Source organism: Juglans regia, chromosome 1 (assembly GCF_001411555.2).
Source record: "Juglans regia cultivar Chandler chromosome 1, Walnut 2.0, whole genome shotgun sequence".
Lineage (NCBI taxonomy): Eukaryota > Viridiplantae > Streptophyta > Magnoliopsida > Fagales > Juglandaceae > Juglans > Juglans regia.
This window is the reverse complement of record NC_049901.1, coordinates 45131383-45203471: the sequence shown is the minus strand read 5'-3', so window position 1 is coordinate 45203471 and position 72089 is coordinate 45131383. Positions and strand designations below refer to the sequence as shown.

At 37.7% G+C, this 72089-nt stretch overlaps 3 protein-coding genes and 1 non-coding gene across 9 annotated transcripts in view; 2 read left to right on the top strand and 2 right to left on the bottom strand.

The window, feature by feature from the left end:
- Positions 1-10626, top strand: part of LOC109000768 — a 10793-nt gene extending 167 nt beyond the window's left edge. Inside the window, exons 1-22 of one of the 3 annotated variants that reach the window (XM_018977771.2) lie at positions 1-18; positions 362-916; positions 1008-1264; positions 1370-1459; positions 1762-1896; positions 2006-2127; positions 3600-3764; positions 4131-4236; positions 4504-4609; positions 4701-4811; positions 5631-5794; positions 5894-6011; positions 6512-6736; positions 7185-7375; positions 7865-8032; positions 8139-8244; positions 8412-8549; positions 8699-8857; positions 9059-9265; positions 9720-9914; positions 10005-10076; positions 10239-10625. The exon at positions 1-18 is cut by the window's left edge and continues 167 nt beyond it. In XM_018977771.2, coding sequence (XP_018833316.1) covers positions 1-18; positions 362-916; positions 1008-1264; positions 1370-1459; positions 1762-1896; positions 2006-2127; positions 3600-3764; positions 4131-4236; positions 4504-4609; positions 4701-4811; positions 5631-5794; positions 5894-6011; positions 6512-6736; positions 7185-7375; positions 7865-8032; positions 8139-8244; positions 8412-8549; positions 8699-8857; positions 9059-9265; positions 9720-9914; positions 10005-10076; positions 10239-10397 — 3567 coding nt within the window. In that variant the 3' untranslated portion in view covers positions 10398-10625. Of the gene's footprint in view, positions 19-361; positions 917-1007; positions 1265-1369; positions 1460-1761; positions 1897-2005; positions 2128-3599; positions 3765-4130; positions 4237-4503; positions 4610-4700; positions 4812-5630; positions 5795-5893; positions 6012-6511; positions 6737-7184; positions 7376-7864; positions 8033-8138; positions 8245-8411; positions 8550-8698; positions 8858-9058; positions 9266-9719; positions 9915-10004; positions 10077-10238 lie in introns of all 3 variants that reach the window. The other 2 variants (XM_018977772.2, XM_035687254.1) reach the window with 2 other exon arrangements.
- Positions 10627-15411: 4785 nt separating this feature from the next.
- LOC118344439 lies at positions 15412-15518 on the bottom strand. Its single transcript, XR_004798224.1, has one exon. It is a non-coding gene; the product is annotated as a small nucleolar RNA R71 (small nucleolar RNA).
- A 15809-nt stretch (positions 15519-31327) lies between these two features.
- LOC109000767 lies at positions 31328-37787 on the top strand. Of its 3 annotated transcripts, none has more exons than XR_004802172.1 (6): positions 31328-31506; positions 31681-32780; positions 32923-32995; positions 36468-36659; positions 36748-36856; positions 37361-37670. XR_004802172.1 is itself a non-coding variant. In XM_035692855.1 (6 exons), the coding sequence occupies exons 1-4, from the start codon at positions 31414-31416 to the stop codon at positions 36636-36638; spliced, it is 1437 nt and encodes a 478-aa protein (XP_035548748.1). In that variant the 5' UTR covers positions 31328-31413; the 3' UTR covers positions 36639-36659; positions 36748-36768; positions 37361-37670. The 3 variants fall into 3 exon arrangements, 2 of the variants coding, with proteins under 2 accessions (XP_035548748.1, XP_035548744.1); XM_035692855.1 differs by having other exon boundaries at positions 36748-36768; XM_035692851.1 differs by lacking the exon at positions 36748-36856 and having other exon boundaries at positions 31329-31506; positions 37361-37787.
- Positions 37788-40284: 2497 nt separating this feature from the next.
- On the bottom strand, positions 40285-47719 carry LOC109000766 (subtilisin-like protease SBT5.3). Of its 2 annotated transcripts, XM_018977764.2 has the most exons (11): positions 47464-47717; positions 47221-47330; positions 47045-47142; positions 46790-46954; positions 45698-45806; positions 44267-44801; positions 43325-43422; positions 42532-42777; positions 42095-42209; positions 41785-41998; positions 40285-40975 (listed from the first exon to the last, which is right to left on the bottom strand). In XM_018977764.2, the coding sequence occupies exons 1-11, from the start codon at positions 47545-47547 to the stop codon at positions 40440-40442; spliced, it is 2310 nt and encodes a 769-aa protein (XP_018833309.1). In that variant the 5' UTR covers positions 47548-47717; the 3' UTR covers positions 40285-40439. The 2 variants fall into 2 exon arrangements, with proteins under 2 accessions (XP_018833309.1, XP_035540674.1); XM_035684781.1 differs by lacking the exon at positions 42532-42777 and having other exon boundaries at positions 47464-47719.
- Positions 47720-72089: the final 24370 nt, after the last annotated feature.

Here is a 72089-nt window from a genome sequence, read left to right as displayed (position 1 = left end):
ATCAAGTGGATCAAACAGGTAAATGTATTGTAACATCTTCATATTTCTTCCATCTTTGAAAATAAATCTAGCTTTTAGTGATATTTCCCTCGTTCTTTCTGTTTGAAAAGCGGGCCTAATAGTCATAACTTTTGAGGACCTGTATTTACAGTTTGCTGTGCGATCTTTGAGTTTCGGGGTCATTTTGTCAAGAACCACAAGCCCAAGAACCGACAAAGGCTCTGAACTCAATTTCTCGCTTTTTAATTAGGAAGGATCTTGGCGATATCGTTTCCATTTGCAATTATTATTTTTTCTAATTTGTGTATTCGTCATTCATTAGAAAGTGGGTTTCCTGAAGGTTTGTTTTATTAACCTGCAGGGATCAGATTTACAAGAGGAAGAGCCTCCACCCTTTCGATCTCCTCTAACCGAGAAAATTGCTCTCGACACATTTCCAAAATCTCCACTAGCGTACAGCTACGATGGCGATTCTTTCGTGCCTGTCAGTATTTTGCCTCCTCTCAAGTTCCAATCTTGCTTGCTGACCACGCATAGCTTGGTTGCTCCTTGCCTGGACGAGGAAGACGATGAGAGCGTAGCTTCAGTTGCGGATGATGATTATAACAATTATTCGGAGGAAGAAGCTTTGGGATCTAATGACCATGACATTGATTTCTTGGATAAGCCAATTCTACACTGCTATGGTGATGAACAAGAAATAACTGGTCACAAACCCAGCACAAGTTTGAGTCGAGGTCGCGTGTCTTCTGTGAATAAAGTGTTGTCCAAAGAAAATCTCAGGATTGAAGTATCTGAAAATGTCAGAAGATATACTGATGGCCAATCGGGTACCAGAAGAAGTGCTCAGAAAGATGCAACCCTCAAGGATGGTGGAAGCGAGCCTCGTAAACGTATTCAACTATGCAATCTACATGTAGGGTTTGATGTCCTATAACTATGTAGGCAGAGGTAGAGAGGATTAAATTGCTTGTTTCTCATTGTGATTTATGTTTACGGTGATTTAGGGTACTCCAAGTCATCAATGGATCCAAGATTTAGCGGACTTGGGAACTCCAAGTGCACCTCCCATAGTTGATATGGGAAGAGAAGAAAAAGGCTTCGAGGACGATGTCGGTCAAAAGCTGAGAGCTTCTGATAGTCTGATAGAAACCGATCTACCTGGTAAAGGGATATGTCCAAATGTAGGAGACGTTTTTAATGGAAGTGAAGGTTTAACAGAATGTAGAGTACAATCCTCAGAAACCAATGAACTTGGTGGAAGGTATTGCAGATGTCAGCCTCATTTGACCATTCTTACGTTATGAGGATATGTTTTGTTTTTTTTTTTTTTCTTCCCTTTGAAGTCTTTCGGTAATTTTTGTTTCAGAGAACAAAAAATCATTCCCGATGAAAAAGAAACGCAGATCCCGTCTTTGCAAACCAACCTATTGGATCCTTCACCTCATTATAATACCAGGTACAATCTAGGCCCCGTTCCATCTGATACTAGTAACTAGGAGATTGTTGTCTTCTTCTAATTTCTACAAACGACAAATCTGTACAAATCCTTTTGTACAGCAGAAGATTTTCCTTTTTCCGTCCTAATATCTGTAGCGATGAATGTAGTAATACATATAAATACAGAACACTACAGAACAACAAAAATACACACAAAAAAGCCCATTTGGTACATTCTTTTCATTTAATCAACTTTAAATTATTTTATTTCTTTGGTATAGAGCATCCTAACATTATGGCTAGTTAATTCTTTCATTGTAGTGGTCAATATGCCTGGCAAACACTGATTGCTTACGATGCTTGTATACGCTTATGCCTACATGCATGGGGAAGAGGCTGCACCGAGGCACCTGAGTTTCTAAAAGATGAGTGCGTCATTCTCCGAAGTGCCTTTGGGTAGGTTATGCCTTTCTTGATGCTAGTACATTGACACTAGATATTTTTGAAGTTTTATGGCCTTTTCCGTATCTTATTGGGTATGTCTCCTTCTTCTCTCATTTTATAGGTTGCACAAATTTTTGCTACACCCCCAAGGTGTACAACCAAAGGAAGTTAGAACTACAAAGAGTGTTGAACAACTATGCTCTATGAACACTGAGAAAGTGGTAGGAAAAATAAGAGTGGAAGGTAAAGTTTGAAAGTTATTTCTATGCTATGTTTTTATCTAAATTCACTATTTGGAAGGACGGGGTTTTGAGTTACTTGTCATCCCAATAGATATTGTAGAAGTTAGGGTTTGGAGAGAGAGAAAAAGAAATGGAAAAGAAAGAAATGATGGGAAGTTCAAAACTCTTTGAAAAATGTTTTACACACAAATAGATCCTACAAAAGTAAATTCACAAACTAACGTAGATTGATTTGGTACGTTAGATTGTAAATCTACTTTTATTGTAAAGTAGATCTAGCTAATGTATCATAGAAAGCCATATTAGTTTGTGGATTTACTTTAGCTTACATTTGACAGTTACATATTCATGAGGTACGGTTAATACAATTATGCCCTCTAGCCTCGTTTGTTTTCATAACTCATTTCAATTCATCTCATCTCATCTTATCTAATCATTACAATTTTTTCAAATCTTCACACAAAATAAAATAAACAATTCAATTTTTTTGAATTCCAAAACAAAAATAATATTAAAAATATATATTCTAACAATACTTTATTTAATTTTTAACTTTAATATCAACTCATCTCATCTCATCTGTAAAAATAAACCCACACTTCCCTTCAGGGACACTTTGGGTTGTGCCTTCTGTGCTTTTTAATAACGAACCCAGGTTAGAGCATATATGTCATATAAATCTAATTTGGAATAGCCAAGATCCAACCATCATATAAGGACTTGGTAAACATATTTGCATACATACTTCACAAAAGGTATAGAGATATAATCACTCAGTATCTTATCTTAAATGAAGTGACGATCTATCTCTATATGTCCCTTGTGAAGATGGAAAACAAGGGGTTGGGTTTGGATTTTCAGTTAGAGTTTTAGTTTTAGGGGAAACAAGGGGTTGGGGTTGGATTTTGTGTATTTTGGGTTGTTTTGTCACGGGCATTTTGGGTCATTAGGGGCTTCTAATATGGATAAAGTGTTTTCTTGTATTCATTCAGTATACTTAGTTATTCTTTTTGATATATATAATTTTTTACATATCAAAAAAATGTCTATTGATTTTAGAATCAATATGTAAGCTAAATTATCACAATAAAATTGGAGTAGAGTAGGGGAGTTAAGAAGATGATTTCTTAAAAGAAGTGTTGCAACCATTTCGACTCAGTCATGCCTCGTATCAGTTTCTGCACTAGAGGTACAAAGGCACAGTTCCCTAGAGAAGATACATTTTCAAGATGCCTAATATGAAATTCTCTGAGGCATACAGAATTTAGGTTGTAGTTTAGGTTGTACATTGCAACCTTTCGTAGATTAGGATGCATATTATAAAACGCGCGGTGGTTGGAATGTATTTCCCCTTTTTATATTCTCTTTTTTTCTTTTCCAAACACTTGGCAGAAAGTAAATTTCCTTTCAGATTAAGGTCCTGGACAAGGTTTTCTTAATTTAAACTAAGATGTAGTTGTTGGATAATGGCAGTGAAGAAACTTCGAGTAATACCAAGGAGGAAACTCAAGAGCACATATTCACAGCGAGGCGCAATCTACATGCAAGCAGGGGCAGAATACGTCCGGCATGTTTCATCACTGTTGAAAACTGGCATAAATTCTATAAAGACTGCCTCATTCTCAGGGACGAGTGAAGGTTTGTCACCAAAAATATTTTGGAATCTGTTTATTGACTATAAACCCACTGGTTGAGCCTAAAGATGAAGCTTCTGGTGAAACTGCCATCTATGACAGATCATGCAAGTGTTTCAGCTCCAATTTTGGTACTTCAGAAGTTTATGAAAATTTACAGAGGCTTATTGTACCTTCCTAATCAAAATCCTTAGATTTTCAGAAGATCAAATGGTGAAAGAATTATATATCTCCTATGCGGGGAGGTTTTAGTGGTTGTCTTTCACATATGTCATGCATATTTGATATCACATAGATATTAAAAGGAGGACTGTTTATACCTCAGAAACTTCCCTGTGGATAACTCATAATTTCCTTTTCATGGTTGTAGAGCCATTTTCATGCTTATTCCAACTGAAGAGTGCTAAAGAGGATACTGAAGGGGAGCAGGGTTCTGCTATTTGCTTGTTCCCCGGAAGTGGCGATTATCATGTCTTGTGAGTAGCTATTTCCCCTTATGTCTTGGTGCAGTGTTGGAAAGAAAGTATTGGACAGAGCAGGTTAATGTTGGCTTTTTACTTAAAGATGCCCTTTTGTGCCTGTTTGATGGTCTTTTTTAAAAATTGTACATACTTATGGTTGGTAAATAATATTCTGAAGCATAGCCTATAAAAACCAAACCATTGGCTTGCCTCTTCATGTTACTTGCAGTTTTGGAGATAACAAGCAGTGAGGAAGTGTCTTATTCATGTATCTAATTTCAGTTTTCCGGAGACCCAAGGTGATGCTCTTTTGGTGGAAGTCCAAGACACAAAAAATTCAGTCCAAGGTCGAACTACAATTCCAGTTTCATCCCTTGCTGATAACCCTGTATGTATCCTTCATCTTCAATCTCTTATAGATATGAGGTTGTGTCTATTCTATTCATATGTTAACTTGATGTGATTGTCTGGCCATGCAGAGTGACAGAATTCGGTGGTGGCCCATATACCATGATGATCAAGAATGTGTTGGGAAGATCCAGCTCTTTGTTGGCTGTACAGTCAGTAATAATGACACTAATCATATAAAGGCATGATGTCCTTGAACTCAACTTAGCTGAATACCACAATTCTTTACTTTCCTATTTCGTAAGATAACACTGTCTGGGACAGTGAAATTGACTTACATACTCATCCGGTAATGACCACTACAAAAAACATGCTACTAGTTGGACCTCATGTAAGACTCTTCTTCAAAAGCTCAATATATAGATTGGAGTGATATATTAAAAGATTACGTATAAGGCATTTATACTATTTTAAGGCATGAAACTCAAACAGTCTGTCTTATGAATATGTCTAGAACTGGGTAGGATATGGATTATATTCAGATGATTTATATGTCAGATATCAGATTCTTATTACATATTAGAGTTCTAAGAGATTATGGATTCAGATAATTTCTTCAATACCTGGAGTTGGAGTTTCCATATGTGTGTGATCATTGCAGTTCTATATGCGAAAGAGTTTCTGGGTTATGTCCTTACCTAGGTGCTTTCTCTTTTATACGTCTTGTGATAGGCCTATTGATCATTTATCAATAAAATTTTTGTTTACCAATTTAAAAAAACAGTTTCTGGGTTATTGCAGTTCTACACGTATATATTGGTTGGTGCTGTCTTTAATCCACGTATAGAATGGTTAAATGCTGTGTATCTGAAGAAATGTGAATGTTAGGTTGTATCCGCATATTAGCTGGTGCTCATTTACCAATCCATTTGTATAATGAGAAAATGTGGTGTATGTGATGATATGTGAATGTGAGTTAGGTCAATGAAGTGTGTGTGTGCACGCACGTGCATGCATGTATAAATCTATGTTTTGAACTGTTTTTCCCTCTCATGTTGCAGAGTGGACCTGTTGTGGAAACTCTAGCATATGATTTATTGCTGGAGGCAGCAATGCGTGCACAGGAATTTCATTCCCGGAATCTATGGTTACATGAACCTTGGAAGTGGTTGTTGACTGAATTTGCAGACTACTATGGCGTTTCCAATTCATATACTAAGCTGAGGTGCTAAAGAAATGTAAATTTTTAAGTCAGTTTAAAATTAAAATGGCTATGAATATTTTAAGTTCTCAACATTTTCCCTTACCATGGCTTTTTTTGTAGATATCTTTCACATGTCATGAAGGTGGCCACTCCAACAAAAGACTGCTTAGAGCTTGTGAGTGAGTTACTCGTACCAATAATAAAGGCTCGAAGTGAGAAAACTTTGACCAGGCAAGAGGTAATCCTCTACAGAAGATCCACATTGCATACATTAGCATTTATTTATTCATAAGTCAAAATTTATGCTTCTCATTTACTTTGAAACTATAGTAGCCAAGCAGATGTTGTTAGACTGTGGAAGAATCATATAGAGCTAAGCTATATGTATACATTTAAGAAGGTTATTGTTGAATGCAATCCTGCCTTAACATCTTCAAATTTGATCTCTAACAGGAACGACCCAAGTAAATCTTATAAACAGTGATCGTACATGCAATGTTATCCCCATCTGCACTCATATTGCTTCATTGTAGAAATTTGTCCAATTTGAGATTGAAGTTTGTTTTTTTGGTCATATGTGTGTGTGTGTGTGTGTGTGTGTGTGTGTGTGTGTTTATGATTGTCGAGCATATATAAATTGGTCCACTTAGTGCCTGTAAGAATTAGCATGTCATTTCTGTATATGCCCTCTGGCAAAAGATTTTTATTCCATTATTCTTTGTCCCGTCTGTCTTGTAGAAAAACCTACTATTGGATTGTGAAACCAAAATAGAGAGTCTTTTGGCAAATGTTTTTGAAAACTACAAATCGTTAGATGAAGACTCTGCTACTGGGTTAGCAGACTTGTTTGGTTCAATTCAAGAGTCTGCAGCACCAGCTCTAGCACCTGCTGTCCAAGTTTACACTCTCCTTCACGATATCCTTTCTCTAGACGCACAGACTATGCTGAGAACCTATTTTCAGGTAAGTTAACCTTGTTACCAACAACACACTATTTCCTTGAATAGAATTGCAAGTATATATATGTTCAAGTACCGGATGGAATTTCTGGTAACTGATATAGCATGCTATAATCTGCCTGTTGATATTTGTAGATTATAAATTAGGCTAGACTAGATATGAAGATTGTTATTAGTTCCCCAGGAGAGAGAGAAACAGATTTTGCACGACCTGATGCAAATGACCTGTGAACTCACTTTGTGAAATCTTCTAAGCATCAGATGACAATTTTCCAACAGATCTAATGTGGGATAACTGGATGATGCAGACTGGGACTGAAGACATGGTCTACATGTGAACGAAAGCCCATGAAATATCTTTATATATTAATTAGTTCAGAACTGCCTGTCTTCTTCATGTTTCAACATATCAGGCAGAATGTAACTCTAAACCAAATGGGATTCATTTGCAGACAGCAGCAAAATGGAGATGTCGGAAGCACATGGCAGAGACTGATGAGTTTATGTCAAGCAACTCTGAAAGCTTCTCTATGGATTCCATTACCATCTCCACAGCATACTTAAAAATGAAGAATCTATTTATAAAGATAAGCAACGAAATTCAGGCAGACATCAAGATCCATGACCAGCATATACTCCCAAGGTACTGGGAATTTGATTCTGGAAACACTGATTTATAAATAATGAAAGCTCATTACCTAACATAAGAGAAGGGAAAGGATCTTTAGTTTCTATTAGCCCTTCTAATAGCCCTTCTATTAGGATGTGAATTAACTTTAGCTATGATATTTCTGTCAAAAGTATCATTTTTTTTTTTTTTTTTTTTGTCTATTAGCTTCTAAATTTTTTTCTTATTGTCAAATGTGATACTACAGTTGTATTTTATAGTTTTGTATTTGTACTAAAAACCATCTGCGAGTAGGGACTTCAATTCAAAGGGTGCTCACTTGCTTACTCAGGAATGAGCAATAAGACTTTCCAGCGATACCAATCAAGATAGTATGCTCAAAGGGACTAACTGCCAATACTTCCTAAAAATATAAAACTTCCAATTGGATCTGGAACCTCCTAAAATTTTATCCTGCATGCCTTACCATATCATGTATCTTCTGACACCTGAGGCTTTTTCCAGCTCAATTGACCTGTCCAAAGTCACAGCTGCTGTTTATAGTACGGAGTTGTGCAACAGGCTTAGAGGCTTCCTTGCTGCATGGCCTCCCTCTAGTCCTATGCTGCATGTAAATGAACTAGTAATAGCAACTACTGATTTCGAAAGGGATCTTGAATCATGGAATATCAGGTCTGTGAAAGACACATAATACAGGTTCCTCAATAACTTTTCCTGCGTTTGTTTCGACTGAGAATATTTGGGAAGATAATGGTAACAACATTTCTGTTTGCTTCAGTCCAGTGCAGGGTGGTGTAAACTCAAGGAATTTGTTCCATAATTACATAATGGTGTGGGTGCAAGATATGCAACTTAGTTTACTTGAGCTTTGCAAAGCAGAAAAGGTATTTATGTTCTGAAACTAATGTCTGTATGCATTTTGTTTGTGCGCGCACTTGGGCATGTGCATCTCTCACCCCTCCCCATGCCAGCCCAAATCTCAAGCAATAACTAAAGACACCGTTTGAATGAGGAACCAAATTAACCTCTTGTGTCCAAAATGATGATACAGGTGCCATGGTCTGGAGTAATGACAAATCATTCCACCTCACCATTTGCAGTGGAAATGTATGAGAAGATCAGAGACAACCTCATTCAGTATGAAGTGGTAATCAATCGATGGCCTCAGTACTCATTAATTTTGGAAAATGTAAGTTCTAATTTGTTTCTTGTAGTTACCATCTAAAGGCCATTAGTGCTCTCTCTCTCTCTCTCTCCCCAATTAAGTATACACACTTTTTTAAACAAATTATTCTTGCATCTGCTGAAACTTGGCCATTGCTTATTGATTTCTGAAAGGCTGTTGCAAATGTGGAAAGGGCAATCATAAAAGCACTGGAGAAGCAATATAATGATATACTGACGCCTTTGAAAGATAGTATTCAGAAGAAGCTTAATATGCAGGTTCAGAAGCTCACAAGAAGACAATCAATGACGATCTATTATGTTCCTAATCAAGTGAGTTCTTTGTATCTATATATGTTCCAGAGCTTGGTATCTATATTTAGTCACCAGGAATTTAAAGAGGTGTCGGAACTGAATTGAGGTCAAAGTTAGTCAGTAACAAGCAAACAGACATATTGATGTTTGCATATGTGCATCTACAAGATTTGCAGTTCTTTGCATTTATATATCTCAACTTTATTTTCTTGTCACCAGTTGGGAATTTTTCTGAACACCATGAAGAGAATCCTTGATGTCCTGCACATTAGAGTGGAGGAAACCTTAAAGTCTTGGGCATCATATCTGCCTACTAAGGGAGATAAGAAGTCACTGTTTGGAGAGCAGATGAATGCGATCACAGTTCTCTTGAGAACAAAATACAAGAATTACTTGCAGGCACTAGTAGAGAAGCTCGTTAGCAACGTAAGCTTTATCTACAATCCAGTAACATTTGAATGATACTCAAACTCACGTCTCTTTGTATTAAATTGCTGTAGAAAACTAGAAACATTACAATTGTTTAATTTTTTAATCCGCTAGCAGCCACTGTAAGGAGCTCAGTACATATAAAATAAAAGAACATACTCAGTAGAGCTCAAGAATTAATTTTGATATATCATTTCTCTTTCACATATCCTTGATCCTTACCCTAGACAAGTGAGAATGCGAACCATATTCCTCCTTAATGGTCAAACATGTGAAATATTTAATTAAATGAATTAGAGTGTGAATCCAAGATTCGAACAATCAGACTCTAATACTATGTAAAATCATTACTTGTCTCCAAAGTTTAGCTAATAAAAAAAATTAGATTTAATTAATTGTATTATTTATTGATACAAATCATCAAAAGTTTATGGGAAAATGATTTTTTCAGATGCAAGCTAATCGAAACACGAGGCTCAACAGGATTCTGGAGGAAACGAAGGAAGAGGATGGAGAGGCTGAGGTCCGTGAAAGAATGCAATTGCTGAGTTCACAACTCATGGGCTCTATATCCAACTTGCATGAGGTTTTTACTAGTTGGATATTCATTGCGACCTGCCGTGGATTATGGGATAGAATGGGACAGGTGAAGAAAATCGTGGCGTTATCTACCTGGTTTACTACTAAATTTCTCCGAAAGTCTAATGCATTTCAAATTTTCAATTGTTTATGCCAGATTGTTTTGAGATTTCTCGAAGAAAGAAAGGAAAATCGATTTTGGTATAACGGATCTTATTATGCTCTTGTGGTAAGTAAATTTAAGATCACTCATCATTCGTCTATCTGGTTATTTTCAAGACCATTATGCATTCTCGCTCTGCATGCTCAAGTTTGTGGTGGGTGCTGCGCTACCGTAGTCATTGCTCATGTACATCCTGTCAAACTTGCGCCTATCTGTTTTGATTTGTAGATATTGGAAGACACTTTTGCTTCTCAAATGCAGCGACTGCAAGGAAATGCCCTACAAGAGAAAGATCTTGAGCCCCCTCGTTCAGTTATTGAAGCTCGATCAATTCTTTGCAGAGACACAGCAAATGCAACAGATCCGTCTTCCCTGTTCTATGTTTAGCAGCCGACACTTGTCCAACTGCCAAACCATGTTTCAGTACTTTTTTTTTCTTTTTTTTCTTTTTTTTGAGGTAAACAGACTGAATTCCATTAGTAAGCATAAGAATATACAATATCCTGAATACAAGCTGGAACACCACACAATAAAATAGATTCATCAGTTAAACTAAGTGCAGCTTTAGCTAAATTATGTGCCAATTGATTAACATCCCTCGGCACAAAATGAAATTCCCATTTCTGTAAGTTAGAGAGCAGGATCTGAATATCATGAATAAGATGCCCATAAGTGCCAAACAATCCATCTGATCTCTGAATCAACTCCACCACATTCTTGGCATCACCTTCAAATACAATCCTGTTAAAACCCAACTCCAAACAAAATGAAATTGCCATAAAAGCTCCCAAAGTTTCAGCAATCTGTGGTTGAGGACATCCATGTTTGGGAATCTGCTTTGATGCTAGAACTTCTCCATGCTCATTTCTGATAATAATACCAACTCCCATTTTCTGGTGAAGATGATCCAAAGCAATGTCCCAATTGGCCTTAACATAACCTGCCATTGGTGGCAGCCAAGATAGATTTGTAGTTGCAGACAATTGGAAACTGAAGATTGCTTGAGAGATTGAAACTCCTATAGAGAATTTTGAGCCATACACAATAGCTGAGATGGATGTTGGAACATGTTGTTATGAAGTAACTCATTCCTCCTGATCCATAAAGCTCTAGCAGTAATCATCATTAACTCAAAATCTAAACTTTCAAGACATCCCTCCAGGAACATAACTAAAAGTCCATAAACTTGAGACCCTAATTTTACATTTCTAAAATTTTTTATTACAAAGACACCAGACATCAATAGCATAAGGGGGCACTCCAACAAAATATGCTCAATAGATTCCTCTGCTAAGAAACAAATTGGACAAAGTGCATCTCTCACAATTCTTTTCAGCTTCAAATTTTGTCTGGTTGGTAGAATATTACAGCAAGCTTTCCACATTAAATTCTTCACGACTGGAGGTACATTGGACTGCCAAATACTCAGCCAACAATTTCCTGTAATACTGCTTTCAGAAGACCCACAAGAGTTCCTAAAATCCAACTGCAGATGGTAGACGCTTCTCACAGAGAACCTACCATTCTTAGTACATCTCCATACCAACCTATCATCACTAGCAAGAGGACTCAGAAATATATTAGAGATCAAAACCACTTCATCTGCACTAAACAAAGTCTGCAATAAATCCATATTCCACTTCGTTGAACTAGGGAGTAATAAGTTGGCCACCTTAGCATTCTCATCCAGAATTAGAGATTGAATAGAGTAATCACAGGACGTGCTATCCATTTATCTTTCTAAATACGAATGCTTTTACCATTTCCCACTCTCCACCATAAGCCTTCCTTAAGCAACTCTTGAGCTGAAAGAATACTTTTCCAAGCATAAGATACATTTGTAGGTACAGTTGCCTCCAACAAAGTAGAGTTAGGAAAATAGTTTGCTTTGAAGATCAAAGCAAACAATGATGATGGCATATGTAATAATCTTTAGCCAACATAGCAATGTTAAAACATTCTAGATCTCTGAAACTCAACCCACCTTTCCTTTTTGCTATCCCCAACTTACACCAGCTCAACCAGTGAATTTTGTGGTCATTTTCCATATGGCCCCAAAAAAACCTCTACATTGTCTGAGTAATTTGAGCACAAAGAGTCTTAGATGATCAAAATAAACCCATATAATATGTTGGAATGGCTAGAATGACAGCTTTAAAGAAAATTTCTTTCCCAGCTCGAGAAAAAAACTTAGATTTCCAACTATTGATCCTCTTCCAAATCCTGTTTTTAATGTAATTAAAAGTAGTTGTCTTGTTTCTCCCTATCATAGATGGTAAACCAAGATATTTCTCAAAGCTACCAATAGATCAAAGGCCAGAGAGATGTTGAATTAAAGATATAGTTGCTCTATCAGTGTTTCTTTTAAAATAAAGAGAAGTCTTGGCCCTATTCAATTGCTGGCCAGAAGACCTCTCATAACATTGTAAATATCTTACAACCTACTCCATTCCATTGAATTTTCTTTAATGAAAAACAAACTATCATCAGCAAAAAATAAATAGGAGATTCGAATCCTACCTCTTGAGATGGGCACACCATGAATAGCACTAGTGAGTTGTGCATGTAATAGGAGTTGACCGAAGATCTCAGCACAAATAATAAATAAGGAGAAATAGGATCTCCCTGTCGGATACCTCTTCAAGGTATAAAACTCTTTAGTGGTTCACCATTAATCAAAATAGAGTAGGACACTGAGGAAACACACTCCATAATCAAATCCACCCATCTCTGCCCAAATCCCATTTTCACTAAGACAAGTTTCAAAAACTCTCATTCAACTCTATTATAGGCTTTACTCATATCAAGCTTAACAGCCATATGACCTTCTCTTCCTTTCAAGCAAGAACTCATGGTATGAAAAGTCTCATAGGCAGCCAACACATTATTAGTAATGAGACGATCATGTATAAATGCACTTTGGTTTGGTGATATAATATGAGGCATCATAGTCTTAAGTCGATTCGCTAAGACTTTGGAAATTATTTTATAGATGACATTACATAAGCTGATGGGACGATAATCAGTTACCTTAACTGGCTCTTTAACCTTTAGATAAGGGTGATATTAGTCTGATTTATATCTGTCAAGGAATCCCATCATTAAGAAATTTAATAACACTACGACATACTTTATCTCCAAGCACCTCCCAATTAGCTTGAAAAAAGGAGGCAAAATAACCATCTGGGCCTAGTGATTTACAAGGAGACATCTGAAAAAGAGTTGTTCTAACTTCCTCTACTGTGAATGTCCTTTGTAAGCTATTGTTCATATCATCTGTCAATACATGATTAATAACTGATAAACAAGCTTCAATATTCTCAAAAGATGAAGAAGTAAAAAGTTGAAAGAAGTAGTTAGTGAAAAAATCTTTGATGTCATTCTCTTCATCCAGTGTAATCCTAGCATCAATTTCAACTCTGCAAATGTGATTAATTCTTTTCCTCTGATTTGCAAAAGAATGATAAAATTTAGTATTGCGATCTCCATATCTTAGCCATTCCACTTTAGCCCTTTACTTCCACCTTATATCATCCTTCTCAAGCACAACATTTATTTTAGATTGCACCTTTCTAAGTTCAGCCGTCAATTCTGATGAGTGATCCACGTGCAGTATCTCTAGTTTTGCTTCCAAGAGACAAAGATCTTACCTCTCATTTTCATATTTGCCTCTGCTCCATCTTTTCAAAGTTGTTCTACAAGTATTCAGAGTGTAAGTAAGGGCTGCCAAATTATCAGATTGAGAATCCCCATAGCTCCATATCTCCATATCTCCATATCTTCCTCTTATAATGACATAACAAACCAGGAAATTGAACACAACTTAGAATTGGATGATGATCTAAAAATGAGTGGGGAAGAACCTTAGCAATAGCTCTACCAAAAGAGGTAAGCCACTCTTGATTAGAAAGAGTTCTATCTAATCTCTCCAAAGTGAAAGTATCATTTGATCTGTGATTACACCAAGTAAATTTTGGACCACGATAGCCCATATCACATAATCCACAATCCATCAGAACAGATTGGAAATCATCCATCTATTTAACAGATCTAATAGCACCATCTTTCTTTTATGAGGGACTCAAAATTTCATTGAAATCACCCATTAGAACCCAAGGTGAAGAAATACCCCTACTTAGAAATCGAATTAAATCCCACCCTTCCTTCCTTTTGTGTGTAATTGGATGCCCATAAAATCCTGTGAAAAACCACCAGGATGAACCCTACTGCCAATGGATTGTAACATGAATGTGTCGTAGAGAATAATTAAGGAGATTAACATCAATATCATTGTGCCAAAATAATGCTAACCACCACTAGTTCCCACACTATCAACAGTAATCAGATGATTAAAACCCAATCTCAACTTCAAAAGCTTAACTTTATTCCCCATCAACTTCGTCTTAATTAAAAATAGCAAATGTGGCTTATGTTTCTTTTCCAGCTGGTAAAGACTACAAATTGATCGATGGTTTCCAAGCCTTCGGCAATTTCAAGTTAAGAGATTCATTGTTGTTAGCAAGGCTGGTTACCACCTGGGAAATCTGAATTTTTTTAAAAAATCTGAATTTTAATGCTCATTTCTTTAGTTTAATTTAGATAATATATTTCTTAAATTTTGGTTTTCTAAATAGTAATTAATTTAGTAAATTTTAGTATTCAATAGCATAATTAATCTCTGTGGGTTCGACATCCGTTTTCTTTAAAAACACTTTACTACTTGATATGATTCTGTGCACTTATAGATATTTGTATGCGAACAAGTTTTTGGCGCCGTTGTCAGGGATTAGTTATTTGTTATTAATATTGATACTAGCTAGATTGTTACTATTTTGGATTTTATTTTAATAAATCAAACTGGTTTAAATAGATCTCAAATTGGTTTTTCATTTCAGGAATCAGAGTGCATGCCCCGATCTAAATTATTAGAACATACATTTTTCGATCTCGAGATTGAAAGAACCTTACGTCGGATTAATAAAGAGAAAAAAAAGAGGTCGCCGCATCTAAATTTAATATGGCCGACCAGAAGCACAAGGTGTTCAAAGACTATGCTATGTTCTCTGTCAATGGGGCGACATCTAGTATAAGACGACCAGTTATACAAGCCAATAACTTCAAGATCAAGCCAGCCATCATTCAAATAATTCAACAAACCGTCCAGTTTGGGGGGCTGTCACAAGAGAATCCTAATGTTCATATTGCAAATTTTCTAAAAATTTGTGATACTTGTAAGTACAACGGAGTGACAGATAATGCGATTCGATTGAGACTTATTTTTTTCTCACTTAGGGAAAAAGCAAAACCTTGGTTGAACTCTTTGCCGCCCGGCATCATAACCACCTGGGAGGAATTGGCACAAAAATTCTTAGCAAAATATTTCCCTCCGGCCAAGACAACGAAGTTAAGGAATGATATTACTACTTTCACCCAAATTGAGGGTCAATCATTATATAAGGCATGGGAGAGATACAAGGATTTATTGGGCAAGTGTCCACATCACGACCTCCCAACTTGGTTTCAAGTATAGACATTTTGCAATGGTTTGGGACCCACAAATCGATCTATGGTTGATGTAGCTGCAGGAGGAGCATTAATGAGTAAAACCCATGAAACTGCATATAAACTTCTAGAAGAATTGACATCCAACAACTATCAATGGTCTGCGGAGAGAGCAATGCCAAGAAACACAGCTGGAGTTTTTGAACTTGATTCTATTACCACATTGGCGGCGCAGATGGCAAATTTATCACAACAACTAGGTAAGATAAACGTTAATGTTATTTCAACTAATGTTGTTTGTGATCATTGCGCAGGAAGTCATTCAAGTGTAGATTGCCAAGTGGGGAATCCTTTTGCCCAACCTAGTTATGAACAAGCCCATTACGTGTCCAATTTCTAACGTCAAAAAAATCCTTATTCAATCATATTCAATCTCGGATAGAGAAATCACCCTAACTTTTCATGGAGCAATAACCAAGTGCTGGCTAGACCACCTCAACAATTTCCATAGCAAGAGAAGAAGCCAACACTTGAAGATATGATTATGCAGAACATGCAAAAGACTAATATGGTGACCCAAAACAAGTTGGCTTCAATCCACAATCTTGAGGAACAAATCTGTCAACTCTCAAACATGCTTACTGAGAGCACATCAGGGACTTTACCGAACAACATTATGACCAATCCGAAGGAACATGTCAAAGCCATAACATTGAAAAGTGGGCGGATATATGACCAACCACAAACAGTAAATACCGAGCGAGATGCAGAAGCTGCCAAAAACATGGAATCTGAGATAAAGGAAGCCGAGTCCGAGGTGAAAGAAGCAGAACGGGATGTGACCGACCAGCAAGCTGAAAAGACTAAGGAGAATAAAGGGGCTGTAAAACCCAAGAAATCCAGGGAGTTTATATCTGGAACTTATTCTCCTTCAATTTATGATTCACCAATTTCTTTTTCGCAGAGATTAAAAAAAATAATAAGATTGATATTCAGTTCTCTAAATTTTTGAGTATATTTAAGCAACTGCATATTAATATTCCTCTCATTGAAACTTTAGAGAAAATGTCTAAATGTGCAAAATTTTTGAATGATATATTATCAAACAAGCAGAAGTTGGAGGAGCATGAGATTGTAATGCTGACCGAGGAGAGCATTGCAATTTTACAAAAGAAGTTGTCGCCTAAGTTGAAAGATTCGGAGAGTTTCATTATCCCTTGCACTATAGGAAATTTTCATTTTGATAAAGTTTTATGCGACTTAGGGGCAAGATACTTTACCGCATGTAGTGTGATTTTTAAGAAAAATTCAAAAAACTTAATAAGTCTTTAATTAGTTAAATTCATATATAGATATGAAGTTATTAATTGGAGATATTTTTAGTATTGTTCGAGAGAAAATATTGAATAGTTAAGGAAATTTTATCATCAACTTGGAATAATTGGAATTTTATAATAAGGAAGAATAAATTGTGTGGGATTTGCTAAGTGAAATCAAATGCTCTAGATATATTCTTATTATTTTTAAAAAATCTAAATTTTAATGCTCTCTTCTTTAGTTTAATTTAGATAATCTATTCCTTAAATTTTTGTTTTCCAAATAATAATTAATTTAGTAAATTTTAGTACTCAATAGCATAATTAATTTATGTGGATTCGACATCTGTTTTCTTTATAAACATTTACTACTTGTTACGATTATGTGCACTTGCAGATATTTTTATGCAAACAGATGTTGCTGCATTGAAAGGGAAATTTGTCCATTTGAGGGAAGAGCAAGAAAGGTAGAAGCAGATGTTGGAAGCCATCCTTCAACAACTTAATAATATGGCGTCCAATTATGATCACCTAGTGGTCAATGCTGGACATCACAATATGAGAGAGAGTTCATCAAGTAATAATTTTAAGGTAAATGGAAATCCTTTATTTGAAGGTACTGGGGGAATCCAATAGAGAACCCTTCGATTGGACTTCCCTAGATTTGATGAATCCAAGCCTGTTGAATGGATCCTAAAAGCCCATAAGTTTTTCTCATATTGTAACACTCTTGATGATCAAAAACTCCAAATTGTTTTTTTCTCATATGGAGGGGAAGGCTTTGTCTTGGTATTGTTGGCTTATGGAGTCTAGTCCAGTGTCTACATGGAAGGAGTTTGTAGTAGGCCTTAAAACTCGTTTTGGACCCTCGGCATATGAGGATCCAGTGGGAGTTTTTACAAAACTTTGACAAACCAGTTTAGTTGAGGAATATCAAACCCAATTTGAGCTCTTATCTAATTGAGTCAATGGACTCACCAAAGAGTTTCACATCAGCACCTTTATTAGTGGCTTACATGATGATTTGAGAATTGTTGTCACCATGTTCAAGTCTATAACTCTTTTGGTAGCCTTCAGGTTAGCCCATTTGCAAGAAGAAGTCTTACAGAAAATCCCACACAGCTTCCTACCTAGCCCACCACCAACACCACCCAACTTGCGTAGTCTTTTGTCCTAGCTCCTTTATTAGAACTACATGCCCCTCCACCACGCCCATAGAGGAAATCAACCAAACCTCACCACCAACAACCAAAACAAAGGGTCTACCTTATCTGTTAAACAAATTTTCCAGGCTCATATGCAAGAGAGAAAGGACCGATGTCTTTGCTATTACTGTGATGAAAAGTTTCAACCCGAACATCGATGCAATAGGCCAAGAATTTATTTGTTGAAAGAAATTGAGTAGGACGCATCTCAAGAGGACATGGATGGCAATGCAACTTGGGAAGATTTTGGATGAGCTTTGGCGGAAATTTCTCTGACCTTGTGAGCAAGGTCTTTCTAAGAGGGAGAGTATGTTATGATTCTAGAAGGTTTCGGCTTTATGTCAGGGACAATGTAGGCGTGGTCATTGTTAAAATGTCTAAGGGTGTCTTATGTTAGTAGGGTGTGTCCGTGGGTTACGTGGGTCACCAATTATGTTAGTGGTCAGTGGCTTGCTTTTGACGTTATGTTGATGGTCAGTTAAGTGTGTGTTAGTAACGATGTCTATTTAAACATATGAAGAAATATCTTTTTGAATCCCAAAATTATTGTGTTGCTGGAGGAATTTGGCTCCTCGAATTTCCATTTGTTTATTCTTTTGTTCTTCTCATCTTCATTAAGTACTAGGCCCATAACACTCTTCTCCTCATCTGTTAGTGAGAGATTCCCACATAGATGAAATAGATCTTCTTCCATCAGAACGAAACTACTACCTTCCCGGATCGAAATCTAGAAGAAAAACTTGCCTAAAGCAAACAATTACTCCCAATCCTTCGGTTGAAGAGAGAGAACTGGATTTTTTGTATGTTTCGGTACTTATCCATATATTCGTAGCATAGGTGTATAGTACTAAATAATTTGTAGTGCACGTGATTGATTTTTCTTATCTGATATAAATTCCCACCAAAAAAGATACTTGATATCCGAATCGTGTGAATCCAAAATTAAAAATAACAAAAGTACATCATAAATATTACAAGCATAATTACTAAATAGTTGTTCAGATGAAGCTTGCGTCGAAAAATAATCAACCTACCCTACTGACAGTCAAAGGAAAAAAAAATTTTGAATTATGCCACCAAATGAGCTTTGCTACTTATCATCTCACACATCATACACTACACATATCCAGCCTGCCACTAATTCGGGCTACATATTCTATGCTCATATCCGGCCAAGTGCAAAACAGGGATGTTATTACTTCCTTTTTCTTTCGTTTCGAACAATAAGGCCTCGTTTGGATAGTGAGATGAGATTACTTATGAACAGTAGTAAAATAGTTTGTGAATAAAAGTAAAATTGTTTGAATTAAGATATTTTATAGAATCTTGTAGAAAGATTAAAAAAAAATTGAATAAAAATATTATAAAATTAAAATATTATTAAAATATAATTTTTGTTTTAGGATTTGAAAATTTTGAATTATTTTTTGTGTTTTGTTTGGAAGTTTAGAAGATTTGTAATTATTAGATAAAATGTTAAATATTTTTCAATTTCAAATATTTATATTTGTGGTGTTTAGATATTGAGATTAGATAAGTGAGATGAGATAGGATGTAAGGCTATTGCTATCCAAACCATACCTAAATGATTAGAAATTTGCTTCTTTTCTCTATTTCTCTGTTTTTTTTAGGGGTGTGACACTCTTCAACTCAACACGAATATTGTAAAGAACGTGTCTCACAACCGGTCGTAATCGTTAACCTGCAAATCGTTAAGTGGGTTGCGTGGAGCGCCCGTGACACCTCCGATGCTTAAGTCAATAATGTGTGAGAGATAATAATTCAAGAATGCTCAATCAGAAAGATCAAAAGTTACAAGTTGCCATTATATATAGGAATGAAGAATATTGGATGAATACTATAAATTGATTAACTTTACACAATGCTTATTCTTGATGTATCGGAATTGTCTAATCACCACGTAGTCTATATCCAAAATGTGAGATTTATTCCTCCATGATAAATAGGGCGGCTAGGGTCTTTGTTAACTTACACGACTTTTTTGAATCCTTTATAGGTGATGGGCCTTGGGCCTCCAGTTTGGGCTAGACTAATATTAACTCCTCGAGTTATCTTTGCTAATTTCTCTCGCATGTAAGCATGAGGCATTCATAATGAAGGAATTACAAATATCTTTCTTTACTCAGTTGAGGATGCTTCAGATCCTAGACCACCCCACTAGGGATTTGAGACAACCTATGGGCTACCCTGCTGGCCCATTTATTATTTTACTCGCTATTTCCACTTGTCAAGAGGTAGAAATTTTAAACTTGGGAAATGTACGTACGTTATCCAGTAACCTTCGCCACATTCTTCAATCATTTCCTTTAGTCAAGTAATGATGATTTATATTTATTACCTGCACTTCATTTCTCTACTCCTTCCCATTTTTTATCTTCTTCTCAATTTCTTACTTTCTTCTTTATGTTCTTGAAACCCCATTATTTTGACTTCTTTACCTGCGATTCTGACATTCCCCATTTCTTCCTTTCTTTCTGCATGTTTGTCACTTTACTAAAGACATCCCATGTTTTGAAGGTTTTGGGTGGCGTTCCACCCTTACTACCAGGGACTTGACGAATCTACGCCACACCTACAGGATTCTAGACTCAATACTCTTAGAACTCCTTCATTGTGCCTGCATCGATAAGGAATGGTAAAGGTTGCTCTTCCCGTCTGTGCCCTAACCCACAGTTTGCGATTCCCTTTCCATCGCCTAGTACGCGACGTTCTTGACCTTCTTTGGCTCTACCTGCACAACTTCATTCTCATGCGTGGTGGGTTCTTCTCTGTTCTCATATTGTATTTCGTTTGATTTTGGAACCTACTATGGAAGATTACCCAAATTTAACCGCCCGAGAGTTCTTGGCGTTTAATTCTTTGAGGAGCTCTCCAAGTAATATTTGTAGCTTTCGGATTAGGAAGCAGTGGTTGGCCCGTTTTCAGAGCCGTCATTCGAATGCCAACAATGGACAAGGAAATTTTTCTTGGTCTCTGGCGTATCTAATCCACGGACAAATAACTCCATTTCTTCGAGGTATTCCGGAAGGTACCACCCTGGAACAAGGAGTGTGACGAAGCTTTCCAAAAGTTAAAACAACATTTGACCAATCCGCCACTCTTGAGGCAACCTATAGAAGGAGACACACTCTATGCCTATCTAGCGGTATCCCCCCACATTGTTTCGGCCGTCCTGGTCAAGGAAGAAGGGGCAGCACAACTGCCATGTACTAAACAAGTCGCGCCATGAGGGGAGCGGAAGTCAGATATCCGAAAATAGAATTGTTGGCTTTTGCCCTGGTGACAACAGCTAGGAGGTTACGCCCGTACTTCCAGGCCAACTTGATCACAATGCTCATAGAAAGCCCACTGAAAAATGTGTTACATAGACCAAACAACTCAGGGAGATTATTCGGGTGGTCAATCGAACTCAACGAATTTGACATCGAGTACTTGTCAAGGAAGGCCGTAAAAGGGTAAGCATTGGTGGACTTTATTACCGAATTCTCAAGTTTCCCCCCAGAAGTGGTTGCCGCCCCAACAGGAAAACCATGGGTCCTTTCTGTAGATGGCTCTTCTTATCAAGCTGGCGGGGTGATAGGAGTCCATATAATTAGTGGAGAAGGGCAGGAAAATCGATACATGGCAAGGCTCACTTTCAAAACCACTAACAATGAAGTAGAATATGAGGCCCTTGTAGCAGGGCTCTCAGTGGCTGAAGCATTACGGGCGACTGAAATAGAGGTGAAGTCAGAGTCACAAGTAGTATTCAACCAAGTATTGGGAACATACGCCATTAAGGAACAAAAAAAAAAAAAGAAATATCTGAGTCGAGTCTGGGAGGCGCACGATCTGTTTTCCTATTTTAGCATATCACAAGTGCCTCGAGAAACCAACATAGTGGCAGACAGGCTAGCGTGTACACCTTTAGGGATGGAGGATTCCCTCCTTACCTAGGAAGTCGAGAGAAAGATAATAAAAGTCCCAGCGATAGGACCAAAAGTCTACATTATAAGTGACAACGAACCCGAGTGGGCAAGCGACATCATCAAGTATCTAGATACGGGAAAACTCCCTGAGGGGAAAAAGAGGGCAAGGAAGGTAAGAATAAGGGTGGCTAGATTCGTAAAAGTGGACGGGATTTCTAGGGTTTCTCTACCCCTCTACTACGATGTATCTCACCATAAGAAGCACAATACGTTTGAGCTGAGATACATGAAGGGATACGAGGAAACCACTCTAGGGGAAAAGACATTGGCTAGAGAGGTAGTAAGGGCAGGATATTACTGGCCCAATATACTCAGGGACGCTAAAGAATTTGCAAAAATGTGTGTCAAATGTCAGACGTATGAACCAATATCGCACACGCCCTAAAAAAGCCGACTTCCATGACTGCCCCCTGGCCATTAGCCTAGTGGGGGGTTGACCTAGTTAGGCCCTTCCTGCCTAGGAAATGGGGAGTTAAGTTCATGATCATAGCCGTGGACTACTTCAAGAAGTAGGCAGAAGCCAAACCCTTGGCCAGCATCACGACCAAAGCCGTGACGAAGTTCTTATGGAAGAATGTCATTTGTTGGTACGGGATTCCGCAAACCATAGTCTCAGATAATGGGTTAAAATTTGATTCAAAACATTATCGCGAGTGGTGTGTTGAGCTAAATATTCAGGTCTAATATTCATTCCCAAGACACCTACAGGCGAATGGACAGGCAGAGGCTACAACAAAGCATTGCTGGGAATCCTGAAAAAGAAGCTGGCTAGCAAGAAAGGAGAATGGGCGAAGGAACTAATAGGAGTATTTTGGGCCTACAAGACCACAATAAAGATCCCTACAGGGGAGATCCCATTCACCATGCTATACGAGAGTGAAGTAGTACCCCTCGTGGAAGTTGGCCTACCAAGTTATAGGACCCGCCATTTTTTGGTGCAAAAAATGATGAAGCTATGGAAGAGCACCTCAACCTCCTAAAGGAAGAGAGAGAGGCAACTGAAGTCAAGATGATACTCGACAAGAAGAATATAGAACACTATTTCAACAAGAGAGTAAACCTAGGACATTCAAGGTAGGAGATGTTGTGCTGAGGGAAAGCGAGGTCATACATGATAATAGCCAACCACAAGCCTGGGTCGTACCACTTGAAGGATAACCAAGGCAAAGAGCTGCAACATCCCTGGAATGCAAAAAATTTGAAGAAATTATATCCCTAATTATGTTAATTTCTTGATTTATCATAACTCTGCTGTTGAATTCTTGATTATATTTCGTAGTAAATAAAGCATCTATTCTGAGCCAATTTCCCAAGGAAAAATGGTGCGAAGGTCATCAGACCACGCCACCCATCAACACCAATGTCGAGTACAAAAACTCGTGGTGCCAAGGAAAAGGGGTACATAGGTCATCCAACCACACCACCCTCAAACACTAATGTTGAGTACAAAAACTCACAAGGCCAAGGAAAAAGGGCCGAAGGTCATTCGACCACGCCACCCTTAAACACCAATGTCTAGTACAAAGACTCGTGGTGCCAAGTAAAATGCGTGCGGAGGTCATCAGCCATGCCACCTTTAAACAACAATGTCGAGTACAAAAACTTGCAGTGCCAAGGAAAAGAGTGCAAGGGTCATCCGACCACGCCACCCTTAAACACCAATGTTAAGTACAAAGACTCGTCATGCCAAGTAAAAAGGGCTTGGAGGTCATCAAACCACGCCACCCTTAAACACCAATGTCAAGTATAAAGACTCGTGCTGCCAAGTAAAAAGGGCGCGAAAATCATCCGACCAAACCATCCTAAAACACCAATGTCGAGTACAAAGACTCGTGGTACCAAGTAAAAATGGTGCAGAGGTCATCCGACCATGCCACCCTTAAACACCAATGTCCAGTAAAAAGACTCACGGTGCCAAGGACAAATGGCGCGGATGTCATCAGACCACGCTACCCTTAAATACCAATGTCGAGTACAAAGACTTGCGGTGTTAAGTGAAAAAGGCGCGAAGGTCATCCAACCACATCACCCTTAAATACCAATGTCAAGTACAAAGACTCGTGATGCCAAGTAAAAAGGGCACGGAGGTCATCCAATCATGCCACCCTTAAACACCAATTTTGAGTACAAAGACTCGCAGTGCTAAGAAAAAATGGCACGACAGTCATCTGACTACCTTAAATACAAATTTCGAGTACAAAGACTCGCGGTGCTAAGTAGAATGGGCGTGGAGGTCATCCAACCACATCACCTTTAAATACAATTGTCGAGTGCAAAGACTCGTAGTGCCAAGGAAAAAGGGCGTGCAGGTCATCGGACCACACCACCCTTAAACACTAATGTCGAGTACAAAGACTCGTAGGGCCAAGCAAAAAAGGCGCGGAGATCATCTGACCACGCCGCTCTTAAACACCTATGTCTAGTACAAAGACTCGTAGTGCTAAGTAAAAAGGGCGCAAAGGTCATCAGGCCATGCCACCTTTAAACACCAATATTGAGTATAGAGACTTGGAATTCCAGGGAAAAAAAGGTGCAGAGGTCATCCTACCACACCACCCCGCGGAGTTCATCAAATAAAACCACCCTTAAACACCAATGTCGAGTACAAAGATTCGTGATGCCGAGTAAAAAGGGTGTGGAAGTCATCCGACCACGCCACCCTTAAATACCAATGTCGAGTACAAAGACTCATTGTGCCCAGTAAAAAGCGTGCGCAGGTCATCCGACCACACCAATGTTGAGTACAAAGACTCGCAGTGCTAAGTAAAAAGGGTGCGGAGGTCATCCGAACACATCACCATTAAATGCCAATGTTGAGTAAAAAGACTCGTAGTGCCAAGGAAAAAGGGCGGAGAGGTCATCCCACCACACCACCCTTAAACACCAACGTTGAGTACAATGAGTCGTGGTGCCAAGTAAAAAGGGCACGGAGGTCATTAGACCATACCATCTTTAAACATCAATGTCGAGTACAAAGACTCGTAGTGCCAGGAAAAAAACCACGCAACCCTTAAACACCAATGTCGAGTACAAAGACTTGCGATGTCAAGTAAAAAGGGTGTGGAGGTCATCAAACTACGACACTCTTAAACACCAATGTTGAGTACAAAGACTCACAGTGCCAAGTAAAAAGGGCGTGAAAGTCATCCGACCACGCCACCCTTAAACACCAATGTCAAGTACAAAGACTCGTGGTGCCAAGTAAAAAGGGCATGGAGGTCATCCTACCACACCACCCTTAAACACCAATATTGAGTACAAAGACTCGCGGTGCTAAATAAAAAGGGCGCGGAGGTCATCCGACCACATCACTCTTAAATACCAATGTTGAGTACAAAGACTCGTGGTGCCAAGGAAAAAAGGCGCAGAGGTCATCCCACCACACCACCCTTAAACACCAACGTCGAGTACAAAGACTCGCAGGCCAAGGAAAAAGGGCGAGGAGGTCATCCGACCAAACCACCCTTAAATATCAATGTCGAGTACAAAGACTCGCATTGCCAAGTAAAATGGGCACAGAGGCCATCAAACCATGCCACTCTTAAACATCAATGTCGAGTATAAAGACTCATGGATCCAAGGAAAAATGGCGCGGAGGTCATCAGACCAAGCCACCCTTAAATACCAATGTCAAGTATAAAGACTCGCAGTGCTAAGTAAAAAGGGCGTGGAAGTCACCCAACCAAATCACCCTTAAATACCAATGTCGAGTACAAAGACTCGCGTTGCCAAGTAAAATGGGCATGGAGGTCATCCAACCATGCCACCCTTAAGCACCAATGTCGAGTACAAAGACTCATGGTGCTAAGGTAAAAGGGTGCAAAGGTCATCTGACCACACCGCTCTTAAACACCAAATGTAGAAAGAACAACAAGTCACTCGCAAAGTAGAAAGAAAGAGCCTTATGAAATCAAAGCAAAGTGTAGGAAAATAATATTAAAAACAAAAAAAAGAAGCCAAAACTGGTTTAGTATTCCCAACATGCACAACTATCAAAGGCAAGTAAAACAATGTTTGTATCGTTAGCAAAATGTTGTTACAAATGTAGTAGGGAAGATAGCCATTTAAAAAATACTAAGTACTAGGACCTTTGGGAGGTGAAGGTGGATGAGGATTGTCAAAGGCATTTGGCATGGTGTCTCGACCAAAGGTGTCAACAAATTGATGCGAGGTTGCATCAGGTTTAAACATGCCCAAATCTAAACGCCTCAAGTCAGTACGAGGAATGGCCAACAAGTGTGATCTAAGTCACAACACATCGGCCCCATAACCATAACCAAACGCACAATCCCCAATGCCATGCTCTGAAACCAACTGAGGATGAAGGTGGACAAGTTCCTTCCTCGCAGCCACCAAGTCAGACTCCAACGTCTTCACCAGCTGGGTCTTCTCCTTCAGCCATTTATCCTTGTTGAGAAGATTTCGTTAAGCTTCCTCTGTTGTTCACCTGTGTCAGCTCAAACTTTCTTGTATTCCTCATGCCGTTTGGTAAACTCTTCTAGAGTGTCGCATGCCTCAGAAAGGTCAAGATTAATTTGCCTCTTGCTCTCTTCTGAGGCAATCAATAGCTCCCCGAGTTCAGTGCATCATCGCTGAGAACTAGACAACTCCTGACGGACATAATTGAGTTCCTCCTGGAGGGCAAAGAGCTCGGAGTGAGCACAACCCCGCGCTGACTCTAACTCCCCTTGGACAAGGGAAATTTGAGCCATAGCAGAATCACGCTCTAACTCCAAGTGTCCTAATGAGAAGTTGTTTTGGAGCTTCACCTATGTGGCGTGACGGAGTTTATTGTGAAGATGAAAAACCTCATCGCGAAGAATGTCCAAGTCACCTGCCAGAGAGAGCTCATAGCCATCAGCTTGATCAAGTAGGATCTTCAACTCCGCCTTCTCGCCCTTCCACCTCTCAAATTCCCTATTGGCGTAGAAAGAAAATACATGCCTAGAGCGAACTTCATCTTCCAAGCCAGCACAGTCCACCATGATTCAGGAAGAATGTCCAAGTCACCTGCCAGAGAGAGCGCGTAGCCATCAGCTTGATCAAGTAGGATCTTCAACTTCGCCTTCTCGCCCTTCCACCTCTCAAATTCCCTATTAGCGTAGAAAGAAAATACACGCCTAGAGCGAACTTCATCTTCCAAGCCAGCACAGTCCACCATGATTCAGCTCACCAAATCATCAACACCCTACAAAGATAAAAACCCAAGAAGATGAGAAGGCGGAAGCCACCCCCCCCCCCCTCGGGCGGCACTCCCATAGCATACTTCACCTCAGGCCCATAGTGAGGACCAAGGAGGAAAGTATCAAGAAACACTGCCATTGAGCCAGCTCCAATCCCAGGAAACACCACCTTACCCAAATCTCCCACCGGGCGAATAGTGTCAGTGTATGCAAGTTCAACATCCCCCAAATTAAGGTCCTCACTTGAAAGATCACCCAAAGGAACACCCTCCTCTAAGGAAAAGGGTTCAAGGTCATCCCCTAAAGAGGAGGGAAAAGGAAAGGGGTAAGAAATGTGGTCACCTCCAGCCCCCAAGTGGAGTGGAGGGGTCCCCCCCTCCCCTCGAGATAGTGGTAGGTAAAGAGTGGGGCATTAAAATTTTGCCTTCACTTCTTTCTTCCACTTCACAAATAGGAACGTTTCCGCCCTTCTTGCCGCTTCGGATACCATGATCTCCTAGGTCACCTGATCAGCAAGGCTCAACGAGAAGGCGTCGTCCATATCACGTTGACCTCGTTGCCCTCTCTCTTGGCAAATCAGAAGCTTCGAATGTAGGAAATTCAAAGGCTAGGCTAGACGACGAATCAAACTGCTGGGAAGGAAGATCAAATTCAAACACGGTCGCCAGGTCAGAAAAGGCTTGGTCCATCAAATCCTCAACATCATCAAGACTTAGAGAAGGCGAGCGTGTTGGTGGGCGATTGGGGGTAGAAGGTGTATTCGTTGTAGGCTAGTGAGAACGTTTCCTCAAAGCCTTTGTAGTAGACTCCGAGGGATACTTAGTTGGGGGAGATGGTGCCATAACCTTGCTCACGAAAAGACGACCTTTGATCTTTGAACGGTCAGGCATCACCAAGAAACCATCAATATTGGCGAGCGTCAAGAGATACTCAGTCCAAAAGTCGTCCTCATGTTCACTCGCCCAGGTGGCAACCATGTCGACACAGGATTTTTCCCATTCAGATAAAGGCTCCAAAGCCGCCATTAGGCCCTTGTCATCGGGAACTTTACTCTAGGTGGCTCTAATTGGGAATTTTCGGTGCATAGCCTCTAAATTGGGAAATTCCCAACCTATGCCATTGACCAAGAAAAATTTCCTTGTCTATTGTTTGACATTCCAATGATGGCACTCAAAACAAGCCAACCGTTGCTTCCTAATCCGAAAGCTACAAATATTGCCTGGAGAGCTCCTCAAAGAATAAAACTCCAAGAACTCTCGGGCAGTTAAATTTGTGTATTCTTCTCTAGCAGGTTCCAAAACCAAATGAAATACAATGCAAGAATAGAGAAGAACCTACCATGCATGAGAATGAAGCTGCGCAGAGGCCAATCGAAGAAGGTCAAGAACGTCGCGTACTAGGTGATAGAAAGGGAATCGCAAACTGTGGGTTAGGGCGCAGACAAAAAGAGCAACCTTTTCGACAAACCCTTCCTCATTGACGCAACCATGACGAGGGAGTTCCAGGAGTATTGAGTTTGGAATCCTATAAGTGTGTTGCAGAGTCGTCAAGTCACTGGTAGTGAAGGTGGAACGCCACCCAAAACCTTCAAAACACAGGATGTCTTTAGCAGAGGAAGACTGCGGCGCAACAGAGGTCTGAGATGTGTTTCGTAGGGTCATGAGGATGACAAACAAGAAGAAAGAAAGAAAGAAATGGGGAAGGTTAGAATCGCAAGTAAAGAAGTCGAAATAATGGGGTTTCGAGAACGTAAAGAAATGAGAAGAAGATGAAAAATGGGAAGGAGTAGAGAAATGAAGTGCAGGTAATAAATGTAAATCATAATTACCTGACTAAAGAAGTGATTGAAAAACGTGGTGATGGTTACTGGGTAACGTATACACGTTTCCCAAGTTTAAAATTCCCGCCTCTTGGCAATTGGAAACGACGAATAAATAATAAATGGGTTAGCGGGGTAGCCCATAGGTTGTCTCAAATCCCTACCAAGGTGGCCTAGGATCTCAAGCATCCTCAACTGAGTAAAGTATGATATTTGCAATTCCTTCATTATGAATTCCCCACGCTTACATCTGAGAAGAATTAGCAAGGTAACTGGAGGGATTAAGTGTGGCCCAAACTGGGGCCCAAGGCCCATCATCCATAAAGGATTCAAAAGAGTCGTGTAGCTTAACAAAGACCCTAACTGCCCTATTTATCAAGGAGGGATAAACCTCACATTATGGATATGAACCACATGATGGTTAGATAATTCTGATACATCAGGAATAAGCCTTCTAAGGGCTAAGCATTGTGCAAAGTTAATCAGTTTATAGTATTTATCTAATATTCTTCGTGCCTATATATAGGGGCAACATGTAACCTTCGATCTATCTGATTGAGCATTCTTGAATTATTATATCTCACACATTACTGACTTAAGTATCGGAAGTGTCACAGGCGCTTCACGCCCCTCACTTAACGATTTGCAAGTTAACGATCATGACCAGTGGTGGGACACGTCCTTTACAAACATGACAAGAAATTAGTAGGTTTGTGTTTGATATAAATAAACGAATTGACTTGTTAAGACACGATTAATAAATGGGTCAACCCACAATGACCCGTTTAAGTTTTATTTCAAAATTATAATTTTTATTATTGTTGAGTTGTTAATATTGATATTTCTCAATATGCTTATATTTTATTATTGAGAATTTAATTTTGAACCTATACTTATATTTTTTATTATTAAATTTATAATATTGTTTTTATTATACATTAAAATCTGAAAAATATTGATTTTTTTTCCTAGTAAGTAGGTTTATTGGTTTTTTTAGATATTTTGGTTACTAATAAATATAGATTTTAACTTTAAGTGATATTATGTTAATCAGGTCAAATGGAGTATGTAGGCCAGTTCACAAATGGAGTATGTAGGCCAGTTCAACCCATTTATATAAAATATGTTAAAATGAGTCATGTTGTGTTGAATAATTTCTAATTAATTATTAAACGAATAAAAATTGGTTGTATTGTGTCACACATTTTCTAAATGAGTCGTATTAGGACTTTTAGTTTAACAAATTGTGTTGGGATTGATCCATATCATCGAATATCTATAACTTAACACAATATGAACATGAGGTGTCAATACGAATTGCGATCGCCAGAACTTTCATTTCGTAGGTATGTAAGAAGCGGTGTACAATAATGCATTTCGTAGGAATCACATTAGCACGGTAAAGAGTGATACGAGGGAACATATTCATACTACGTGTCAATTAGATTAGACATGAATAGTAGGGGTTACACCGGTCCGGTCCGGTCCGATTTTGGATAAGATTTAGGATCGAACTGGTATGCATTGGTTTTGCATTTTCGAAAACCGATTACGCACCTCTTACCTTCCTAAACCAATACCTCTGGTTTTATCGGTTCCGGTCCGATTTTTCGGTTCTAATAGTATTAGTATTAGGGTATAACATGTAATTAATATACTAATATACATTAGTATACTAATTAATTAAAGCAAAATGTAATTAATATACTAATGTATATTAGTATTACTAATGTATTATGTATTTATTAAAAGGAATATGTTAAGAATTTATTAGGTCATAAAATGTTATTAATATATATATATATATTATGTTTAAAGCATATGATCAAATGAATTTTTATGTTTAAAAATAAAATTTTATATTATAAATTATAATAATATTATCTTATATATAATTATAATTTATATTATTATATATATTGTATATAAAAATTATATATAATATTAAAAAAAATAATTTAAAATATATAATATAATAAATCGGTCTGGTCTGATCTTAAAATATATAGAATAGAAATCAGACCGGTACCGGCTGATTTTAAAACTAAGGGAACCAATTCGGAACTAGACTGGTCCAAAACCAGACACCAGTCCGTGTCGGTTTTCTGATTTGCCGATTAATTCTTACACCCATTGAGGAGTTCAAATTCTTTCCTTTCGTTATGGGCCCATTTCTGTCGCCCTTAGACTTGAATCGAGTTGGACGGGCGGGTGGGTGGGCAGCTACTTTTCCTTCAAAAAAACATAGAGGCAGGCCCGACCAGCGAGTTTATGAGGCCACCCATTGCTCTTGGTTCCTGCCTCTTCGAGTACACTTTAAAAACAAAGAAAAAGAAAGCGAAGAGAAGCGGGGAGAAGGAAGTTGTAATCAGAAAGGATCTATTTGACTATGAGAACGAAGACTCGCCTCGGGGGCCGGCCTAAACCCTGCACCTCGCCCACCGCCACTACCAATAGGGCACTTCCTCTCCTCCACGATCAGGTACTTCGTCTTAATATCTTTTATCTATGATGCTATTTATGCTGTATGCATCGATGCATGCCTGTGTCTATGGTTACCATTTTCAACTAGGGTTCCCGAATATTAAATTTTAGAATTTTAACTTGTTCATTAATGTTTCCCGCTTCGCAAAAATCGTATATATTCGTTTGACAGCCGGAGGATTTTATGCAAACAATTATGCATGAAATGTCGAGTGCGTGCAACGAGGGGCTTCACGATGATTCAGCTCTTAATTTGAATGAAGATACTGTTGATTGTATGGAGATAGATTCTTTTAAGGAGCGGACTTGTATAAGGTGCAATCGAGGTGGAGACGTCTTGGTTTGTCGCGAAATTGGCTGCCCAATTGCTCTCCACGAAAAGTGCGTGTGCTTTAAGCCTAAATTCGATGCCTTTGGTCGCTTTTACTGTCCCTATTGTTCCTACAAACGAACAATGGTAGAAACTCGACAATTTAGGAAAAAGGCTATGTTGGCAAAGAAAGCTTTGTTGAAATTTGTTAGTGCGAATGCTGTAGGTGGGAATGGGCAGAAGCTGGAGGACAGTGGTGAAGCTAAGAGGAAAGAGTCCAATGTATCCTTACCTCATGTGCGAAACAGAAACAGCCCTGATCATGAGAAATGTGTGTGGGTGGAGGATCTCCAGGATGACAGATTTGAGGCACATAATAGGGTGATTGATGAACTTCACACAAATCATTCTATACCCAATGCTTGTAGTAATGTACATTTCAGAGAAGAAGAGATCGTAACAGAAGAAAAATCCAATGATGTGAACATATCTGAAGCACATCTGTCTGATTTTATAGAAGACAGAGAAAGACTACAAGCAGAAGATGCATCACGAATGGATGAAAGTCAGAATGAAGGAAGTTTTGAAGAGGATGAAGAGCAAGCACAGCCTTTGACTACTTGTAACTCGGATGAGGTGATGACTGTAGATGAGGGACTTCATGCACCAAGAGAAGGAGCACAGGACGGACTTGAGGCGTCTGCAGAGAATAAAGGCAAAAGGGATGGTGAACACAAATTGCAGCCAGAAGCACCAACATCACGGCCAAAGCGTTTCAAACAAAGAGCTCAAAAAAAGGCACGGCCTCAGAATGCTGGTTTACAAAGGAAATTATCCCCTCATAAATATATGACTCCAGTGAAAGATTCTAGGAAACCAAATGACGATGTTGCTACCTCTAAAAACAAAAAAGTTACTGCCTCCAACAAGTCAAGACAAGCCAGGGAGTCGCCTAAAAAATTGTGCGTTATTCATTTTATTGTGTATTTTCTTATATGGTTTAGTGTGGTGAATGTGAAAATCTGGAGTAAGAATAGTAGATAGAGTAGCATTAGGTGTGTGTCTACAATTATTGGTATATTGATATATTGTCCTAACTTGCAGCACGAAGATGACTTTTCCTAATGTGAAACGAAAGAGATTATTCTGGACAGCTGAAGAGGAAGATATGTTAAAGGTGTGAGTTTCTGGACATAGTCTTCCTAATTGTTTTGACCTCAGGAGATAGAATCAACGAATATCATTGAGTGCAATCTCATTTTGTTATTATTATCAACACTCTCTCTCGCCTTTAGTAAGATTTCTCACATTGCTTATTTTATAAAATATTTCTTTGCAAAAACAAAATTTATGGCCAAACGGAAATAAGATATATCTTCTCTGTTTTTGTACTCTTGACAACAGAAAAGCTTCAAGAATCCATTAGTATGAAATCACATCAGTATTCAGGCTCATGCGCAAATCAAGACAGGTTTTCATGGATATAGCTTAAAGAACAGAGAATAGAGCATAAATAAAAGATTTATTTCATGTTTGAAAACATGTGAGCACTGAATTTCTATGTTAAAGGTAGGAGTTTTTGGACATAGTCTTCCTGCATGGCTAGATCCATGCTTGCTAATTGTTTTGACCTCAGAGATAGAATCAAATAATATCATTGAATGCAACCTCATTCTCGTTAATATTACCAACACTCGCCCCTTTAGTAATATTTTTCACATTGCTAGTTTTGTAAAATCTCTGTTTCTAATATATATATATATATATATAATGGCCTTACAGAAATTAGATATATCTGCTCTGTTTTGTACTCTTGATGATAGAAAACCTTCAAGAATGCATTATTATGAAATCACATCAGTATCCTGGCACATGTGCAAAACAAGACAGTTTTTCATGGATATAGCTTAACAGAAAAGACAATAGAACATAAATAAAAGACGTTTTCAAAAACATGTGAGCACTGAGTTTCTTCATTACCTTTGTCATTTTCTTCACTTCAACGACTATGTTTTATTTGTTTCCAAGCTTTTACTAGAATTTCCTCAACTGTACCCATGTATGTTAACAAGCTAAGAAATACAGTACTTACAGGATTTTTTGAAACTGCTTTCTGAGGCAGGTTTCTTTTTTTATTAAAAAAGCCAAAAAAAAGGCAAGTGCAAAAATACATCAACAAACATTTAACGCCGGGGCGGGGGGAGGGAGGATGTTATGCGTGCTTTATATTCCAGAATGCAGTAGTATACATTGGGCTTGATCTCGCCCTGAACAAAAGCCTGGTGGGCACCAACCTCATCAATGCTTGGAAAATCCCGGTCAAGCACTCCGAGCATCCTGTGTGAGCGTCATTGCTTGCCTGGGAAACAATCTGGTCAGGCACTTAACCCACCAGCACTCAGAAAGTCCCAAGTGAGCAATGCAGCTTGCCCAAAAGAAAAGCAAGGCGCGCACATAACCTGCCTGAACATAGAGAGCCTCAGACGAGCAATGAGCCTGCCTGAGCCACAATCAAGGTGAGTGGCCATGAGGCTCACCTGGGCTGTAAACGCATAGCCCGACCTCGCAAGGATTAGTGAAGGGAAGCAAGGCTGGTGCTTAACCTGCACACACAGGGAGCATTTTGGGTGAGCAATGAAGCTCCATTGCTCGCCTGCATCATGGCGAGCAATAAAACTCGCCCTAATGCATAAACCTGTCCAATGTCGGGCTTGGCAACGCGAGCCTGTGACCTATGTGGGGGCTTTAAACTCCAATAAACTGTGGTTCAGCCCATTGGAAGCCTATTACCAGGGATAAAAGGAAAGTTGACTGATGAAAGTGATATAAGTCAAGTAGGACTCAACTATTCTAAAGAAGAAAAGAGACCCCTATAAAAGTAGGGAACCACTACAAACGAGGGGATCGGATAACTCTTGAAGGAAAGCTTCTCTACCATCTCAGGGGACTCTCTCTCCAAAACGAAGGTGTCATCTTCAACCTCCTAGGAACCCTATTTTCTCCATGTTATTGAGAACTATGAGAGGCCATGAGAGACTCTAAATCACCCAAGATAGTGGATTTCACCCCCAAATGACCTGTAGATGTAGGTTTTTATGCTGAACCATGTAAATCTCTACGTCTCTCTTTATTTACATTTTATATGCTTTATTAACTATTTATTTCGGGGATGAGCATGCAAGAATTGTATTAATGCCCAAACCACACCGTAGGCCATTCAACCGTATTGTTGGGCTCCAATCCTGAAAAATGCATCAACATATGAGGAAAAATGCATCAACATATGAGAAGATGTTGTATCAACATATGAGAAAAATGCATCAACATATGAAAGAAAAACAAACAAATTAAACAAAAAGGAAATCTAAAAAATGAAAAAGAGCACTTAGCATTCACCTGAACCATCCAGAACTAAAGGGATTGCCATAGGTTGTTTTGAGCTCTAGGAAGCTTAAAGGAGATGTCCCGTTCTGATACTTCTTTTCTTTTCTTTTTTCTGAGTTCCAAGGATAAATTACTAAAACGATTGTAGTATTTTTGTTGATGGGTATAACATTTGCAATTTATTTTAATTGGGATTATAATGTGACTTTTTTCCTGGCGTAGTACAGGCTGCTATATAAAGGAGACATGCCTGAGTTTCAATTTGTCTGACTTTAAGTACTATTATGTTGCAGGAATTGTATGCAAGAATTGTATTAATGCCCAAACCACACCGTAGGCCATTCAACCGTATTGTTGGGCTCCAATCCTGAAAAATGCATCAACATATGAGGAAAAATGCATCAACATATGAGAAAAATGCATCAACATATGAAAGAAAAACAAACAAATTAAACAAAAAGGAAATCTAAAAAATGAAAAAGAGCACTTAGCATTCACCTGAACCATCCAGAACTAAAGGGATTGCCATAGGTTGTTTTGAGCTCTAGGAAGCTTAAAGGAGATGTCCCGTTCTGATACTTCTTTTCTTTTCTTTTTTCTGAGTTCCAAGGATAAATTACTAAAACGATTGTAGTATTTTTGTTGATGGGTATAACATTTGCAATTTATTTTAATTGGGATTATAATGTGACTTTTTTCCTGGCGTAGTACAGGCTGCTATATAAAGGAGACATGCCTGAGTTTCAATTTGTCTGACTTTAAGTACTATTATGTTGCAGGAATTGTATGCAAGAATTGTATTAATGCCCAAACCACACCGTAGGCCATTCAACCGTATTGTTGGGCTCCAATCCTGAAAAATGCATCAACATATGAGGAAAAATGCATCAACATATGAGAAAAATGCATCAACATATGAAAGAAAAACAAACAAATTAAACAAAAAGGAAATCTAAAAAATGAAAAAGAGCACTTAGCATTCACCTGAACCATCCAGAACTAAAGGGATTGCCATAGGTTGTTTTGAGCTCTAGGAAGCTTAAAGGAGATGTCCCGTTCTGATACTTCTTTTCTTTTCTTTTTTCTGAGTTCCAAGGATAAATTACTAAAACGATTGTAGTATTTTTGTTGATGGGTATAACATTTGCAATTTATTTTAATTGGGATTATAATGTGACTTTTTTCCTGGCGTAGTACAGGCTGCTATATAAAGGAGACATGCCTGAGTTTCAATTTGTCTGACTTTAAGTACTATTATGTTGCAGGAAGGAGTGCATAAGTTTTCAACTTCAGCAAACAAAAATATTCCGTGGAGGAAAATTTTGGAATTCGGTCGTCATATATTTCATACGACCCGTACCCCTGTAGATCTCAAGGATAAGTGGAAGAATATGACGGCCAAAGATTCATCTACAATTAACAAAGAATCACCCTAATACTTACAACTTGAAAGGAAGGTAATTTTGTGATTTCACAGTCCATTTGATCATTGTATTTTCATAGGTAATTTTATTTCGTTTTTATCTTATTTTGAACCATCTGCAGGTGCTGATCAGTCTCAAGGGGGTGAGATTGTAGTTACTGTTCCTTTTTTATTTTGGGAGGGGGGATCTTTTCGTCATAACACACCCTTAATAGTGGTGTTGGACTGCTGGTATTGCACTACTGCCAAAAGTTGCATCTCTTGAAACTAACAAATCCAGAATGACAGTTCTTTGGGAACTATGAGGGTTGATTTCATGTCAAACTTTTCCGGGAGTTTGGGTTAGTGTTGATTGTTTTAGGATAAGATCCACCAAACATTGCAGATATGAATGACGTTTTACATGACGATTGGAGTATAAGATTCTTCAAAATTTATAGTTAATAAATTGGATGCCATCTATATCAACTCATTCTTTTCTCAAGGATACTTATCCATATTATATTGGTGATAACCAGCTAATAGGGGATTAGAATCGAACTTTTAACAGGTCGCTTCCAAAAGGACAAGTTCTAAAAGGTTTGATGCTTTGAACGAGTAATATATCTAAGTAGTCTTATCTGAATATATTCTCAGGACTGTCTATTAACCTAAATGTACGACTTATTATACCATGTGCTATACTGCCTTATTCGACTGCTTACACAAGCAGTTTCATCTTTTCATGTGATGCAGGTATTTTTGTAGCGGCTATTTGCTGGGTTGCGAAAGGAGTGGAACAAACGGTTAATAGAAGGTTTGGTGTTTGTGACTGGCATTGCGACAAAGGGCATGGTGCCAGCATCTACTGGAGTCCCCATCTACCCGACATTGTGAATTGGTCTCCCCACGCAGTTTCTGTATTTGTTCTCATGATGTCTAATTATACGAGTATAACACTAGGAAGACTAGTTGGATTGTGAATTTTGTGTATCCTATTCTATGTATGTAATCGACACGAACTTTTGTTTATCAATGAAAATGAAATTCGTATTATGAAGAGTAAGCGAGGAAAAACCTTTTGCTTTCTTCCTCTTGTATGTGACGGACCGGTACGATCGGCCCTTGTATCATATCAACATTTTTTATTTAAATTTTAAATAAAAGAAGACGGTACCCGTAATGTATTTAACGGGTCATATCAGCGTACTCAACTTGCTTGTGCAGCTTAATTGGTGTAAACACTAGTAATAGTATGATTATGGTGGCTTCACGGTATAAGTTTGGTTTGGAGTATGTTTTTTTACATCCCCCTCCCCAAAGCACACGCATGGATGCAGCGGGGAATAACGAGTTTAGCCAGAGCTTAATTATGGTCGCTACTAGTTCACGTGGCTTCTAACTACATTCTTTTTTCTTTTCTTTTTTACAAAAGTTACAAGTTTCTAACTACTTTCTTCTATTGATGCATAGCGACTAGCGAGGATGTACCATGAAAATTTTATAAGAGTAATGTATTAATCTTTCTTTTTTTTTTCTTTTCATCATCATCATTATCATCTTTGTAATGGATATTAAATGATTAAATCTATTGATTAAGTTTAACTTATTTATTAATAATTTGATGTCATGTCAAAAAATATTCGATTCTAAATAAAAATTTTATTCTTTTAATAGTTTTATTAAAAAAATTATTTTAAATAGATAATGAAGAAGTTATTTAAAATCTTATTTTAAGCTACATGCAAACCTTTTATAAAAAAGTGAATCTATCTAAAAAAATATTAGATTTTTTTTATATACTTTTTGCGATGGATTACGTTTTTTTATAAAGAAATTAAGCGAGACTTGTTTATATAGAATTTATACAAATTATTTCTCTTAAAATAAAACTATACTTTTCGGCCCCGCCAGCCCAATCTACCCTGGCCTGCATTTAGCTATCATGATTAAATGACCGCTATTTATAAGCTCTACAATTAAATGGCCATATTTGATTGTACGTTAATTAGCAATCATAAAGTGTAATTAAATGCAAATAACTATTATGAACCATTCGCAACAATCATTAACAGTCAAGGTAACCACTTAAACAGTCATTTAGTTTGGCTAATTGCCCGCTTGAATTTGAGTTTGAAAATCTAAAAAGTACTTTTAATCGTCTAAAAGCTATTTTAAAGAAAAAATAATATATTTTTTTAAAAGTGCTTTAAGCACTAAAAAAAAAAAAAAAGCTGAAAGTTGATTTTTTTTTTTATTTTTTTATGAAATACTAAATTAAAAATCTTATTAAAAATCTTTCCGCGGATAATTTTACATTTAAAAAACCACAATAACTAATTTAAATACATGTTTACTAAACAGTAAACCTTTTTTTGTTTTTATAATAGAGTTGCTTGTAGCTAGCAATTTCTACAATTAACAGTACTATTATAAAATTTCTATTTCTTCTCGTAATCTCAAACAATGGACACTTAAATTACAATGAGAAATAATGCTTAGAGTCTTAAGTGTGCAAACACACACGTGTAATCGCTTTAAAAAAAGTAAATAAATATAAGATTTATATGAAAAGAAATTAATTTTTTAATAGTAAATTCTACTCTTTTTCAAAACGAATGCACGACGATTACGCATTTCACGACTGTACATAACATTAATCAATTACAATATATAATACACACTCGGAATAGAATTAAACAAAAATATGATTTCCTTCTAATTTCACCCTCTCCCAAAATTTCTGTCATAAGAAAATTCATAGTCATCAAGTTTTTATTTATTGCAAAATAGAAAACTTATTTCTTTTGGCAGAATTTCCAAAGGAATTTTAGGCCTAGCTATCCCAATCAAACTACAGGATATTTTAGGAATGAATAATGTTACTTTGACATTTTATCTTGACACCTTATATATTTTATTTTTTATTTTTAATTTTTTTTTACTTAATAGTTAAAAAACTAACTATTAGAGTATTGATAATTTTTTTATATTTTTTAAAAATGTTTTAAAATGGTAAAAAAAATATAAATAAAAAAATAGAAAAAAAATGAAAAGCTGATTTTTGCTTAGCAATAACTTGCAAGACAGATATGAGCGATAGCGTTGCACTGCTCTTTACGAATTTCATTATATATTGAAGGTTATTTTACTTAACCCAATGAACACCAATTGATTTAGATTGGTGGAGGTGAAAATTGTTTTAAGAAGGCTATATGTGCAATCACGCATCTTGAGGCATTTCTCGCAATTATGTTTCCCTTATTTCTGACAGATTTTTAGCAATAGCTAGCCAATAGTACATGAAAATTTGAGGAAGTAATTCACTCCATAAAATCTCAAGGCCAAGATCAAATCTGCAAGACTGCAAGAAATTTACTCCCTTCGGTGGGGGTTCTAGATCCAAGTATGCTATGGTTGACGTTGCATTTATCAAGTCTTAAATATATATGCATATTTGTGCTCAACATGGAATTTTTGCTTTTACTTGTAGTATGGATAAACCTGATCAAGGGTGATCCAAACATAGCGTATCTCCAAGTAAGAAAGAGATTGCCTCAAGTTTTTCTCTAAACTAATTCGAGAGCTTCGAGTGTGGTAGAGACAGACACGTGATAAAGAATTGGATTCAATAACATTTTCGTTTGCGACTAGTAGGATATAATGACCAAAGCAAGAAAGTAAATTGAATGGTCAAAAGCCTTGAAATAATGTTTTTCCTTGTTTGTTAATCATTATTTATGTCAGCTACATGTCAGGTACAAATATAGAAAGCGCTATGTAGAAAATAAGGCTGTTGATTCAATACGTTGACTTAGCTCGAATGCATTAGTTTCTAGACTGCTTTCACCACAATTGGACTCTTCACAAAGTGCTTTTCATCTGACCAAATCAACCTTCCAAAGACATAGTCTTCGGATGCTGTGGCTTTTCTAACCATTAGTGTAATATTGAAGCTTTTCTCTTCATCAACCTTCATAAATTTCAAGCTCTCGGGCTTCACAATAACCAAAATTCCACTTGGTTCTTGGATGTGAGCTCTGTAAGTTCCTGGGGAACCCACATTCTTTAATGTTCGAGTCACCGTAATAGAGTCTGAAAGTTTAGCGATTGTGATTGAAGGATAGTTGAGGTTGGCGAGACTGATGAGCTTGGAGCACTTATAGGGGTTATCTGAGAACATTGAAACTTGTGTTTCGTTGTATCCTAGAGCACATATGAAGTCGAGGTAATCATTAATAGATAAGTCATAAACCAGCCCTGGATCCATGGCACTGTTTGGAAGAACGTGTCCTGCTCCATAGCTGAATGGTGTTGCCTTATCGTAAGAAGCGTTGAGAATTGGTTCCCTCCTGTTATCTTGTGTTTCAGCTGTAAAATAGGAGGAAATGAGAAGGTAAATAATGAATTTCGGAAGTATTAGTTGTATCGTAAGATACAAGCTCGCCTGTGTGTTCTTTGTATTGCATCGGATGGTAAGATCCAATTTGTGTTTCTGTGCTTTATTTGGATGATGAGAAGATACAGAAATGGAGAAGATATATTGTAGTTGCACCTATAGAGACTGCAATAGCACAGTAAGATCCTAAAAGTTGCTGTCTTTAATTCTCTTAAGATAGTGCTAGCACGAGATCCGTCCCGCGAATAAAAATGTTTTTGATATTTTTTGATATTCTTAAATACTTTTTTAAAAAACAAATTCACATCATCGATACAAAAAACACTTTCTTAATCATAAAATTCTCATCTCATCTCATCTCATCTCATCATTACACCTTTTTTAAATCCCCATACAAAATATAATAAACAATTCAACTTTTTCAAATCCCAATACACATTTTTCAAATTCCAAAACAATAATAATATTAAAATTTAATATTTTAAACTTCAAAACAAAATACAAAATTTTCATCTTACCCTCCAAACCTACCGTACTCCTTAAATATTCTTAAATATTTTTTTAAAATATGAGATGAATGTGAATATTGAATACAAACAGTACCTACAAAAAATAAAAAAAAAAAACATTTTTTGGGACGACCAACATTTGGTGAGTCCAGTATTTTTGTAAAAAAAAAACAACCGGGATGTGGAGGGACCCACAGCATTTCTGTTAAATCTAAACTTTGTGAGAAAAGAGGGTTTGCTTGTAAAGTAAAATGCAACCACAGGAGTCTAACCGGTTGTCATGATTGCAGACCTAATAGCTGCAGGACTCCAAGTAGGATGGAGGGTTTTTAGGAGGCCGACGATGCCAGAAACGTGAGGACAGGACATTGAAGTTCCTGACACCGAGTTGAATTGAACTCGGCGCTCGTCAAATATTTGATTTGTTGGACCTTGTGCTTCAGTATAGGCTGCTATGACACTAACTCCTGGTGCAGTAATATCAGGCTGAACGTACAACAGTTATTGTATAAATTCAATGTATTCGACCCAAGAAATCAAACAGAAATAGAGTTTATGTATAGGATAAGGATGCATGCGTACCTTTAGGATTTCAGGCGCTATGGTGCTTGGTCCCTTCGATGAGAAAGCTGCCATGAAGGGAGCTGGCTTTGTGCCCAATACTGTCGTTGCACGGGTAATGTAAGCTTTTGGAGATCTGTGAAGCATTATGGATTTCTCAGTATTATCATGCTAACAATTATTTTGACAGTTTGAAACTGATAAGCGGCCTAGACGTGCGTCTCCTCACTTCAACACAGCGGACATTTCTATAGATGAGAATATGAACTTAAATGGAGCACTAGATCAGTTCAGAAGCATTTAATTTTTCAGATATACTGTACGGTAAGTGCTCAAAGCACATCGATAAGTCCAGTGTAGTGATCGACGTGCATAGAAAAAAAAATGAGGCTCCATGCAATCAGTCGTACACGGTACATGCAGCTAAAGACGATGTTCTTACTGGTGTATCATCTTACTTGGTTGAATTGCAATAAGTAAAGATGGCGACACCGTCAGTGAAATTGATGTGCGAAGCAGGGAGTACATGTGCATCGGCAATAATTTCGTTCCCATTAATCTCACTGTTGGCAAGAACCATTCCCAGGGCGCCAGCCAATTGAGCTTGCTCACCCTTATCCACTCTTGCATTTTGACCCCGAAGACAGACCAAAATCTTTCCCTTCACCTTTCTGGGATCAAGTGTTCCATTCTTACATAGCAGACTGCAACACCAAGAGCTTGAGTAAGCACATTAAACATTGACTTGTCACACTTCAGCATATCTACAGGAATGGGCCGAGGTTACTGTAGACTTTGGTTTGAGATAATAAAGATTTAGAGGTTTGGGCTCATGAGCTTGTGTGAGCTCGGGTTAGGATGGTTAATGTTTTTTTACTTAGTTTTAGTGTATTTCATATATGGGCTAGGTTGGTTAGCTTAGCCCACTTGCTTATATTTTTTTATGTGTATTTGCCGTCAGTTGGACTGGACTAAAGGACCATGGCCTGCATTTAGCTTTCCGTAGGGTCATGTGAGTAGTATATATATGCTCAGAAGTTGGAGTGTGTTAGGAAATCTGGAATATTATAGAACTTTTTTTTTTTTTTTCCTCTCATTTTCTCTCATTTTTTGGAGGAGCTCCCCCCCCCCCCCCCCCCCCCCGCGAGAGAGCAAATCAGTATTATCTTTTTCAGAGTTCATGTGATACATTGACGTACAGTATTGCATAGCACATTGAACTACCAAGAGGTTGAATTGTTCTATACTTACGCATCTTCAGCTGATGCATTTGCTGCTTTGGTATCTGCAGCGCTAACAAGCGGGTAGAACTTTTTGCTTCCCAAGACTGTAGATGATAAACTCTCTCCCTACGGATCACAGTTAATTAATAAAGTTAAAAATACATGAGAGAGAGAGAGAGAGAGAGAGAGAGAGAGAGAGAGTAAATCAATACAACGAAGGGCCACACATTAGTTAGAAAGTTAGACATAACGAAATAACTTGGCAAAAAGACGGTTTCTTCCTCTCCCATGTTCCTCAATTTTTTGCCTGGAAATACTTAATCCTTAAAGGATCAGACTCGATTCATACTCAAAATGAAGATAAACTCAAAAACAAACAGAATGAAAACAGAGTAAGGATAAGGATAAGAAGCAGAAAACTGAAGATAGTGCTGAGCTGAAATCAGAAAGCAATTCAAACTCAAACTAATCTCTTGTATACTTGGATATAGTTAACGATAGAATCATTGTAACAAACTCTGATGTATAATCATTATAAATATATCTGGAACTCCTCAAAATATTCATTGAGGAAATCTATTCCAAAACATACAGTTTATTAAGATTCTTTAATCCTTTCCCTTTTAAGTTCGATCTGATCTTTTGTTTGAAGTTTCGCTTAAGACCTTTTTACCGCGGGGGCCTATTATTATAAAAGAAACCTGTCTCTCAATGAGTGACAAAAGCTCATATATAGGAGGAGGATTTGATAAATTCTACCTTGCAATAGTGACTACAGCTAAAGGTAATGTATCCCATATACTTACCTAAAATGCAGTAGCATTCCTAACATCTTAAACATAAATATAGCTCTATTCTTGCCTTGGTTAAAATCCATATGATATGAAGATTTTGAAGACTGCACCCGCGCGAATATCATTTGATATTCTCATAATGCTATATTTTCCAACAATAGGACTGAAAAACTAACCTCCAAGCGCATGCTGTTGCCGAGGATAACATTACTGCGGAACTGCCTGTCCATGGTGCTGGCTCCCACTGTTATCTGCCAGGGCGCAGCATTGGAGACAGTCCCATCTTTAGGCCCAGAATTTCCAGCGGAGCAAACCACCACAATACCATGCTTAACAGCATGGAAGGAGCCAATTGCTACGCTGTCATTAAAGAAGGGCGTGGGCTGCCCTCCCAGTGATACGGACAGAACATCAACGCCATCATGGATGGCCATATCGAAGGCTGCAATTATGTCTGCATCAAAGCATTCATTTCCACCCACCGGAGGCCAGCACACCTTGTAAGCTGCCACCCGAGCTTTTGGTGATCCTCCCTTTGCTGTTCCTTTGCCGAAGCTGTAGATACTAGCCCCGGCAACGAAATTACCACCAGCCGTTGATAAAGTATGAGATCCATGGCCATCATTATCGCGTGGTGTGTCAAAGGAGGAGTTTAGTGAACCAGCAACTGCGGCATAGCCTTTGTTGAAGTACCTTGCTCCAATTAGCTTTCTTTGTTGCACCGATTTGGCACAATGAACCGCCAATATTGATGGGTTAGAGAAAAAAAATGCTCGAGTTTGTTAAAAGAAAACTTCAGACTACAGGGGACTGCAAGTAAGCGTATGGCGAAGGGGGAAGGGCTTATTTTTTTCAAGTTTTTTTCTGCGTAACCGTTTCCTGATTGACAATAGGAATTTAACGTCTTAAAACTTTGTTAAATGAACACTACTTTCTGATTGTATTTGCGTCGTTATTGTCGTTGCTGTTATCTGAGAATCTCGGTTATGAAGTGAGCCTAAGACGTATGGTTCAAATTTATAATCGACTGTCTCTGTGCATTAGAGTAGTGCATAAGGTATAATTTGAAATATATAGGGGCAGGGGGGCCACACTTTCATGTTGAAGGTCTGAAAATTCTCAAGTCCTAAACTAGTAGTTTTATAAATTAATCACAGTGAGATTTTGAGAAAACATAAAATTTCAAAAATCAACCCATGTCGACGAAGTGAGCACAGGCAGTGTATCGAACTCTCAACAAAGTGGATCATCGTGCGCGGATCACAGCGAAACATTTGCGTCCCTTGAGACGTATAAAGTAATTCAAATTTTCATTATTATCCTCTGTTAAAATCAGAGTAAACCACCTATCTTTTGGGAGAAAAGTCCAAATTAACGAAGATGTTTTATGCATACAATTCCACGTCTGTGACCCCACCATCAAAATGAGGTTGAATATTCAACTTTATCGCTTTGGTTTCATACAGTCAACGTTGCTGAAAAGACCCTCCAACTTTGAGTAACGATTGGCCAGTTTTTCGATGAGAGAAAACGGAGAAAGAAATATTGCCGTTCTACCAAGTACAAATTATTCACTTAACAAAAAGTAGATAGGTGGTAACTATTACCTGTTGCAATGAAAACCAGCATCAGTTTCATTTTGGCAGATTCCTTTCCACTTCGATGGAATCGGTCCCAACCCCTCATCACTAAAGCTTTTAGATTCGGGCCAGACGCCTAGCATTATCACATTGAACAAAAGTGAGGCTAAAGCAAGTCCAAGCGTCGGCTAGAGACAACGCATTTAAAAATTATTCTCATTTCAATGTTATCTGGATTGTCAAAAGCCTAGCAGCGTTTGTTCTTACCGGAAAACTGAACTGTCCAACTTTATTGAGCATTCCCTAAGTGACAAGTTATATGAGGGTATAGCATCATAATGTGTTCCAATTGGTTTCTAGGTTGCATCATCTAGTCCTGGCAATAAACCCTCTCCAAAACCCATTCGCAAGCAAATTTTCCTTGTTGCTAATAATGTTATCTACTAGTTGAATAATGGCACTAAAAGCAAGAAGGCAAAATCCAATAACGTTTAGGCTGACGAAACCTTTCCAATGGTGGTCCAATCCTGTTAAATCACTATTTGTCTCCAAAATACGAGCTAATGGAAACGCGACTAATTAAAGAGTCTAGAAGCTCTCAAACATTGTGAATATTTTACATGCGTGAACATGGTGGCCTATTTATGACATTTGCTAGAACCAAGGTTTGCTCTATTTAACTATTTAAGTACCCCACCCATATTTAGAAAATTTGAAAATCAAATATTATGTTATTACTTCAAATCTCATCTTTCAGGAACATCAATTTCTAAACCATGTCATGCTGACATAGAGCATCTTGTTTGTATTTCATGTAGAAGTCAACCATCCAAATCCAGATTACACAGAAAAGATCTATTTAGGATACGCTCATCAATTTAAGAATTTATGTGGACTGGAGATCGGTGAACTAAAATTTAAGAATCTAAACCATGTCATGCTGACATAGAGCATCTTGTTTGTATTTCATGTAGAAGTCAACCATCCAAATCCAGATTACACAGAAAAGATCTATTTAGGATACGCTCATCAATTTAAGAATTTATGTGGACTGGAGATCGGTGAACTAAAATGACGATAACTCAATTAAAATTCAAAGCCGAAGAGCAAAGCACACACCAGTATCCAGGTTTCCAATGATTGTATCTTCGCCATATCTTGCCTTCTTCCAACTGGAGTTGGAAGCAATCACCCCTTCATGCTCGAGTCCCAGGAAGTCCCATGACCGAGTTGTGTGCAGTTTTCTTCCCTTGTTCAAGAAAATGGAGACCACTTTCGGATGCTCTGCATTTTGATAGATGTTTACGCAATTTACAATCAAGTCAACCGAATGTACTGTGAGTAAACAGAGGAGCATGGAGATAGATTTCTCACTAGCTATCGAGGCTGCTACCTCATCGTCGAATGTTGCAGCAAAGCCGTTGATGTGCCTTGCGTATGAGTAAAGTATGGATTCCTTCGCGAGAGCATGACTGCATGAATAGGAAGTCAAGCAATTGATGCGAGAAGATAACAAATTTACTTGATGGTTAGATGATTCATTCAAATACCTTCCCAAGAATGATGCAAGAAACTCATAGTGGGTCTCGGTAACTCGATTAAAATCAATCGGAGATTGTTCTGGGCCATGTGAATGCGCCCCTAAGTATACCACATATGACTAGGTGTCCAACCGCAGAAGAAGGAATTAGTTAAACTCGAATCACGAAATCATCAACAGCAGATCATCGATACAGAAAACATTTGACTTATTCTGATGTTCTATATTGAAAGGAAGAAGATAAAATACTTGCCTTTTTGGTAGCAGATGTGGGTGTCCGCAGCAGAGAGAATAGAAGAAATGATAGGAGGTAAATGGAAGGAATTGATAGTCTCATTGCCTACTTCTGTTGGGAATTACTCCTATATGCTTGACTCCTGACTGCTGGCGCCTCAATGGAACAGAGAGTTACTGACTTGTTTGGTATTATAGCGAGGAAGAACTGAACCCTCATTGGTATTTATGTTCCGTTTTCCAATTACATTACAGAATAGTATATCGAGCGTCTAGTGGGGCCAATTGACATTTCAAATTTTGTAATAATGAATTGATTTGAATGCAAAGATGCTGCTTTGTATAACGAGGGGAGAATGACAATATCAACTTGCCAGCCACAAACTACCACGTGTAAAGCATTAGATAAGATAACAACAGTCACCTTGTCTTGGAGCCACTCCAACATGTTAGGGGTGGGCAGCGAGGCCCCGACCCTGGCTGCCCTGGCCTGTTCGCCCCGTCCCCACTTGAATTGGGCGGAAAATCCGCGCAATAGATGCAAGGGGAGGGTGGCCCCTCCCGCATTTGCAGCCCCCACCAGAGGTGGGGGAGGGAGGGGGCCCAGTCCCACTCTGAATTTCTCCTGCCCCGCGCCCCATATATATATATATATAATTATATAAAAAAAAAACCCCAATAGACAAAACGACGCTTTTTTGTCTGTGACAAAATGACGTCGTTTTGTCTATGGGGTTTTTTTAAAAAAGAAACAGCCCATAACAAAACGGCGCCGTTTGATCTGAGGTGTTAAGTCCCCCTCCTGTGACTCCCCCCCCCTCTCTTAGTTGTCTCTCTCTCTCGCTCATTGTCACTTTGTCCGTAACTCTGTCGCTCTCTGTGTCTGTCACCATAACAGTTGTCTACATCATTATCGCCGAATGTAAGCCCTAAATCCGAAAGCCCTTATAGTATTTTTTTTTTTTTGGGTTATGGAGATTGGAAGAAGGTTGAGAATATAGGTTTGGGGGCAAAGACAAGATATAAAATTCTTATCTCATATCATCATTACAACTTTTTTAAATTTTTATATAAAATATAATAAACAATTCAAAATTTTCAAATCTCAATTCAACTTTTCCAAATCACAAAATAATAATAATATTGAAAAATAATATTTAAAACTTTCATATAAAACCAAGAATTCTCATCTCATTCTCCAATTCGGCATTAATGGAGATGGAGGATGAGATTTATGAATTGTGTGCTGTGGAGATTTGATTGTGCAGGTGTTTGATGTTGTGATTTTGTGTGTATATGTGTGTATTTTACTTTTTGTTGAAACCCCTAAATTAATTCAAGGTTTCAATAGGTACCTTGGTGCCATTTGAAGAAAGTGGCGAGTTGATCTTAATTTACCACCAGAGGTGCAACATATGTTGTCTGAGTTTGCAAACCTAATCCCGGAAGACCTTCCCCATGACCTACCACCCATGAGCAATACACAACATCAGACTGACTTGGTGTTAGGCTCTAGATTCCCCAACATACTAGCATATTACCTCAGCTCTAAAGAGTTTGAAGAGTTGCAATGCCAAGTATTGGAGTTGTTAAAAAGGGGCTACACTTGTGAGAGCATGAGCTTGTAGTTCCTATCCTCTTGGTGTTCAAGAAAGACTGTTCATGGCGTATGTGTGTGGATAACAGGGCTAATAATAGGATCATAGTGAAGTACAGATTTCCAATTTTGTGCCTGGATGACATGTTGGATCAAATGTCAGGCTCTAACGTCTTTTCTAAAATTGATCTTGTTGAGGAAAAAATTAGTTGATTGGCATATTCTTGTAAAAAACTGTGTAAACTTGTGTTATAACAAGTGTGAAATGTGTCGAAGTGAAAAGGGGCAACTCAAGTCAGAGAGTTCGCTCGAAATGGCTCGACATTTCGCTCGAGCAAATTTCAAGTCAGGGACTTCGCTCGACATGACTCGACACTTCGCTCGAGCTACATTGAAGTCTGAGAGTTCGCTTGACTTGGCTCGACACTTCGCTCGAGTGAACTTTAAGTCAGAGAGTTCGCTCGACATGGTTCAACACTTCGCTCAAGCTACATTCAAGTCAGAGAGTTCGCTTGACTTGGCTCGACACTTCGCTCAAGCGGAATTAGGTTCGCTTGACACTTCGCTCGAGCCAATGTTCTGAAAACCTAATTCCCTTAGGTTTGAGCGCCTCTTTCCTTGTTTGTATAAAAGGAAACATTTTGGTCTTTCCTTGGTGTGGAGAAATCAGAGCAAAAACATAACCTGTTTCCAATAGCACTTGAGAGAGTTTTCTCCCCACATTCAAGTTGCATATCTCTTGGAAATTATACCTCCACCACATCACACTCAAAATAAAACACCGTTGAGTCCATTGGAGTGGATGTGTTCATTGGTCGGAAGGTTTCTGGAGCTGCTGTTGATGCAGAGATCGAGAGGTTCTCATGAGAAGCTATAGAAGGTCGGAGTTCCGATACTACATGTGTGTAGAGATTGAGTGGATCACTTGTGATGATGCAAGCCAAGTTTAGGAACTACAAAGGTTTTGTGAGTGTCTCTATATTGGTTGTAACAAACTTTTTCTATAGTGGATTTTAGGTGGTGCCTTACACCCGGAGTGGTTTTAGAATTTGAAGACGTTCTTCAAATGAGTTTCCACTTCGTGACCAAATCTCTGTGTTGATTATTTGTATGATTTGTTTAATCTTTTGAATGCTTGCTTGTCAATATATTTTATTAGACCAGAAAAATCGAACTGCACCTATTCACCCCCCTCTAGATGTTGTATTGGATAGAACCACTACTTTTTCAGATCTTAAAAGCGAGTATCACCATATTAGAATACGCCCTGGAGAAGAGTGGAAACTGGTGTCCAATATGCAACATGGTTTGTATGAGTTGATGGTCATGCCTTTTGGACTATTTAACGCAGCTAGTACGTACATGAGATTTATGCACCAAGTATTGCAACTGTTTATGGGGAAGTTTGTTGTTGTGTACTTCAACAACATCCTCATATATAGCTCAACGTGGGAGGCACATATGGAGCATCTTTGATATTTTTTTTAGATGTTACGACTGGATTGTTTGTTTGTTAATAAGAAGAAATGTTCATTTTTACTACTTTTGTCACATTCCCTGGATTTGTTCTTTCCAAAGATGGTGTTCATGCAGATTAGTCTAAAGTAAAAAGCCCTTTTGGAGTGGCCAATGACCAATGTGCAGAGTTTCCATGGATTGGCATCCTTCTATCATCGATTCATCCGAATTTTCAACACTCTAATTGTTCCCATCACAGAATGCCTTAAGGGTTAGACATTCCAATGGTTTGAAGAGGCAAAGACTAGTTTCTGGTTGGTCAATCATAAATGATTGAAGCACAAGTTTTGGCACTTTCTGAATTTTGAGAGTCTTTGAGGTGAATTGTTATGCTTCTGGGGTGGGTATTGGCAGTGTTATGGGCTAAGAAAAGTGTCCTATTGCATTTTCAGCGAGAACTTGTCTAGTATGAAGAAAAATTACTCCACAAATGACCTGGAGTTTCAGGCCATTATGTAGTCCCTGAAGCACTAGTGGCACCATCTGGTGCAAAAGGAGTTTATTTTTATCACTAACCACGAGGTGTTGAAGTACATCAATGACCAGTAGAAGTTGAGTAAGTGACATGCCAATTGGGTTGCCTATCTGTAAGAGTTTACTTCTCACTGAGGCACCGTCAGGGAGTTTGAACTGAGTTGCAAATGTTTTCAACCGACGTGTCACTCCTCACTACCATGAGCACAATAGTGGCTGATTTTGACACCTTCGAAGACTTGTATGCAAAAACCCTTCCTTTGGGAAAGCTTTTATGGAGGTAGCTAAAGAACAACAAAGTGATTTTATTTTACATAATGAGTTTTTATTTCGTGGCCTATAGTTGTGTGTCCCACATTGTTCTTTAAGAGAGCATATTATAATAGAGTTACATGGGGAGGGGCACTTTGGGTGAGACAAAACTTTGGCATTGATCTCAACAGATTACTATTGGCCCAAATTGACCGGTGCCTTTGCACGTTCTGTAAATAGATGTTTTATTTTAGAGAGTTAAGGGGACCCTAATCAATGTTGGGCTTTACACTCCTTACATGTACCTAAGGGCCCATGGTTTGACGTCAGCATGTATTTTATTCTGGGCTTGCCCTGAACCTAACGGGCTTTGAATTCAATCTTGGTTGTGGTTGACAGACTTTCCACGATGGTTCATTTTTGAGCTTCTAGAAAGATCAATGACACTAAATGGATTGCCCATCTATATTTTAAGGAGATTGTTCACCTACATGGCATTCGTCAGTCCATCACCTCAAACTAGGATATTTATTTTATTAGCGATTTCTAGGGCTGTAAACGGTCCGGTCTGGTGATGGACCTAATATTTTCAGTCCATCATTTTTCTGGACTAGACCGGACCGAACACCCAAAGGGACCTCCGGTCCGGTCCGGTCCAGTCGGTCCGGCCTATTTTGTTTTTAATTTTTTTAATTTTTTAAATAATTAATAAAAATTTTTATTTAAAATACTAAATTAAATTAAGTGACTTATTAATGTGGATTATGTAACAAACTCAATAAAAAAATATTTTATATGATCAATGATAATAAGTTAGATGAAAATTATATTATTAATTTATATAATTACTATATAATTAACTAATTGATATTATATATTTATTAATTCATAGATTATTAACAAGTATTAATAGCATATTTAAAATTTTATATTGTTAATAGTGATAGGTTAGATAAAGGTATTTATAAAATATTGTTAATTCATAGAATATTAACAAGTATTAATAATATATTTAAAAATTTATATTGTTAATTGTACAATTATTATATATAAAATATATATATATATATATTTTATTTTTCATTCGGTCCAGTCCGGTTCGGTCCGAAAAAACCCTGGACTGTGGACCAGACCGAATGTTTTCAGTCCTCTAAAATATGGACTGGACTGGACCGGTCTAAGTTGCGGTCCGGTCTGGTTGGTCTCTTTGGTCTGACCGGACCGTTTATCACCCCTAGCGATTTCTGAAAGAGTTTGTTTGAGAAAAATGGGAACGAAACTGAATTTTAGTTGTGCCTACCATCTACAAATAGATGGCTAGATAGAATTGGTGAATCGTATTTGAGCAACCTTTTGAGGATCTTGGCTGGTACGAAGCCAAAGTAATGGGATCTCGCCTTATCTTAGAGAGAGTTTGCTTACAATTGATCCAAGAACAGGACTGCACTGCTGAGCCCATTTGAGATTGTGTATGAGCATAATCCTTTAGGCATACTTGACTTGACACCCATTAAGGCAGAGGAGATGGCACCTTCAAGGAGTGCATGACCAAGTCAAGCAAGCAATCTAGGAGAGCAATGCAAAGTACAAGGTTGAAGCTGACAATCACTGTCACCATGTACTTTTTTATGTCAGAGATTTTGTTTGGGTTATGCTAACCCGTGATCGTTTTCCTGTTGGTGAGTGCAATATGTTGAAGGACAGGAAGATTGGACCTTGTGAAGTTCTACCGAAGATCAATGACAATGCATACATGTTGCGCCTTCCTTGTCATCTAAGGGCATTTGACGTGTTCAACGTCAAACACCTCAGTCCATGCTTTGTCGATGCTGACGTGAAGTCAAAGGTGAATACTTTTCAACCTAGGGAGACTGAGGCAGAGGGATCCGAGTATGATGATGTTGAGCAGGCATATTCTACGTTGATAGTGCTTGGCTACCTCGAGAATGTAGATCAGTGCAAATATGGCTGAAAAATATGAAGATCACGCGATTTAAGGTGAAGATCAGCAACATTGATTTGGTTTAAGTTTTGTTGTTGTGCTTCAAGAGAGGGTGTGGTTTTCCTTTTCTAATAAAGTCCCACTCACATTGCCTCAAAACCATAAATGCTTTTTTTTTTTTTGGGGGGGGGGCTATAAAAGTGAAGCAATGGCCACTAGGCTTAGATTTCCAGTTGTAAGTTATATGGAGGAGAACAAAGACTTCTCTTTCAAGTATTTCTCTCTAATCCCAGCATTTAGGCTATGAAGTACATTAGTGTTGGTTTGGTTTTACCACGTGACAAACTCCACCATCGACGAGTATGATTTCGAACGAACAACACTCGTGAAAAAGTCTATAGAACAACCGCACCCAATCCAAGATTTTCTTCTCAAGGTAAACACTTTCGCTGTACTTTGATCTAGTTTTTCTATCATTGGTTTATTGTCTATACTTCTTTTACCGTTTCATTTTCTCAAATCGACATGACTGATGATCACTGATTAGGATGTGAAGCAACTTGAACTGCTAGTGGTTACAAAGCACTCTGACATGGGCTAAACGAATGTCGAGTGTTGCACTAGAAGCTGTAGCGTTGCCATAAGACGTAGCACCGGCCAAGAAATGAGGGAACTGGTTTTGTGCCATGGCATCATGACCATCATCGGGGTGTAGCACTGCCCATGCTGTTGCACTGATGATGACGTCGCGTGTACTTGCTAGGCGCTGTGCGCACCAAATGTTTTTTAAACTAGTGGGTCTATATTTTTCAAGTCTTCTAGATCTGACCCACATTAAAAAAAAAAAAAGTTCATAGCCCAAAACATTTTAAATGCCTCCAGGCAAACTAGGCCGTGAGTGCAACATGCAAAGGCCACGTTACAGCTGGGAGGCCCACTAGCTATGGACAAGCTCAGTAACCATGGAAGCACAAGAATCAAGCCTATTATGTGTTTTTGAACCAGAGGGTTTGAAGGTGTTTTGAACCCAAGACTTCAATCACCATGGTAATGAGCTCAAGCATTGGTTGGGGCTCACTATTGGTGTGTTTGCTTAATTTTATATTTTTAAAATAATTTTTTCACAAGTAAATATTTATTTTCTAAAATAAGTTTTTGTATTATTATGATTACTAAATACATGCATGCCAGATATTATGAGGTCATTTTTTGTCACATTTGTTAGGCATTTTAATTTATGCTATAAATTGTCTATATTATTATTGTTTTGTGAATAATAAATATTTGGGCCAAATTTGACAATTTTGTATTTGTATTGTCATTACATTTAATAATATGATCTTATTTTATCACTTCAATTGTTAGGCTACTTTAGGAATTTGTCTTTAAATTTAAGAATATGATGAAATAGAGGATTAAGTAGCCTAAATTTGTACTATCGATGCTCATGATTGTTAATCCTCAATGGATTAGCTAAAAGCTAAATCCATTGAGTATTTAGTTGTTAGAGAATAAAATATGATCACAATGAATTAGCTAAATTCTAAATAATTAAACTTTAGCTACAGTGATTTTCAAAATATTTTCTAAATTTGAAGGTTACTATAAATAGACCACATACATATTTTATCAATTATTTATCTTTCCTCTTTCTTATCTACTTCATATGAATCAACATTAATTTAATTATAATATGATTACTAATTTACATATAATAGGTAGAATGATCAAATATGATAAAATTAAATAAATTAAATATTTTTTAAAATAATATTATTTTATTACTATATAATGAATAAATGAATAATCCAATGTGAGAATTTGATGTGAATGAAATAGCTAAAATCAAATTCATCTCACATTAGCTAAAAGTGTCATTTAGTTTTGGCTAATCCATTGAGAGTACTCAATTCTAAAACAATGGAATGCCCAAACCCCATGTCCTATACTCCAAAAGGACTAGTCAATGATATAATTTAAACCTAATCGAGACATTATAAAGAGCAAGAACTTCTCATTCCTAAGCAATTGGAGATTTCATACACCACACACCCTTATCACTTATCATAATGGCATATTACAATCTCCTCTCTTTATATTTTCGACATCCTAGTTGTGTTGTAGGTTTCACGGCTCAAGTCCCACATTTCTAGTTGTGAGTCTCTAATACCACTTGTAACGTCACAATGGAAGGCTCAAACCACATAACCTATACTATAACAAAATTAGTCGATGATACAATTGGAGCTCAATTAGAACATTATAAATAGCAAGAACTTCTCATTCCTAAGAAATGTGGGATGTCATACACTACTTACCCTTATCACTTACCAGAATGAGATATTACATGCAGATTGATTTAAAAGGCTTTTCAGTGCACCTCTTTGTAGCATCAGCACTGATAATCTTATTCAAGTTTTTTCTTTCTCTCACGTGAGGACAAGTAAGTCTTTACAGATATATGATCTTTTGAGAACCCATTGAAAGTAATATAATACCAAGCACCTTGGAGGTTTGCATGGTAACTGCAACCCTAAAAATCTTGCTCATGGTTGTACTGATGTAAGATAGTTTTTAGGCTAAAATAATTTCTCGCAAAGTATTTCCTCTCTCCTATAGTGGATTGAAGAAGAAAAAGATAGAATAAATGAGAAATAAAGATATATTGTTTGTTAGATGCTAAAAAGTCACAGACTTCATTTATTGCACGAAGTGATATTTTCTTTTAGCACTTTTATTGCGATCAAAATCTATACTTCAAATGTTTTAAGGCTCAGTGAAAATAATGGCATTAGTGAGAATTTATAGAGGTTTAGAAGTTGGATGATCACTAATATGACTTTGTAATATTATTTTTCAATTGGAAGAAAGATGCACTAAAATCTTCTCTTGGAGCCTAGGATGATAGGCATGAAACTTGGGAAAGTAAAGTTTTCTCCCTAAAGACTTTCCTTTATTTAGCAGAGTCAACGAGAAAATGCAATATGAGCATTTTCTACATTACGTTCTTACATATGTACACTAATATTTCTATCGACATGAAATAAAATTGAATAAAATAAAATTGTCTCATCATATAAATTCGATTCCAAAGAGAAATTTACTTTTACTAATTTTTTAAGGAAATTTGAAGGAAAATATTTTCTTTAAAATAATTTTTTTTTTTTAAAATCACAATGGTATAAGTTATATAATAAGAGCAATTATCTCAAAGTTCAATGACTTGCTGTGAAGAGAGCTATAAGTGAAATATGGAGCAAAGTAGTAATATAACAATATTTTCTTGTCACTTAAAGACTGGAAGATAATATTTGTAATATGTGCTCTGCTAAATGTATTGAATTCATATATTAGTAATCCTAATATATAATTTTAGATTCATGTAACTTATATGATCCAACATGAAGTTGTTGATTAGATTAACAAATGAGAAGTGGAGTTGATTGAGGTATAAACACATTGGTTGAAACTTTTATGGAAGGACTTAAAATAGTTTATTCTCATAGGAGAATTAGATTGTTAGTTTTTGTGATGTTTAAGGTGCAAAGTACTTTGAGCATATGATTGTAGCTTGTACTATTTTCATATAATAAGTGTATCAATGTTGTTGGGACAATTTCCATGCAGCCTAAACCAACCATCTATTCAAAGATATCCAATAAACCTAGTTGTTATTATTAATGACCTATTAAATAAAATGGAGCAAATGAACTCCGAAAATGATCAAGCACACAAGCTTATGTACTAAATGCTTACTCGGATGTAACCATAGAAACAAATATGGCCAACAAGTCTCGTGCAATCCTTGCAAGTATAGAATAGTTAACCTAATTAATCTTTCACCAAATCCTCAGAAGTATGGGGTCTAGGCCTCGCAACCATTTATAAATATTGATCCACCTCTGTTTTGGTAAAGATAGATCCCAAGGAGGAATATTCCGTAAATTCTCTTTCAGTTCTCCTTCTATCTGTATAAAGTTTCATTCTTGCTTGAGATGCTTCTAGATTTTGCTTTAGCAGTGCCTTGATTTGACCTCTTGTACATAGTAGTTGGTCGACTGAGTTTTTTGATGTGGTGCTTGGTATATAAGTGATGATTTTAGGGTGGATTATACCATAGAGGGCTTCAAATGGTGAGATCTTAGTTGAGGTGTGGTAAGAGGTGTTATACCATCACTCGACCATGGGTAACCACTAGGCCCGACTCTTAGGTTTAGCCCCTGCATAATATCTCCAATACCCCTCCAGTGTTTTGTTGAGAGCCTTCGTCTGTCCATTCGTTTCTAGGTGGTAGGTTGAGCTATAGTTTAGAGTGGAGCCTTGAAATTAGAAATAGGGACTTCCAGAATGAGCTGAGGAAAATGGGGTCTCGGTTTGAGACTATGACCTTAAGAAGACCATGGAGTTTAAAGATCTCCCTTAAGAAAATTGAGCCACCCTAGCAGCTGTGTACGGGTGAGATAGGGGCACAAAGGGACCATATTTGGTCAATTGGTCAACCACCACTAGTATGACACTGGCTCCCTATGAGACTGGTAACCCTTCCACAAAATCAAGGGAAATCTCTTCCCAAGCTTGCCCCTGTATGGGAAGAGGCTGAAGAAGACCTGGTGATAAAACATTTTCAGTCTTATTAATCTGGCATTTAACACACTCCCGCACTACCCTTTTTATGTCCCTCTTCATTCCCTTCCAACAAAAATCTCTTTTTGGCCTTTGGTAGATTTTAAGATAACCTAAGTGCCCTGTTTAAGGATCTTCGTGTATGAATTTAAGGACCTTATCTTTGAATGAGGATTGCGGATCCACCACAATTCGGCCCCCTTTTAGAATTAGCCATTACTGAAGAGAAAAATCCTTTGGTACTTCCTGTTTGGCCTGCAACTTGTTCAAAATCTCCTGTAGCTCAAATGAGGTGGCATAACTGTTTTTGAGCTCATCTATCGAAACTGGAGTGGGAAAAGTAATGACTGCTAGGATTCTATGGACTGCTCAGATTTTTGCTTTCTAGATAGTGCATTCTCAACTTTGGTCTCCTTACCCTTTTTGTATCCAATATGAAAGTCATAGCCCATGAGTTTAGTAACCCACTTTTGTTGGGCGACAGTACCCACTTTCTGTTCCAGCAGGAAATTTAAGGCCTGCTGATCTATTTTAACCATGAAGGCCTGGCCCAATAAATAGGACCTCTATTTCTGAATTGTTTTAACAAGAGCAAAGAGCTCTTTTTCGTATGTTGACAAAACAAGCGCCCTCCCCTTAAGAGCCTTGCTTAAGAAAGCTATTGGCTGCCCGTCTTGCATTAGGACAGCTCCTATGCCTCCACCACTTGCGTCACATTCTAGGGTGAATGTATGTGAGAAATCTGGTAGTCTTAATACTGGTGGTTTTGTCACTGCAGATTTTAGTTCCAGAAATGCCTTAGCAGCCTTGTCATTCCATGCAAACGAGTTATTTTTTAAAAGTTCAATAAGTGGTGCTGCAGTAAGCCCATATCCCTTAATGAATTTACTGTAATACCCTGTTAGACCCAAGAATCCCTTCAGAGATTTAGTATTTTTGGGCACTGGCCAGTATAACATGGCTGCCACCGTCTTGGGGTCCGCTTTTACTCCTTGTCCAGTCCCAGTATGCCCTAAGTACTCTACCTTCGGCACTCCAAAAAGGCATTTAGACCTCTTAGAATATAAACAATGATGGGCTAGGGTTTCCAGCACTTGTTTTAAATGGCCTACATGTTCCCTCAAGCTGCTACTGTAGACACGAATGTCATAAAAAACAAAAAAACACGAATCTTCACAAAAATGGCCAATGCCCTTCTGGGAGGCAGCCCTCGTGCCCTTATGGGTTGCCACTGAACCATATAATTCATCGAGTAATTTTTCAATTACTAGAATGGGAAATCGACGCATAAGTGCCAACTCCCATCATGTTTTCTGACTAACCGTACCTGTGACGAAAGAAAGGCTGGAGCTGGGTCAAATGACCCCAGTTGTGAGTAGTTCAGTAATAATTTTCTCTATCTCCGTCTTTTGGTAGTGAGGATATCTATTGGGTCTAGTAGAAATAGAGCTAGTGCCTTCCTTCAGCACTATTTTGTGGTCATGAGACCTCTTAGGAGCTAACCCACCAGGCTCTTGAAACACTTGTTTAAATCGTTTGAGAAGCTGAACAATTTCTAGGCAGCAAGTAAATTAAGCTCATCAACATCAGTGGGGACAAGTGTAAGATTAGCCCCTTCCCCTTGTTAAGTGTATTCCACATGGATTTATCTGTCCCATTAGCAAAAGTGGTCTCCCTCAATTGAATCCCCTTCAACCTCACCCTTTGATCCTTCCACTAGAAGGTCATGTTTAAACTTGAAAAATCCCATGTAATAGGCCCTAGTACTTTCAGCCATTGTACTCCTAATACGACATCACAACTAGCTAATGATAACACATAAAATGAGGGGCGAAAATGAGTACCTTGAATTGATGTGATCACCTATTGACAACTGCCCTTACTCTGTAGGACCTCACCATTTGCCACTATGACTTTGAAAGTTTGAATACTCTGCCCATGGTGAGCTAGTGCATTTTGTTGGTGTTTGTTGGATCTTGTATTTTCAGCCATTAGAATCGGTGGCTCTAGATACCAATTATAATCATATTGATCTATGTGTAATGATGTTGATTTGTGAATCTGATGTAAATAGGATGGTTGGATGTATTGGTATGAATGCTTGTAATTAGGGGTGTAACTGGTTCAGTCCAGTTCTGTTTTGGACAAAACTTAGGACCAAACCGGTATGCTTGCATTTTCGAAAATCGGTTACGCACCGGTTATCCTCCTAAACCGATATGACCAATTTTACCGATTCAGGTCCGGTTCGGTCTGATTTTCTGGTTTTAATAGTATTAGTATTGATATATATATTTTATATTTAAAGCATATGATCAAATAAATTTTCATATTTAAAATTAAAATTTTATGTTATAAATTATAATAACATTATCTTATATATAATTATGATTTATATTATTATATATATTATATATAAAATGATATATAATATAAAAAATATTATATATAATATTACAAAAATTAATTTAAATATATAATATAGTGAACTGGTCTAATCCTAAAAAGCATAGAACTGGAACCGGACTGGTACTGACCTGTTTTGGCACTAAGGGAACGGGTCTCTAACTAGACCGACCCAAAACCGAACAGGTTCAACCGGTTCGGGCTGGTTTTCTAGTTTCCTGGTTAATGTTTACACCCGTATTTATAATAGAGAAGATGAATGAAAAGAAAGGTGTTTGATAAAAAGCATGTGAATGAAACAGTAATGATATTAAGGTTCTTCGAGCGAATCCCTTAACCTCCAATAGTGTCAATATTCTAGAATGTTCAAATGATTTCACTCAGTGCTTTCTCTCCTTCATATCTAGGCAGGGATAACGGACTGGACTAATAAGCAAATAACACATGTAAAGTAAGTAACAGACTCTATGGAAATGAAATGCTACAAGTACTCAACGACAGGTACATAAGACTAAACGACAGGACTCAACTAAATGAAGAACTAATGTTGCATCCCCTGCCATTTTATTGAAACAGTGCACTGCAGAATTGCTCGAAATGGTGTACTCCATACTAGATCAAAACGGGGCACTCCACAACAAGATTACTTCCCTTATATGTTGTGTTTAGAGTTCCCTTCAACCATCCCTAACCTTCACTTCCTTACTTCGACAAAACACTTCCCTCCTTCCATCTCCAAGTGCCTCCACGTCACCTCCCTTCTCCCACTTCCTCGAGAGGCCATAAACCCTTAGCCACTTTAAGCCAACCCACTTCTACCACTATCTCCACAAGTCAGTTGACGACCCTTCCTCAGTCGTGTCTCGCCTCCTCTCTCCACCATGCACTACAAGCCCAACCTTGAAGCTACAATAGAACCACTATTAGCCACTCCAAGTCCTCACCTCCTCTTCAGCCCCTCCACATGGTAGCAACCATAGAGAGCTGCAGAAGATGATAGAGATAGTAGATCTTCCATGACAACCCCATCCACGGCTAGCTCACCACCAGCACTGCCTGCCAAAGACAGAGTTTGGGATGCCCCAATCATCCATAAATCTTACCTAAGCATTGTAAATGGCTCTTAGACTAATTAAGGTATATATGTCGTGGGAATTAAGAAGTTTAAACTTGTATTGTCATGAAATTTGTGAAAGGTGCTCTGTTGTTGATAATTGTGAACTGTGAAAGGTGTAATTTGTGCTATGTGAAGTGTTGAGATGATGGAGGTTGGGAAATTGTGAAGCATGATGGTCGTATGGGTTTGAGAATTTGTAAAACCATGTGTTCATGTTGGTTGTTGTATATAGGGTTTAAACCTCCAATTTTGTACATCAAACCACTAGAAATCTGTGTGTACTTGTGAGCTACCTCCTCAAGCTTAAACCGATGTGGACAACCACAAATTACACCAAACTAGTGCAAAAAAGTTTGTAGCATTAGCAAGGAAAGTATTCAACCCAATGGCTTCAACCTTTATTCCTCTCAACTCTCACCATCTTAGTCACTTATTTACATTGTTTTAAACCACCTCAAAAAGGGTATCCTAGCCACCACAATAGTTGGTAAGTGTCTCCTCCTTCTTCTTCGAATTTTTGGTTTAGTTCTACTGTAGAACAATCTTTGCAATGGTTTATCTTTTGCAAATTTCTTCTATACCAACTAAATATATGGCTAAGATTTATCTCCATTTTTATTCACTCTTTAATCCCATGGATCATGTAGATAGAGTATAATTGAAGAAGCAAAGATTTATTGCAAGAAAATGGCCTAAATTGTTGATTGTCCACGATGGATCAAACTACAATATACTTGCTATTTTTGTAGTTTTGAGTTTGTTTCATGTCAGCAACTAGTTTTGTTGCAAACCTCTCATAAATTTCATTTTTCCATTTGATCAATCCTCCATGTTAGGGTGTTAAACATTCAAAACAATGTAATACGTGATCCTACTATAGCACACCATGGATCCAAACTTTAGAACTGTAAAATTTACTTTCCTCCATGTATAGTTGCTGCCCAAGTCTTCAACCAGCCACTTAATTCATATTTATTATGGTCCTTTTGAACAGAATATCAAAGAGTGATGCAAAGAGCAACAGTCACAGCTGCATGATAATAACAAAATCTCAACAAATGTAATGATTTGTTCCAAGCCCTTTCACCTTTTTGAATTCTCCTCCCAAGCCAGAATTGGCAACATCATTAAAGACCCTTTGTATAAGAATCAACAAAAATCTTTAGAAGTGTCAAATAGTTGCTACATAATAGCACATCTGAAACAACCCAACAATTTTATAGCTATTACAACAACAATTTGCAGCCCCTAGTCTCTTAAGTCTTCTTTAACTTATACTTCTTCTTTGTGTTGATTTTCTTCATAATAAGTGCCCATTGATAACAATGATAAAATACTTTCCTCTCCGTCCATAAAACCCTAAGGAAACCGTCGCCACTCTTGCCGGCGAGTGACCTCTCATCGACGTCATAGACAAAGTCGACGGGCCCTGGCGACTTCCCTGAGGGCCGTCCGGCGTCGGTCCAGAGGAGAGAGAAAACACTACAAAGCGTGAAAACCTTAAGGAACCAGATCTGCTGCCACCCACCCTTGCCGACACACCGCACCGTCGTCACAGATAAAGCCGACGGACCTCAATGACTTCGCTGAGGGTCGTCCGGCATCGGTCCAACCTCCGGCATCCTAGATATCGCTGTATTGTCTCTCAGAGTACTCCGAAGATCCTCCCAAAGGCTCTATTGGTTGTGCCGTCGACTCTGAAGGCTCCGGCGAGTACTCTGACATATCCTATGACAACAATTTGCAGCTGGAAAGACAATTTTGTAGTGCTTGCAGTGAGCACGACCTAGAGTCAAGACAACTTTGCAGTGCTTGCAACTCCCAACGGATTTCTAATCTGGTTTCTCTGAGATGATGAATGGTTGTTGAAGAAAGGGAGTGGGTCAGTATGGGTTCTTCTATGGAGTTGGTCATAGAATCTAAATCCTTTACATTGGTGAATGAGGAGAGCATGTTGGCCATTACTGAAAGGAGTCGAAGGGTGATATCTAAGTTGGTTCTGGGTTCGACAATAGTACAGTGGCTAGCCAAGACCATAGAAGCGTGCACTAAGGATAAGAAACAATATTTTTTCTCCACTGTTCAGGAAGGTCGACGTAGTTTCACAACGCATCGCTGCTCGAATGATCACAGAAGTTATATGGCAGTGGAGAAGTATGGTGGTGGGGGGAGGAGGAATTTTATTTTCATTCCTGAAGAGGGGGGCAGTGGCTGAGAAGGATGGGGGAGGTGGTGCGTCATTTTTCCTTCAGCAGGAGAGGGAGTGACGGCTTGGAATGGCAAGGTGTTGCAGGTGGTGTGGCAGGGAGGGAGAACTTGGAGGTGTATAAAGACCCAATTACATCCTCAGTGGCGAGGCAATCCTATGCAGCAGCTCTAAAGATGGGACCTGCTTCGGGGGTTCAGAGTGTGGGGGGTCTGCCAATCACGCCTCAGGACCAGCTTGTCGAGATGCACAATTCTCTAAAAGAGATGGAAACCCAACTTGTCGAGTTGAAAGCAGCGACAACTTTTTTGTCTACGAAAATAGGCCAGCTTTCAGCTTGAGGCAACAGGGTGCTAAGAAACATGATAAGCCTGAATCCTTCAAACTTAGAAAAAGAAAAGTGGAAGATCGGATTCAGCCCTGTCCCTATAACCAGATCTAGGAGAGTATGGCGGGTCAAAAGGAAATTTGGATTATTTGAAGCGGGGTCTACATCGGGTATTGGAGTAGAGATATCAGTAATGGAATGTCATTCCCCTCGTGTAACACATGATAGATCGATAGTCGGTATTACACCCTTGGTCCCTGAAGAAACTATGGCTCCCTCGTCAGAGTTGATGGAAAATGGTGTACTGCCGAGGTCTGAACAAGATGTAGGATCCGCTATCACCCCAGAGGTGAAGGGACTTGTAGTCACTCTAGAATCTCCAATGGGGACCCCGATACCATTGGAGAGAACCAATAGAGTTACTGGAGAACCAATGGATTTGGCATTCGTGCCTTGTGTAGATGAATGTCTAGAGTCGGGAGTGAAGTTTAATGGAGATATTGTGGCTCCCCTAGACTCTCTTCCTCCAATAGTAGATTGGATTATGCCTAAAGTTAACGAGATTCAGCAATTTGTGGGAATTTTACATGGAAGATGTGAAGACCAATTTAACGAACTAATTATTGCAATTGAGGCAAGCCACACACTTAAAACCAAATCAAGCTTCAAGAAAACCAAGGAGTTACAATGTCTTTTTTTGGCAATCAACTACGACGCTAAGGGTGGTAATTCAACTAGAGGGAAGTCTAAAGGGAGGGCATTGTGAAGATGGGAATCTAGGTGTAGGGGTTGGTGTTCGGGTAGAGTTTTTAGTTCTACGGGAAACAAAGGATTGAGGTCGGGTTTGATGTACTTTGGGTTGGTTCTTTTATGGGCTTTTTGGGTCGTTAGGGGCTTGTTGGGTCATTTTGGGCAATGTGTTTTCTTGTATACATTCAGTGTACTTGGTTTCTCATTTTGATATATACAATATTTTTACTTATAAAAAAAAATACTTCTTCATCTTTCTTTTTAGCTTCAACTATAAGTGTATTACATTCATTGTACCTCAACAACACCATAAACAATTGAAAATAACAACCTAAACAATAGCAAAACAGAAACATAGCAATGCTGGAATTTCTTAGCTTTCTCCAATTTCCAATTGCATTCTTCTATTCTTTTGGTTCTTTTACACCTAGTACTTAAAAGTACTTATTCTTCTTAACTTCCATTCGTTTCATTTAGTCTATTTGCACTATAGTATTACTAAGTGATGACAAAAACCAAAATTTAGTGGCCATGACAACAAATAACATCCAAGTGGTGCAACAACAACTGCAACAGGAGTAGAAAAATAGCGGCAGTAGCTGTTTATCTAGCCCTTCACCTCTCAATTTCCCTTTTATCAAACAATAGTTGGATGCTCCACCCAAGGTACTTTGTAAAGGCACAATTCAGCTACCATTTATGCTTTAAGTAGGCATACAACCAGCCCAACTCATCATATATGTAACCTACGGGTATAAAGTACATATTTTGCGAAGCTTATGTAGTGGAGAATGAATGGAACATATTTGAGTTTCAATTGAAATGGTTTTTTGGTGATGCATATAAGTGGTCTTTAAGCTTTTAAAACTAGTTTGTAATCACATATTTATGCTTGGTTATGATTATGTGGAAGTGTTGGATTGAATTACATATGAATAAAGGAAGGGAATGATGGAGTTGATAGGATTGGTGCTTTGGAATTTAAAGTGAGGCATGGAAATTCACTTTAAAGTAAATGCCATGAAGTTGGATGAGAGAAGCTGAAAGGTGACCTTAATTTGGTCACAAGCTATGACTTTGAGATAAGAAAAAGGGTTGTAAATGAATGTATGGAGGATGAATTTGGATAATAGAATATGTCTAAGTGAAGGAAGTTTAGAAAAGGGTAGTTTTATGCAAGTTCTAAATTTAAGTTACATATGAACATAAAAAGGAAATGATGTAAACAATGTATGAATGTAGGTTGCCACCTGACACGCACATGAATGGACTGCATGGAATGAAAATGGCATGGAGTCCAGATAAGTATTATGTTCATACGTTTCAAGAGTTTTCTAAATGATATGAAAATGAAAAACTTTTACAAAACATGTTCTTTTTATGCAATGAAGGAAATAAAATCATGGTTTATGAAAATATGCTAAAGTATTAATGTTTTAAGATATACATATATTGGCCTTCTTTGACAGCTCCTTTTTATGCACCTCAAGAATAATTGTATGCATGTAAACTGTATGTTATATGTAGTACTATTGTCTTTATGTTCCATGAATTGAAATGATGATGTTTATGATTAAGGCTATGAAATGATGTTGAAATGAGGCTATGGAATGATGTTTAATTGATGCTATAAAATGATATTTAAATGATGCAAAATGATGTCTAAATGATGCTACGAAATGATGTTTAAATGATGCGGTTTATGCTTACGCTATGAAATGATATTTTATAAAATCAAATGGACTGATGAATGCTATTAATGAAAAGGAAATTAAAGGAAAGGAATGCAAGGAATCTTTTAATGTATGAAATCATGGTACCAAGAGGATAGGGGTAGAAGGCAATGCTGAATCAATCCCATCGGCAGTGCACCCAGTGGTTCAGTCCTAATGGAAAGAGATTCTCAACTTGTGGCCATGGGCGGAGTCCAAGTCCAAAAGACTGCTAACCCTAACACAAAGGGCGTAATAGAGTCTACCGGCCAAAGGAAAGTGATAACAATTACTTGAATATATGAATGGTTTAGTTTTTTTATGAATGAATATGCAAGGTGTGGAAATATTTTATGAGGAATGAAAACTTTTTTAAAGAAAAATCACACCTTGTAATATTTTCTAAAAAGTTTTTTTAAAATGTTTTATGTAAAGTATGTAAATGAATGATATATGCATGAATAAAACCATTGTTAGTAAATTTTTACAGTATGAAGTAATGCTTATTTAGTATTTGATTTATTTTATTTTTATGTATGCCCCTCCCCTTCCAAGAACAAAATGAGGATGAAGCGTCAAGACATACATGACCCAAGGAAAAGGTGACAACAACCTAGGCACATTTTATGTAATGCTTGAAAGCATATTTTGTAAAGGACTTGTTTTAAATAATGAATGAGCTCATGTTTTGTAAAATGGACTCTGTATTTTAATTTAATAAATTCCATTGTAAACTCTTTTAAATTTCCAAAGCAAGTCTTTAGTTTTTACTATGGAACCTTTCATATCTTGAGATGGAAAGGCAAACTATTATTAAAGTCCCACCACAAGGAAGGGTATTACATGCTATCACCATCATTTATGATTGTAGATGTCAAAGGGGGCACTTGTTCTTGACTAGTCTTGGTAGAACTGAATGTAGCATTATAATCCTCATATAAATTTGCTAATAACTGTCTCAGACCCGACATCAACTCTTCAGCCCAAGTCTCATCATGAATTTTCTTCAAGGGAAAACTAATAAGCCCTAACTTGTTACGTGGATCAAACACAACTACTAGGGTTGTATATAAGAATCGGTGAATTGGTAAAAAAAATAGAATTGGTGTGTTCGGTCTAGTTCGAAACCTGTCTTGTCTAGGTCCAACTCCTAATAATCAAAACCAGTTAGAAAAAGGTCCGGTTCCGATTTTGATATTTAGAACACCAGTTTGAAGTGAACCATCGATAGATATATATTTTAATTTAACAATAAAATATGTTTTATATGAGTTTTTATATTATATTACATCTATTATATGCTAATTTCTAATTAATATAATATGAAATTTTAATCTTATTATTCATGTCTATTAATCTAATCACATAAAATTAACATAGCATTTGATATAACATAAAATTAGTGTTATAAATTTTAATATAACATTTGAAATTTGATATAACATATAAAATTAATTTTATGACATAAAAATAATAAAATTTAATATAAAATAAAATGAGGGATATGGGTCAATCACTTGCTAAAGTTTTGTTGGAGTATGATTTTGTTTATCCGTCAAACTAGAAGAACCTAACCAAACCAAAATAAAACTGGAAAAATCAGAAATTATGATTTAGGTAGTGAATCGATCTGGTATCGATTCTGAAATTTTTAAAGCTAGTGTATACCGGTTTGGTTCTAAAAAATGTCAAAAACTGAACTAAACCAGAATGGTTACACTCTTAACAACTGCAATCAACATCAACAAGTCTAACCTATATAATGACCTCCAGTATTTATCATATTTCAATCTCATGCTTGTGGTCATGCTCATTAAACAATGATTATCACTCTGACTTAGCCTAATCAACTCTTTTTAGAGTTGACAAATTTGATAAAAGCTGGTGTTAGACCTGACCTGTAAAGACCCAAAGAATCCCTTAGTGGCATTATAAAACATTTTCAAAACCTTACAAAAACTTGCACTGTCTTCCACTGCTCAGCTTTAGGAGGCCCTATGGGTCCATCACCAAACTAAGAAAGAAAATTATAATCTTCACTCTCTATTTGCCTAAAATCCTTCTCGAACTTCTCAGTTGCCTCCAACATCATGTAAATTGAGTTCCATCAAGTTGATACATCTAAAGACAACCTTTTTTTATAATCAATTTTCTCTTTTTCTGCACATCTCCTAATTTATCTAATCTTGCAGGAGAAGAGCTCACATGTCTATCCACATTTCTAACCATTTTGATGGCATCATTACTCAAACACACATTCATAATAAGATTCAAAATATGAGCTCAATATCTCATTTGCAAATTCTTTCCCCCAACACATTTCCTATCAAAAGTTGTCTCAAATCTAAAATTGCAATATCATTTAAGCTTGCATTATCAACAGTTACAATAAATATCCTACAATGCCTCAATCAAGGAGGCACGATTCAACATACCTCCCAATAGTATCTCCTCGATAACTAGGGATTAAACAAATAATGAGATTTTTGTGCAATTTCCAATCCCTATCAATGAAATGTGCAGTTTGACACATATAGTTAAGATTGTTTTCTAATGTCCATGTATCGATAGTCAATGAAACCCTCATGCCACCATTTTTAAACAATTTTTTGAGCTTTCCCTTTTCTAATGCAAACAACTTCATACAATCCCTTACAACCGTGGTGTGACATGATACTTTAACCGAGGTTCAAAAGCCCATTTTTGGGACATGAAGATAAATGGTTTTGCATGGTTGAAGTTTCATTCCTCTTTGAGTGCCAATGGTACATCTTGCCATAATAGTTACACTTTGCCTTAAGCTCATCCACGGGACAACACTCCACCTTTGTAAAATGTTCTCAAACAACTGACGGATCATTCCCCTTCCATTTCTTAGGAAGTGGACAAGTACTACGGGTACGGGCACTGGGGGTCCTGATGTTTGCGTACCGCTTAAATCATCTCTCAAGTTAATAGTTGGTTTGTTTGAGTTAACATCAATTAAAGTTGACAAAGAATCCATCTAAAACCAAAATACTATAAAATGCACAATAAATAAATAATAAAAACAAAAAATAAAAAACAAAAAACAAAAAGCCACATACCATAATTGCAGAAAAGTTAGTCTGTGACATGGCAAACATAACAAGTCTAAAATCTAGATTTTAGTTCACTTATATTTCCACAATATCTATATATATATATATATATATAATACAACCTCACAACAAAATCACAACATATTCAATGAAAAATATCTAGTCTTTAAATTGGTACATTAGCTAGTTTGCCACATGACAAACATCAAAAGTCTAAGGCTGTGTTTGGGTAGTGAGATCACCGCACTACTTTTCAATATTTTATTATTACTTTTAACCTACTTTTCACTAACTTTTCACTACTTTTTCACTATTATTCACAGATTATCTAAGATCACATCACTACCCAAATGTAGCCTTAGACTCTAAAATCTAGATTTTAGTTCACAAAGCATTCCACAATTTAGATCAAAACAGCATCACAACACAATTACAACATATTCAATTAAAAATATTATAAATTTTAATTTTCTCATGCAAAAACAAATACTAAACCGAACATTTAGCTCACTCACAGTAGGAAACAACTCTCAGATTACAATGCACAGTCTCAAACATTTGCTTCAAAAATTCTGAAGTGCATGTACATACACAGCTAAACAATTTAAACATCAAATAATAGGAAATTATTGATCAAGCATCAAATAGCAATGGAAAATGAGCCTCTACATAGTTATATTACCAGTTATTTGAAAATAGTTGTAGGGGTAATGGGAAATTGATTTCAAGCAAGATGTCGAGGATATGTGATCACTAATGAAACAGACTGAACAGAGGAGAGAATAGGGTGAGAGAGCTTGGAGAGATTAGAGAGAGAGAGAGAGAGATGGGTTGTGCGCACTGCAAAGTCTATGAGATGAGAGAGAGAGAAACTGGATGGCTAGCCCAAATGAATGTCAGCGTATAGCGGCATGAGAGAGGGGGAGAGGGAGAGAGAGAGAGAGAGAGGGGTAAAGACCATCAGAGGGTGAGTGGCATGAGAAAGGAGAGAGACTCGATGATAGAGAGACTTAGAGATGGAGTGAGAGAGAAAAAGAAGAGGGGATATGAAGCCCTAATCCAAAATGACGTTGTTTGGTGTATTAAACCAAACGACATCATTTTTTTTCTAAATCGTAGTTATAAAATGACGCATTTTAACTCACTTAAGTTAAACGATGTTGTTTTATATAAGAATAATATATATATTATTTTCTAGTTAACAGTTTGAATACGGTTCAAACTAGAATTGAATCGACTAACTTGGGTTTCCAATGTTTTGGACCGTTGGGTCTGATCAACGACAGTCGGTTGATTCTGGAATCTGGCAGTTGGGTCTGATCAATGACAGTCGGTTTCAATGACTCTTTTTCAGGATGTTTCTATACTGGTTTTCTCCCATAGAGGTTTGGTTTTTTGAATTTTATCGGTGTGCTCAGTTGTTGCACAATCTATCAACCAATATGAATAATATTGAGAATATTTTGAGAGAAGCAAACCTGCAGTCTTACCCACTATGTGTGAGTGAAAGATGTAATAAAAATTAGATAGTCATAGTGGACAACCCTCCCCCTTTACATGCCAAGGCATGTAACGCCTGACATAATGTTAGGTGTTAGGGATTATGCCTTGGCCAATAAAAGTGGCATAATGGCCACTTATGGTTGGGCTTAAATGTCAAACTGTAGGTTACATGGAGATGGTTATATAATTAGCCCTTCCTTTCCATGTTAAGAGTAGAACAAATACTTCTCTTTCAAGTATTACTCTCTAGTCTAGGCATTTAGGCTATGGACTACGTGAGTATTGCTCTAGTCTTACCACATGGCAAACTCCACCATTGACGAGGATGATCTCAGATGAACAACACCTGTGAAAAATTCTCTGGAACAACTGCACCCAATCCACAGTTTTCCGCTCAAGGTAAACACCTTTGCAATACTTTGATTTAGTTTTTCTAACAATGGTATCATAACCTAAGTCAGTTGTTCTCGATTTGATTTGTGATACGTGGTTTATTGTATATATATATATATATATAAAAATATATTTTAACCATTACATCTTCTCTAATCGACATGAATGAGGATCACTGGTAGGATGCGGAGCAACTTGAACTGCTAGTGGTTGCAAAGCATTCTGTCGTGGGCTAAATCAACATCGAGTGTTGCACCATGATGCACAAGAAGTTGTAGCCTTTCCATAAGAGGCAGTTCTGGTTGAGAAATGAGGGAAGAGGTTTTCTACCATGAGCGCCATCAGGATGCAGCACTGCCCATGATGTTGCACTTATGATGACGTCGCGTGCACTCACCAGGTGCTATGCCACTCATTGCGTTGCACGCACCGACTTTTTTAAAATGAGTGGATCTATTTTTTTTTCAAATCTTCTAGATCCGACTGACGTTTAAAAAAAAAAACCCAGCCCAAAAATCTTTTTAAGCAAAGCCTATAGACGAATTGGGCTATGAGCGCAATATGCAAACACCAAGGCCTGCGTTTCAACTGGGTAGCCCACTGGCTATTGATAAATTCAATGTGAAAAATGTGGTCAATTAAGTATTAATAAAATAAGGTTGAGTGTAATCAACAATTCGAACGAAAATAGTTACAAAACTATGGATTTTGATACACACCCATGAGTCTCAAGCAAGTTTTTCT

Bases quoted from the DNA above. Each gene is read 5' to 3' on its own strand.
- LOC109000767 (XM_035692851.1), top strand. From the start codon at position 31,414: ATGAGAACGAAGACTCGCCTCGGGGGCCGGCCTAAACCCTGCACCTCG. The intron at 31,507-31,680 runs GTACTTCGTCTT...TTCGTTTGACAG, and splicing joins TTCCTCTCCTCCACGATCAG to CCGGAGGATTTTATGCAAAC. The intron at 32,781-32,922 runs GTGCGTTATTCA...CCTAACTTGCAG, and splicing joins AGGGAGTCGCCTAAAAAATT to CACGAAGATGACTTTTCCTA.
- LOC109000766 (XM_018977764.2), bottom strand. From the start codon at position 47,547: ATGAGACTATCAATTCCTTCCATTTACCTCCTATCATTTCTTCTATTC. The intron at 46,955-47,044 runs GTGAGAAATCTA...ATCAAAATGCAG, and splicing joins GGTAGCAGCCTCGATAGCTA to AGCATCCGAAAGTGGTCTCC. The intron at 43,423-44,266 runs GTTAGTTTTTCA...TGTGATCCGTAG, and splicing joins GCAACAGCATGCGCTTGGAG to GGAGAGAGTTTATCATCTAC.